The 71,941-nt window shown below is 47.7% G+C and overlaps 3 protein-coding genes, 1 long non-coding RNA gene and 1 other non-coding gene across 5 annotated transcripts in view; 2 read left to right on the top strand and 3 right to left on the bottom strand.

Moving 5' to 3' along the window:
- Positions 1-2,929, bottom strand: part of LOC119280750 — a 3,147-nt gene extending 218 nt beyond the window's left edge. Inside the window, exons 1-2 of the mRNA XM_037561493.1 lie at positions 1,620-2,929; positions 617-718 (exon numbers count right to left, since the gene is read on the bottom strand). Of these exons, the coding sequence (XP_037417390.1) occupies positions 672-718; positions 1,620-2,754 (1,182 nt within the window). The 5' untranslated portion in view covers positions 2,755-2,929 and the 3' untranslated portion in view covers positions 617-671. The remainder of the gene's footprint in view (positions 1-616; positions 719-1,619) is intronic.
- Positions 2,930-26,138: 23,209 nt separating this feature from the next.
- Positions 26,139-30,202, top strand: LOC119274671. Its single transcript, XR_005135271.1, has 3 exons — positions 26,139-26,449; positions 26,548-26,644; positions 30,079-30,202. It is a non-coding gene; the product is annotated as an uncharacterized LOC119274671 (long non-coding RNA).
- Positions 26,677-30,529, bottom strand: LOC119274670 (rust resistance kinase Lr10-like). The gene is made up of 3 exons (XM_037555392.1): positions 29,680-30,529; positions 28,396-28,419; positions 26,677-28,195 (listed from the first exon to the last, which is right to left on the bottom strand). The coding sequence occupies exons 1-3, from the start codon at positions 30,527-30,529 to the stop codon at positions 27,123-27,125; spliced, it is 1,947 nt and encodes a 648-aa protein (XP_037411289.1). The 3' UTR covers positions 26,677-27,122.
- A 183-nt stretch (positions 30,530-30,712) lies between these two features.
- Positions 30,713-34,249, top strand: LOC119274669 (rust resistance kinase Lr10-like). The gene is made up of 3 exons (XM_037555391.1): positions 30,713-32,255; positions 32,350-32,570; positions 32,665-34,249. The coding sequence occupies exons 1-3, from the start codon at positions 31,534-31,536 to the stop codon at positions 33,771-33,773; spliced, it is 2,052 nt and encodes a 683-aa protein (XP_037411288.1). The 5' UTR covers positions 30,713-31,533; the 3' UTR covers positions 33,774-34,249.
- An 11,155-nt stretch (positions 34,250-45,404) lies between these two features.
- TRNAV-CAC lies at positions 45,405-45,478 on the bottom strand. Its single transcript has one exon. It is a non-coding gene; the product is annotated as a tRNA-Val (tRNA).
- Between the last annotated feature and the right edge of the window lie 26,463 nt (positions 45,479-71,941).

The following is a 71,941-nucleotide window of genomic DNA, read 5'->3' on the forward strand; positions in this document are numbered from 1 at the left end:
CGGAGGGAGTACAAATATAGACCAAACCTAATAGAACCTATGCGACAAAATCCCTTTGTAAACTAATATAAGATCTTTTAGATCACTACTAACGGTCTCACAAAAGTAGTGATCTAAAAGATCTTATATTAGTTTATAGAGGGAGTACGTGATTAAAAATGGGCTGTGAACTACATGCATGTGCGAACTCACAAAATTTAACATATATCGTTCCCCCTCGCTGTATCTCCTGGGATTATACATCACAACCGAGTAAATCACTCAAGCCTTTTGACATTGTACTTTAGTAAGGTGGGATAGTTGAATGCTACTACTCTGGAACAGCTAAACCAAGGGAGAACTCTAAGCATGGCCATATAGCCACATGCAAGTAATATAAACACCACACAACACCATATGCAACATCTGGCTATCATTTTGCCTAGGCATCACTATCATTTTGTTTGCAGTATGTGCTATTAACATGCACGAATCCTATAGCCAAATGGGCAATAGTTTATGGTTGCAGAGTGCCCACATTGGCAGCCAGATATTTTCCATACAAAAATCAAACATCCAGATCTCACAAACTATATCTTCACATTATCATTTCAATTTGATTTCAAGATGCTCTTACCTGTTGAACCATCCCAGCACATTAGCACCTGAAACCAGAGTACCAGACAATCATCCTACGTATCTTGCAGCATTTCAGGTCCATTGCGTCCACCAGGAATGGCTACACCCAGAAGCATAATAAGGCAGTCAATTAATGAAAGCTATGAGGGGAAAATATATGGACAAGAGAAGGTAACAATGAATCGGTTATCACACAGATAAAACGACAAAAATAACTCACTTTTCATATATCTGTTATAACCCACTTTTGATGCTAACAATATATAAAGAAAGTCACATCTGTCTTACAATGCAAAGAGCATTTCTGAAAACATTAGTTTCCGCTACCTCATAATGAAACCTTTAGCTCATGAGAGAAAAAAAGACTGCCTTGAATTTTATCTCACATATCAAGCATACAAAAATAAAAACACAACCACACTTTTGAATTCCAGCAACAATAGTGATTTTTGTGTTCAGCTTTAAAAACATTCAGTTTATATTGCGTGGTATAAGTGTACTAGTCACTTCCAGCAGGGTAACAAGTGACCAAAAAACAATTATTTCTGACAGTATACATTGAAGGAAATTTATTATTATTATTGAGATAACTTTAATAGCGAAATCAAAACAGGTAGTATTTGACAAGTGAATATTACTAGCTTTGAGGTCCCAACTCCCAAGCAAAACAATGAGTTACACATTTTGTCATTTACTCCCTCCGTTCCCAAATATAAGTCTTTTTAGAGATTCCAACAAGTGACTACATACAGAGTAAAATGAGTGAATCTACACTCTAAAATATGTCTACATACATCCGTATGTTGTAGTCCATTTGAAATGTCTAAAAAGACTTATATTTAGAAACGGAGGAAGTAGTTTGGTATTTAGAGTAGAAAATTTATAGCTACAAGTTTCTGTTGATAAAGCACAAAAAGGTATTCCATGATCCATCAACCATATATAAAATATTACCCGATTTGTTTACTACCACCATACAAGGACTAAAGAAGAGCAATCACCTGGTGCATAGAAACATGTGAAAGGATGACACTTATTGGTAGAATTGCTTAGATGAAGTTCATTGGATTGCATTGACATCAGTTGAACCATGTAGACATAGGCGGCCGCATATAAAAACAGTACACCATTATCCTCGTCGTACCCTAGTAGTTCCATCGCTCCGCGAGATCCTTCATTTTGAGGAGCTATCCCAAGAATAATATGCATTTCAACAGTCTTCTGCAGCAACCATGTGGCAGCACCATGACAGCTGACCTTCCTCTGCCATATTTCAAGTCCACTCCGTGACAATATGGCAAGACCAACAACACCATCCTCTGTATGGATGATCTGATGGCTGCAGGATTCATTGAAACCAGGAGGCCCTTTGATGACAGCAAGGATCTGTCTACCCAAATCAAACTTTATTATGTCGTCGGTGAGACCACCAGGACCCACAGATCTAGGTGACCAGTAAAGAGCATCACCAACAAGGATCCCAGGATTAGCAGCAACAAGCTCACATCGATCTGTTGTCGTTATGAGATTGCCCCATGTGGCAGTCTCTGAGGAGTAAACACGGGCGGTCGGTCGATTATCCTTTCTTGACACCGAGACCACTTTGAAGGGGCTCGAGTGGCAGTCGCCGTGCACATGGCCAAGATCGCCTGCAGCACAGAGCACCGCGCCGTTGAGGAAGCCCCTCACGAGGTCCGGGGGAACAGGGACCCGACGCTGCTCGCCGGTGACAGGGGCGCACACAACGAGTTCTGTGTGCACATGGTCCATGAGGAGGACGCGGGCGTGGCGGCACCCGAGCAGTCGGGTCCTGGAGCCGGAGTCAGTTTCGACGCCGTGGCGCCGCAGGTCGAAGCGCTGAGGAGGGATGCGGTTGGGACGGCCCAGGATGGCCCTGAACGCAACCCTATCGGGGTAGCGGTCGTTGAAGACGCCGATGAGGGGCGGCTTCCGGTGGTGGGCATAGAAGCGGCGGAGGAACTTTGGGTCGGTGACGAGGCCCCGCCAGCGCTTGCAGACGGCGGATGCGCGCGGGAGGGAGGACGGCCGCGGCGGGAGGCGTAGGAGGATTTCCCGGAGGAGGTCGTCGTCGTCAGTCAGGTAGGTGCCGCGGCGGCGGCGGCTGCGGCGGATCATTCCGGATCCCTCCCCGGTGACGCGGATTTGGGGGTGGAGCAGCTTGCTGCGTCGATGGGAAGCTCCGGCGACCTCTTGAGTGTGTTGTTGATTTGGGATTTAGGGAGGGAGTGCGGCGGTGGGTCACCACCGGATTCGAGGGCTGGAGGCGGCCCCGAGACCTAGATAAAGGGCACAAACAGCTGAGACAGGGGCGGGCGGAAGAGGAGTCGTCCGCCGTTGGTTGCGGACAGTGAAGATTGGATACGCTGAAAATACCTGAAATCTAAAACGCGGCCGGCCACTATTTGGTCGAGCCGAGCGGCCGCACCGAGACCGCTCGATGCGGTCGAATCCTTCGGCCCGCAGGGCAGGTGTTATCTTGTCGGAGCCCACGCACTATCCTCGCCTCGCTACTTTCTCTCGGAGAAAAAAAGCCTTCCCTTATCCTCTTTTCCTCGTCCACCAAATCCCGTGAAGCAGGAGCCCGGGAGGTCGAGGTGAGCGGCGGACCGGACAAGCCTGGAGAGCAGATCAAGCCGGGGAGCTAGACCAGCAGCGCCACCGCCTCCTCCCTCCTCTTTCTATGAGTTGGAGCAGGGATCGCCCAGCCGCCGCCGCCCCGATGGGGAAGGGCCACCGCGCTCCTCCTCCCGGCTATGCGCTCGGCCGTCGCGCTCCTCCAGCCGCCTTCCTGCGCCACGCACTGCGCCAAGTACACCCCCGGCCGCCTCCTCCAGTTGCCTGCTCCCGGCGACGCGCGCCGCGCCTAGCACGGGCCCGGCCGTCCCCCTCCTGCTGCCTCCTCCTAGCGACGCACGCCGCACCCGGGAGGGCCTGTTTCCCTTGGTCCCCTACGCCGACGGCCGATTACAGTGTTGTCTAGGTGCCGTTGCTGCGTACTTGGGGGAGCAGAGGTATGAGCAGCTCCGATTAAATATGAGTTGTAGTATATGACTGTTCTGATAAGAATGTTTCCTCCCAGCAATGTATGTCCTGATATTTTTGGATTACCATCTTCTGAACTTGTAGTTTGTGACACAGATTGACTTCAAAAAAGAACTAGAAGTTTGGTTTTGGGATGACCCTAGGTGAGTAGATATGCTCATAGCAATTACCGCGAGAGGACTACAGATGTCTCCTGTTTGTTATAAGTATAAGTGCAGGTTTACCATATGATCTAGGTTCAGTGTTCTGGATTACCAACGACTCCTCAAGGGTTCAGGCTCTTTCGATGTACTTGCGGTTGTCTCATTTTCAGCTTCTTTAGATAACATGGGCTTTTGGCGTCATGCCTCCGAGCTCCTACATGGAGGACGACCTAGGACCCAAATCTGGCGTTTCGCGTCCGCATCTGCGGTTTCCGACACCCTCTCCCCTATGTATTTACTCGACAGATCTAGGTAGCTGCACGGAGAGCATTACATAGTTGGCTAGTTAGATTATATAGTTGCACAAGAACAGCAGGGAAGTTGACTACATTTGCATAAAAGCATGTTCATGCACTCTGGGGTGTTCTTGCACACACACATATGCTCAGTTGGCCTGTAATATAGTCTACTTGCACACACATTGATGTTTAGTTGGCAGGAATAGTTGCACACATGTATGCTCAGTTGGCCTGCAATGTAGTCTAGTTGCACACACACACATTGATGTTTAAGTTGGCAGGACTAATTGCACACACACATCCTCAGTTGGCATGCAATGTAGTCTAGTTACACACACATTGATGTTTAAGTTGGCAGGACTAATTGCACACACACATCCTCAGTTGGCATGCAATGTAGTCTAGTTACACACACATTGATGTTTAGTTGGCAGGACTGGTTGCACACACATATGTTTAGTTGGCCAGCAATGTAGTCTAGTTGCACACACATTGATGTTTAGTTGGCAGGACTAGTTGCCCAAACATATGCTCAGTTGGCGCGGCATGAGGATGCAGAGTTGTTGTGCGCACTGCGGTAGGATGCAGAGGGGGTGGTGGGAGGATGCAGAGTTGATGCTTCGCGTGGAGACGACTGTGAGGAACCGTGCACGGCGCCGGCGACAACAGTTGCTCGGGGTTGCGGCAGGAGTGGGTCACAGGGGGTGGGCAATGCTTCATTTCTCTGTTTGCACGGGACTCCGGCGAAGTGCTAGTCGTCAGGGGATTGAATGCGTGGCTAGTCGTTTTGCTTTAGGTGTCCAATTTTAGTTGTTTTTTCAGAGATGTCTGGTGAAGTTTCACTCAGAGCAGTACATAGTTGGCGAGTCAGGTTCTGTAGTTGCACATGAACCTCTAGGAAGTCGACTACACTGCACAAAGCATGTTTCGTATGAGGTGTATTTTTTGCACATGCTCAGTTGGCTTGCATTGCTGTCAAATTGCACACACTTTTTTTAGTTGCGTACTTGGTTTTCTCTCGTTGTTAATTGAATAATCAATGGCATTTTGCCGATTATATGATACGCCTGCTGCCGATGATGAGTTTTTGCATTTTGTTGTATGCTACATGATTTTGTTCTCGTTTTTTCATGGCTGTATCTAAATTCCTCTAGTGATTGTAGTTAAATTATATAGAAGGTTCATACAGAGGCTGTTTGTGGGTAATTCACACAAACCATTGCTAATATTTTGATTTCTTTACCCATTTTTTCTGTACATGATTATGTATCAGCAGTAGGTTTGCATAACTAGTGCTTGAAATAGCAGGACATCGGTAAGAGAGACGCATAACATCCAATTTCAGTTCCTGCAATTTATTCAGTTTGGTCATTTTTGTAGTACTAGTTGGCCATTTTAGTATTCCTAGTTGGATATGAGCATGGGGAAGTTGCACAATATGGCCATACTTAGTTGGCGGTTTAATTATCTTGTTTTTCCATAGTCATATTTTTTTGTTGGCATCTCTAGCTGTTGTAGTTGCACAGGAACCTCATAGCAGTTGGCTCCAAATATCATGTAAGTTTCTTTCATACACGAAACTGATTCAAGTTGGAACCCCTACAGTTCATAGTTGCACATGAACCTTATAGTAGTTGGCATCCATATAAGGCATAGTTGCACATGAATTTGATACTAGTTGTCATATTTTAAAATTCACTATTCCAGTTAGACAGACCTAAAAGGTTTCATGTCCTAATTATTTGAATTAGACATGCATGTAAGTAATTTCCCCCATCCAACCAATGGTATGGGGTAGCAATTTAATCGTCATAGTCATTCAGATGGACTTGAAGGCGTGTGGTGTGTTTGGCAAGCTACAAGTGAGTAGACCCTTTTTGCTTCCCTTCTTTGTGTTTTTGAATACATCTCCCATCTTTTTACTCGCACATGTTTGTTATGGCAGTTGCACAACTAGGCATACCAGTGTGGCACAACAACCCATGGTAGTTGCACAAATACTTATGACTTTTTCTCTCAAATGTAGTGGAAGAGGAAACAAATAAACAAATCAGTATGAGTCTAATCAGTTGCACTTTTTTATCAAACTAAACATCCAAGTAAATTCTCTCGTATGCACACATGGGTCTAATCAGTTGCACAGATGCATCCACAAGTTGAACAAATAACACACAAGATGGGCACTGTTTCTTGCTGTTTTATTGTATTTTTTCTGTTTTCAAGCTTTTCACACATTTTCTATTCCAGTTGCACACAATAGACACAAATCAGAAAGTACTTTTATTCAAGTAAAAAAATCCAAACTACTTATGCCAGTTGCACATTCTTTTTTAAGTTGACATAAGCGAGCCGTAAGCTGCACACCACAAACCTATCTAATTCCAATATGTTGTCAGGCTTGCCGCCACATACATTTTTCATAGTTTCACACAGGGGATTCTTTCAATTTTGGCCAAGATGACATACAACATGGGGTCCCATGTCTTCTCATGAAGTTTTTGTTTTATCATTCCTCAACAATCTTACAAGCACTAGCACATCTTTTTGTTTTGTTTTTGTCTGCCAGCCAGGAGCTGGATGGATGAGCTTCTAACAAGAAAATTTTGCACAGAAGAAGTGATCACCAAGAAGCAATCTGCTACTCTGTCTTTTTTAGTTCTTTTAGCCATTGTTTGCCTTTTGAACTAAAACATTACTGCATTGTAGATCTATCTAGTAGACTATGTGCAACAAACCAACATATGACCCAGCAGGATGTTCATTTGTTTCCAGTGTCTCTGTGTGAGTTGCACAATATGAAATAAAAGTTGGCTGGGTTACCTGAAATTGTTGGTCCGCAGCCAAAACAAAAGTTTCACAATATGCAATTCAATGTTTGTGTGTTCCTGGGGTTTTATGTGTGTTTTTTGCACAAGTTTGGATGAACTATTTTTGGATCAGTTGTAGTCAGCATGAAGCAGGATTGGAGAAGTTGAATTCAAGGTGAAGAAGAGAAACATGTCACCTTGCTTTTTCAAGTTTTCCTTCTCTTTTCCCCTGCAAAAACTGCATAGATCAGATCTTCTTGGTCTTCACCTTGACAGATCTGCCATGACAACTCTATAGATAGGGAAGGCTCCCATGGCGTGTTCCTGACTGTTTTTTCATGGGAAAGATGGTGAGCGAAGCAGTAGGAGATGGGTTGGTGCGCGTCATGTGATTGGTGAGACCAGGTCAAAGGAAGAGAAAGGGAAGAGGGGAAAATCATGTGAGTTCAGGACTGAAGTGGGCGCTGGGACCTGATGTTTTTTGTACAGTAGGGGTTGTCCTTTCCCTTCTTTTCCTTTTTGGGATTAGATGGGGACAGAAACTTACCATATATAGGAGGCCGCTCGGGACCGCTAGCGAGCGCACGGCTGCTCGCTAGACGCGTCCCTGAAAATATAGGATACTGCAATACGTGTCCATTTCTTCCTCTTAATTTTCTTTCGTAATTGTGTTTCATTTGAAGTAAACAACTAATCCCTCCGTCCCAAAATATAAAGTGTCAAAATCGTTTTTATATTTTGGAACGGAGAAAGTAATATCTTCGTTCGTAATACATTTGCATGCCTTTCTAGAAACTCAAAATGGTTGGGCTTTGACCACTACTTGTATGCAAGAACGAGTGTCTGGATTACCCCGGAAAAAAAAAGAAAGGATTTTTTTTAGAAAAGGAGGAAGACCCCCGGCCTCTGCATCTGAACAATGCATACAACCATTTTATTAACTAGCAAAAATGCCCGTGCGTTGCAACGGGGGAAGAAGATATATCATAGCCACTGCCGGCCAACCAGAACACCTGGTTCGTCTATTCCTCACGAGATGCCGCTACCGCCCTGTGACTTCCTTCCCTTCGATGTTATAACGACCCAAATCTATTACTTGCCACAAAGGACCTATCTATAATATTTTTTAATAAAGTTAAGGATGATTGTGTGAGTTGGTTTTTGAATTACTTTCATGTTGCCAATTATTTGTTTCGCATCAACTTATATTCTTGTCCACTTTCAAAAAGCCAATGCCTTCCAAAACTCATATAACTTTGCCCATAATTCATATAACCTACTTCTTGGACAGCAGCTCGATAAGTAAACATGCTAGTGTGTTGCTACGAGAAGAACACACGGTCCTAACGGTCCTAACCCAATAATCACGACAGAGTGCTCAAGGTGAGATAATTTGGTTGTTCAGTTGTGATAAAATAACTTTTGAGAATTCTCACATGGAAACATTCTCCTCATGATTACAAAAAAATAAATGTTCCCATCTCTGCCTACTTACAATCGATGCTCGCTTCCTCACATAATTGTAAACTTATTGTCTTTATCAATAACAACATTCAAGGCCCATTCATATGAAGCTTACTGCTAGTCTGCTATAAGGGCGTACTCAACAGATTTAATCACAATGTTTTTCCATGCCTTAATAAATATAAGAGGTGAGAACCTTGTTTGCAAACAATCCTTGGTTGCCATATTCTCATGGCACCAAATCTGTAAATGGGCTAACATCCTCTGCCAAAGTCTTTTTTGTTGTCTGCAACAAATGTATTCTGGCAAATGATGCAAAGACAGGACAATGCAGAATCCGGTTGCTGTTTCCTTTGGAGATGGAAAAATAAGTGGTGGGCCTCTTATCCCCATGGTAAGATGATTGGTTTTTGGTGAAAAAAGTAAGCTATTTCCATTTGCTTACAGACTATGTTTTAAAGGGAAGAGAAGTATGCCAAACATTCCAATAGTTCTATACTCATCTTGCCGTGGAACAGGGAAAGAAATTTGTTACTGAAGAAATAAGACCTGAACAAAATTGAGTATCGGAAAATTATTATAAGCAGATCTACAACATGCATGTCCATACATAGCCTATCTACATTCATTTTTTTTCTCACTGCACACTATCATTGCAGAGAAACCTAGCAGAGCCACAATTAGTCACAATAGGAAGCAACTTGCCTACCAATGGCTCTTGACATTAACGTGCCATGTCAGTAACCTTGTATGCAAATATATGCAATACAGCACTGCAATGCTACAACATCAGATTTCAGTATGTTCTCCAGGATTATCAATTTTTCAGAAAAAACCCGGAAACAGAGGCATGTACCGCTGATTAGTTGAAACATAATGCAAAATACATAAAAAAAATAGAGAAAGCAGTTGGTTTAATGCCTCCAGTTATATAGTTTCAGATTTGCTACTGTGCTATGTTCACGAAGTAAACATGGGTTGAGGAGATAAACTCATATATTCAGAATAGATCAAACTGGGAAAGGCTTGTTGCACTTCAAATATATGTCGAAAAACACACATAATCCCTTGACTTTCAGGCTTTCTATGCATGAGGTGTGACATATTTTTTGTAAGTCCTATAGTTTGTATGCCCAGTTTATATATCTATGATTTCTTCTTTGAAATTTCGTCTTTTGGCAGTGTGGTGCGGCCAACAAATGGGAAAAGAGGCACCACGGAGGGAGCTAAGCTCATCGACTCTATGCTCGATGTCATCCGGAAGGAGGTGCAAAACTGCCACTGCATGCCTTCGAGGTCATTTTCTTTCTCTACTGTAGACCATTCTTTTTCTAATATATGTTAAATCTGATCTGCTGTTTCTAGAATATGTGGATGACTAAACCATGTCAAGATTTGGACTGCTGTGCCCTATCTTCTATTTCTAACCATAGAACACTAAGGTACTTTTGGAAAGGTATCGACGACCTCTAAAACTTTTACCACATAAAATTGCAAGGCAGAGAATATATTTTTCATTAGAATCTACAATGGTAATATATTTTCAGAAATATAAACACATGTGCTTGCCAAGCTATATTAAGAAGTTGACTGTTAGAGATTCAGTTTATGCTTGCAAAGAGCCTTCCCAATAACATATATATTGCTGGACATAGTTTTAGAATAACCGAATCCTTTTCTTCATTTGGTTATAACAAATCTCTAAACAGATAAACAAATCTTATCTGGGTTAAGCATCAAGCTTAGTTATCCACTGAACTTTCTAGGTTTAATTTGGACAACCAGAGCTTTAAAACAAAATTATGGTTATCCATTTTCTTATGCCTAGATTTTGCAAATCTTCAAAGAAATCGAACATAACTAATATCAAAGAACATTTTGTCATGTTGGTAAAGTTTTGTGAGTACATACACGCACAACTTCCTCTTACAAGCAACAACTCGGATACTTGCCCATGATATGAATTTGTGTAAGCTTAATTAGATGACTTCTTACATAACGGACCTTCCGGAATCTCTTAGTGTATGTATACGAAAGATCAGGGGTGAGTGAAAAAATAGATTAGTATATTGATTCAAGGGAAAAAGAAGAAATACCCGCAAGTCCTCAGCACTACTCACGACAGTCACGAGCTCGCAGCTATCCATGCGTCAGAGGAGAGGACAAGCGCACCATGAGGTGCTTGCGTTCGGCAATGTGCCATCCTCCGTTAATCTGCTAGGCCAGGGGCGGCGGTGCGTGGAGGGCAGCGAGCAGGGGAGCTTGAAGCAGCGACACACATGATCAACAGTACACGGGGTGGCCTGGCAGCGGCTCTTAATGCTCAGATCCACGACCGAATTCCCGCACACTGCTACGCTTGATCTCGCCAGCGTGCACATGAAGGGAGAGGGGCCGGGGGTAGACTTCGAGGCAGAGGCGTCGGGTTCGGCTTCACCTTGGGCATCTAGAGGAAGGGGTGAAGTCTAAATCGATGGGGGCCAGGGATTGCATCCATTGGACCAGGGCTATGTCGATCCAGTCATGGAAGGAGATGGAGGTGGTTAGGGTAGTGCGGCGAGGCGGCCAGTGGGCTTAGGTGCGCCGGCGGCGGCGCCGGCGGCGAGTGGGTTCAGGTGTGGTGGCGGTGGCTTGGGGGAATCTGGCCTGGCCTGGGCACACGTGAGGGTTGAGGAGGGGAGCCAGATGCGTTTTTCCCCAGCGAACCGTTTTTTCCTCTTGCGTGGGAGTTAAATGAGGAACCGCAGGTTCAATAAAGAAAAAACAAAAAGACTTTTTTGTAAAAAGCCTGCGACGGTGAACCTGGAGACTCAATCCGTACTTTATTATTAGGGAAAGATTATTGACACAAGACCTTACAAAGTCATACAACAATAATACCAAAGCCACCGTCTACGCAACATCTGTCGCTACTCCTATCGAGTTGATGAAGAGGCGTTGATAGTCTGGGCCTAATACCAAATAGACATCGCGGCCAAACCTAATATCTAAGACATGAGGTCCCAACCAGGACGTCTACCGGGTATGCGCGCCCACCAATCCGGCGTGCTCCTCAACCAGGACGCCTGCCGGGTATGAGGCCGCCGCCGCTACCTGCTAACAATCCATCTTCAGAGCTGTACTGCTGCATGTACCTTGCTTGGTCTAGCTGCCGCCGATGCCACCACGACGCCAGACAGCGTCATCCTCCTGCGCGAGTCCATCTCCGCGCATAGGGCGCCGAGTCTCCACTGCGCCACGCCGCTGAGATCCGCACTCATCAATGGGCAAGATGAAACACCGCTCCTCCTCTTGTCCCCTCCAAACAGCACTTGCTCCAAAACGATGCCCCAAGGAGGAAGAATGACACCGAAGGCGCCGTCATCGTCCGATCCAGTAGACCCAGATCTAGGGTTTCCCCGGAACTTCCCGGTCAGGTTGACGTGACCTGCAACGGCGATGCCTGGAGAAGGGAACGACGTCCGAGACGCCGCCATCGTCCGCCAAGACCGCAGTCAGGCTCGATTTTCACCGGAAGCCATGTCGTCTCTATCTCGCGGCTGGCTAGAACCGAGCGGAACCTCGCCACGAAGACGTACGTCGTTGTCCGTACTCTGATGGAGATCCGACATCTCCTCACCGTCCCTCCACGCGCCGCCGGTCGGCAGAGATCCGCAGCAGCCCGCCGGGCACCCGTAGTATCCCAAACAGCTGGACGGATCGCACATGACGACCGGATCCGATCCAGAAGCTCCGCCAGATCGCCAGCGAGGCCTTCAGTGCCCCTCGCTGGCCCTTCCACGTAGCCGCCGGCCGGCCACACGTACGGGCTAGATCAGCCAACCCGCACGTCGCCGGCAACAGCCGCACCACCAGTCCTCCCTGTTGACCCTGCAGCACCGCCGCTACTGCCCACCACCATGCCGCCGCTGTCGGTGTCAAAACTGGCATATCTCGGGTAGGGGGCCCAAGCTATATGTCTGAGGACCAATGGTAACTATGAACAAAGGACACAGTGTTTACCCAGGTTCGGGCCCTCTTAATGGAGGTAAAACCCTACTCCTGCTTGATTGTATTCGATGGGTATAGGGGTTACAAGAGTTGATCTACCTCGAGATCGATTCGGCTAACCCTAGATCAGCTAGCCTAGCAATGTTGTGATCCTGCCTCCGATCGACCCTCCGGATTATATAGACAATGGAGGGGCTTAGGGTTGTACAAAGTCGGTTTTACAGAAAGAAATAACATATCCGGACACCTATACTTGTCATCCACGCATATGGGAGTCCCCACCGGACACGAGAGGTGATCTTTTGTTTTATATCTCGACGGCCCATCAGTCCGGCCCACATCCAATAGACTGGACGCCCGAGGACCCCCTAGTCCAGGACTCCCAGAGTAGCCCATAAACATGTCTTCAATGATGATATATTTGGTGTTCAGCTTGTCTTCGGCATTGCAAGGCGGGTTCCTAAGAATACACATCGGCTTTCCTCTGTAAAAGAATCGTATTCGACTTTTCATAATAAACACAAGCCTTAGCCGCGAAGGCGGGATATATAAAAAATAAGAACAATGTCTTTTACTGACAACTTTTCAGCGAAGCGTCAGACTTTACCCTTCGGCATTTTGAACGTTTCCCCACCCCGCATTCCGCATTTCGAGGCCACGCCTCATTGGCACGTCCTGTCAAAACAAAGATTGTGCCCACTTAATATGGGATTGCACATCAATGATATTTGGGTAATCCAACCATCTGCGGCGCACGCTTTCATTGGGGATAGGCGAGATTCAAGGCACGAGCGTGGGAGCGGTTGGCATTTCTACTGCCTATAAGAGGGCAATGGATCTTTACTTTCTCCCCCACGCCTTCACATCACCTCAGCCTTCCAATCTCCCAAGCTCTCCTCTCTCTATTCCTTTCTTCTTCTCCTCTTTTTTTTCTTCTTCTTCCTCTTCTTATTTTTTTATCGGGTATGTCATTGTCGATATACCACCTCCTCGGGGGAGGGGGTCGAGGGTTTGAGGGTCGTCGAGGGTTCTAGGGTTCGAGGGTCGAGGGGTCGAGGGTTCGAGGGTTCTAGGGTTCTAGGGTCAAGGGTTTGAGGGTTCTATGGTCGAGGGTTCAAGGGTCGAGGGTCGAGGGTTCTAGTAATACGCAAAAGTTAGAATTTTTAATGTTAACTTCATAGAATGTTTTTGGTGATATTATTGTCGAATATGCAAATGTTTTTATGTTGATATGCAAAGAATATGTCAATTTTTTTGTAGTAGGTGATGATGATGACATATGAAAACTTGGTCAATTTTTTCTGTTGTAATTTGTTCGATGAATGTTTTCTATTAAAACTCGTATTAAGTTTGTTCGATGAATGTTTTCTATTAAAACTCGTATTAAGTTTGTTCGATGAATGTTTCATGGGAGAGAGGGAGTAAAAACTCATCAGACATGAGGGGGGAGGGAGTCCCCCTCCTGTTGCTAACTCTCTCGGGAATTCAACATATCTTCAACATGAGGGGGGGTCGATACCCCCTCCCCGATAACTTCGACATGAGGGGGGGTCGATATACCCCCTCCCCGATAACATTTTTTCCATGTATGTATGTCATCGTTGTCGATATACCCTCTCCCTTACCAAGTTAAAAGAGCGTTGTCGTCGAGGCCACCCCGAACCCTTTAAGCGTTGCCGAGGCCACCCTAAACCCTAGAGAAGCGTCGAGGCCCCCCAAGCCCCTTTCGGCCCCCTCCTGCGGCAGCAGGTTGCGCCGCTGTGGGCTGCTGCCACGTCCAATCTATGGAAGTACTAGTTTCATTGATGCCATATGATTGATGCTTCAAAATTATGTTGCACATTTGAAAAAGAATTCAAGCATCATCCTTACAATACTTTGTTGACACCTAAATTCTACAGCTAGCGCAGTGTCGTAGCTAAGAAATCTTAATTGTTGAACTTTGTGCTTGTTTCGGGTTGATAAATGCAGCAGTAAGAAGCAATGAAGTAGCCATTCAGACATCTTATTGCTATATTTAGGTGTTCAGATTAATACTAGTACTGTTCAAGCGGTACATAGTTCATGCCAAGTTGCCGACCAGATCATGACCTGTTGTTGCTTGATGCCACTGTTGCGCTAGATGTGGAAACTGATTTAGTCATTTAGTAAATTGTGTTTTTATATAATTTTACATGGAACAAATACTGCCTTTGAATATTATGTTTGGGTTCTATTTGTTATGCAACATAGATATATTTTTGTATGCCTTGAAACTAGAATTTTTGTCTTGTTGTGTGGTACACTTGGATAAGTGGTATGGTTAATATTCACCATATATATTTTGTTTTTCAGACTCTGTGGGAGCAATAGTAATTACCGGAGAGTCCCGAGTGGTAGGGCCGAGTCGTCCGCCTCCCATCAGGCCACTTCCGAGGACGAGTCATCTGCCTCCCATCAGGCCACTCCCGAGGATGAGTCATCATCGGATGGCGATATCGGAGTGTACTTAGATGAACGAGATCCGCTCGCTACCGAGTCGGGCGACATGGAGACCTCGAACGGCTCGGGGTCTACCTCGAGCAACACTTCCAAGAGGAAGAAATCCGGGCGTGGTCTGGAGAAGGTCCTGGAACCAAATGCTGCCAGCAACCGTCCTGTCATTTGCCCGACATGAGAGGGGTAAGCAAGCATTTCATTTGCATCATATTTTGGATGCCACAACTTTGACACTCACATATGCTTGTCTTTTATATCATGCAGTCAGTGGACATTTATCCCGACACAACCTAAGGGGGCACGCCCGCCGAACCACGTCATCGGCTGCCTCTTGAGGAAGCACTTCCCTGGATTGTCCAAGCCAGGTGATGACGATCCGTTGTCGCCAGGTTTAACCTGGGAGCATTACCTACACAACAAGGACGAGCACGATGTCACCATGGCCACCCGGGTCATCAATGCTTTTTTTGTAAGTATCTTCGCCCGACCACTGCATTTTTCCATATCCAAATCCTTGCTTGCGTGGATGGTGATAAGATGCCATATGCTTTCTTGTAGGAAACATATGCTTGCGTGGATGGTGAGCAGCAGAAGGCGAGGAAAGGCATCGTGAAATCTGCCCGAAAGATACTCTCTGACACCAAGCACACGCTGCGCTACAAAGCCGTGATGCAGTGTCGGCCGCTCGATGACAAGGGAGAGAAGATGACAAGGAAGACTGCTTGCTGGACCAACTTGTCGCGAGAAGAATACCTATCAGTGGTAACTGACTACATCAGTTGCTAGTACTTTGATTCATCCCTCTTGTTCCTCAATTATTCGATTTTGTCTGACTAGGTGAAGGTACCCTGGATGAAGGAGGATTATTGGGAGGCCCTGGTTGACATGTGGTGTGACCCAGCATGGCAGGCGCAGCATGTGGAGAAGGGAAACGATCGAGCCAAAATGACAGGCCCGACTCATGTCCAGGGGAGCCGGAACCTAATCGCTCTCAAGCAACACATGGTATGTGGATTAAGATGTTAACTTTTTCGCACGGTGCATCTTGGTTCATTAAACTTGATGGTTAATTTTGCAGGAGGCGAAGGATGGTCGCCCGGTCCACATCCTGGAAGCCTGGAAAGAAGGCCACAAGGGGAAGGATGACGCCGAGTTTTGCAGCGAGTCGGCGGAGGAGAAGTGGGGGAGCTTCAAAGAGGTCTTCCAGGAGGTGCACAGGCAGGAAGCTGAACCTACGTCCAAGCCCCTTGGTCCTGAGCTTCTCATCATTGCTGGCCAAGGGAAGGGCCATGACCGCCACCTCCTTTGCAACAGGGCGACCGCCACCTCCTCGCATCGCAAGCTGCACGAGATATGCGCGTCAAGCACCAGCTCAACTTCGACCATACAGAGTCGCCCAACCGCCGCATCACGTGAGATAGCGCGTCTCAAGGTTAGCATCCTAACCTTTCATTTATGTGATGCCTCGAAATAGCACCGTTCCAACCTATCACTAGTAGAAAAAGGGTCTAATGTGAAACTCATTAGTCTCGGTTTGTAATGAAATAGGCACTAATGTGGCCATTAGTGCCGGTTCCAACGGCCAGGCGGGCTGTTGAAGAGGAGCAAAGGCGGAAGGTTGAGGAGGTGTCCAGAGAAAAGGAACGGGCAGACACTAACAATAGGTTGAAGATGCTTGAGGATCAACTACAGGTAGAACATTATCTAAACTAGAGTAATAGATTCATTATATAGGGACGAACCACCCTCACATGACTCTACTCTTATAGGTTCTTATGCAATCTCGAAGCAGTGCAAGTGATGCCCCTCCTCCTCCGGAATGTTAACCCGATGGCCTCTCCTCCTCAAGATGATCTATATATGAACAAGTCTACTTCTATTGTGACGTGCACATGTTTTGCAAGTAGTGACAATATGTATGAATTTGCGACTTGTGGGTGACGTCTACTAGGATAATACATTTGACTTGTGTGTGACAATATGTGGACTATCCCTAATTATGCATATATATGTGGACTAGATCAAATTATGCCTATATACAATCAAATTATGCCTATATATGTGTGGACTACTCCAAATTGCACTGTAGTTGTTTTTATCAGCAGGGATCAGAAAAAAATAGCTTAAGAGCAACTCCAAAGGGCCGATCCATTTTGTCTGCCTGCGTCCGTTTGGGTCGGCGCGGAAAAAAGTGGCGACCCAACGCGCCGACCCAAACCTAAATCACGTCTGCGTCGCGTCCGCGCCGACGCATTTGCGGCCTAAATTTGCGCCCCAAATGCGTCGGCGCGGACGCTGAACGGACGCTTCACGCGCCTTCTCGCTATCCTCCGCGTCCCCACATGGCAGCCGTCCAACTACCCGCTGCCCACACGGCCAGCTTAATTTATGACGACGGGCCCACGCGTCAGCGACGGCGCTCGTCCTTTTTTAAGCCGACCGTGCGGCGGGGCCGTCCTCATCCAAACTCGCCGTCCACATTTGCCCACCTTTGCTCCCTCGTCGCCGACAAACCCTAGCCACCACAACCACAGCGAGATGGGCCTCTTCTCCGGCGCCAGCGGCAGCAAGGCCAAGGGCAAGTCCCCCGCCACCCCTTTCCCCTCCGAGTTCCTCCCACCTCCGCCGGCGCCTCGCCGATAGAGGCAGCGCATGAACGTGCCAGTGCACCAGGCGGAGTGGCACTGGCAGAACCGCTAGCCTCTGCCATATCGGGACGTGACGATGTCGCACGACTGGCATTTGGATCCAGATAGGATCCCAGTGCTGACGGCGCCGCTGTCGGCTCGTGCTCACGCGGAGGAGGTGCAGCGCCGGCGGGCGCTGTTGACGCTAGAGCAGCGCCTCGACCAGGCCTACGTAACCGACTCGCCCAACTGGGCGAGGTGGTTCGCCTTCGAGCATGAGGAGGCGAGGCGACCAAGCATGCGCGAGGTCGACCGGAGGTTGCCGCCAACACCACTCGTCGTCCGCGAGGAGGACCAGACGGCTCTTGCGGCCGTCTACCGGGAGAGCGAGGAGGACGAGCGGCGCAGAGCGGAGGTGGCGAAGGATGCGGAGGCGGAAGAGGAGGCCCGGTACGAGGCGGCAATGGCGCAGGCCATTGCCCTCTCCGCGGCAGGCGACAACGTGGTGCCGCCGGTGGCCCCGCCGTCCCCCGTCAAGCCGGAGCCGCAGCCAGAGCCCGAGCGCGAGCCCGTCGCGCGCTTCTCCTGGAATGGAGTGGTGCGCGAGTGGGTGTCCGCGCCACCGGTTTGGCTGGGGGCGATGCCGGCGCAGGAGCAGGCGTACCTCGAGATGTGGCGCCAGCGCCGTGACGGCGAGTACGAGGAGATGCTCGAGCGCGATCTCGAGGAGGAGCAGCGCGAGGCCGAGGAGGAGGCGCGCCAGGCCACGGCTGCACAGGCGGCCGCACACCCCGCCGCCCCGGCACTGCCTGCGCCGGCACAACCCGACATGACGACGCTCTGGAACACGGCATTCGCCTGGGCCGGGCCGGCGCTGACGCTCATCGACCTCGCGGACCCCGAGGACGACGACGACGACGCCTAGGGCAGCGCGCCGCCTCGTAGTTTATTAGGCTGTTTTTTTAAATGCAAATGTGGACGTGTGGACTGTCGCCGGCCTTCGTGGCTGGCTTTAATGTTTAATTAATGTTGTTTCTCTTTTTTTAATATGCATGCGTTCATTTTTTTTGGCGCCGTCAAAATGGGTCTCAGGCGCGCGTTGGGCGCACGCGCCGACCCAAATGCGAAAGCCGGCATCCGTGTCCGTCTGGCCGACCAAACGGACAAAAAGCGAACGAAATCGCCGTCATTTTGGATCGGCCCGTTGGAGTTGCTCTAACAGCAAAATGGATGGGAAAAATTTCTGAGAGCAACACTCGGAAAAAGATATACTACCGAGAGCACCTCTCGGTAACCTGGTCGTCTGGTAGACACTACTGCTGTGCCACACCTTTTCCGAGGGCAACTCTCGAAAATGAAGGTGAGCATTGCCGAGACAAGCTCTCTGTAAAGTTTTGTAAACTGTCAGCTACCATGTGGGCAGGATTGCCGAGAGGGGCTCTCGGCAATGATATCGTCATTTTTTTTTCAAAAATATTTAGCAAGTTATGTGAAACTTTTACTGATAAATGTGACCAGTGGGACCACATGTCAGGAGGAAAGAACACAAACAAAAAAGGATGTGGCATATACTTTGCCGAGTGTCGTATGGCGGCTCTCGGTAAAAAACGCAGTAACTGACAGAGCCGTCTGTCGCGGACGGGCATGCCACGTGGCTCCTCTTTTTCATGAGCGGCTCTCGGCGTCTGCACAGTTTGTCGTGCGGTGCCTCTTTGCCATTGACAGTGACGGCAAAGAAGGCAGTTTGCCGTGAAGCTGGGTTTGCCGAGAGTGACACTCGGCAAAGTTATGTTTGTCGTGTGTCCGTGTTTTAACACTCGGCAAAGAGCATGACACCCGGCGTACGTCAGAATTCCAGTAGTGTGTTTCAGGTTGGAGTATGGGCATATATATGTTGTCCACATGGTAATGATGGCTTCAAACTGGAAAACAAACATCACGGGATCTTTTTGTTGTTGAAAGCAACAGATGAGAATTGTTTGTTAACATTGAACCAAATCATGTAGTCTTTGAACTAAAATCATGATACTTATTTTGGGACGGAGGGAGTATATATACTACTAGAACCAGAAATATCGAAGTGTTTCTTTTTGAGAGAGAAAAAAATACCTGAGTTGTACAAAAGAAATCTCGATCGAGAACCAAGTGTACCTGGGCCCAATTCCATTTCTTCACTCTCGTACCAAACACTTCTCTAGGCCTAATTCTATTTCACCAGGGCCCAATAGTACGTCCTCTGAACAAAAACATAAAGTCCAGCCCTGTAGACTGTAGTTCTCGTCGTGACCTCCATTCTTGAATCGACATGAGCCAGGAGGGCACCGAAACGACCCGCCGCCGCGGCGCCTCCATGGCGGCGCCTGCCACCCTGCCGGACGACGAGGATCTGCTCCGGGAGTACCTCCTCCGCCTCCCGCCAGATCCCTCCTCGCTCCCGCGCGCCTCCGCTGTCTGCAGGCTCTGGCGATCCGTCGCCACCGACCCCAAGTTCATCCGCCGCTTCCGCGTCCATCACCGAAGCAGCAAGCCGCCCCTCCTCGGCCTATTCCATCGCCGCAACGATGAGATCGCGTTTACCCCCGTCCTCGACCCTCCCGATCGCGTCCCACCAGAGCGCTTCTCCTTGGACGTTACAGCATTCACCCTGATGTCTACCCGGTCGGGTGCCGCCATGGCCTCGTCCTCCTCATACACTTTGAGCCGAGAGAGGTCGTTGTGTGCGACCCCATCGCCGGTGAACAGCACCGCATTGCCGTTCCACCGGAGTTCTATATGGACGCGCTCAACGGGGCGGTGTTCCGCGGTGGCGTCGGCCATGACCACGTGCATGACAGCCGCCACTTGAACCCCTTCAAGGTGGTCTTGATGTCCATGCACGTGGAGGATTATCGACCCGTCGCATGTGTTTACTCCTCGAAGACTGGCACATGGGGCAATCTTATTACATCAATGGCTCAATGTAACATTTATAGTGAAGATAACCATGGGATCCTTATTGGCGGGTGTCTTTACTGGTACGTGAGATCGAACCTACGGGTGCCGGGTTTGGCTAGTCTCACAAAGGACATAGTTGAGTTTGATCTAGATAGGCAAACACTAGATATGATTAATGGACCTCCCGATCTGCATCATTTTCTTTCCACCACGCACCAGATCATCCGAGCAGAGGACGGTGATCTTGGTCTCGCAACATTTTCTTCTGGTGGATTCCAAACATGGCAGAGGAAGGTTGATTGCCATGGTGTTGCCACATGGTTACTCCAGAAGACCGTTGAAATGGATAATATTCTTAGACTCGCTCCTCGGATTGAGGGAGCGATGATATACATGAAAATAGTTGGGTACGATGAGGATAATGGTGTTATGTTTTTATATGCGGAAGGAGGAGTCTACAAAGTTGAACTTAAGTCAATGCAATCTAGAAAACTTTATGAAACCCATCGTATGGATGAATGCCATCCCTTCACGAGTTTATATACACCAGGTGATTGCTCATCTTTTGTCTTTATGCTTTTGTAGTGATCCAATCCAAGTGATGCTTTGTACATTTTTGCTCTAACACTTGTATTGTGTTTCGCAAGTTTTCACTAGCAAGTATCAACTAAAGCCTAGTTAGTACTTGTCCCTTTGCTAAATACTCCCTCTGTACCAAAAAGTGTCGCAGATTTATAGTACCAAGTTAGTATAACTTTGTACTAAATCAGCTACACTTATTTTGAGACGGAGGGAGTAGATGGACTTGTAGCTTTACTTTGTCTATTACCATTCAACTTGTCTCACTCTTTTGGACATACGAAATCATGGGTCAAATCTGTTTCGAACTTAATATTAGTCTTAACAACACGTAATAATTAACCTCATTACATTGACACCTAGTTCCCATTTTTTTGTCATTACACTTGTAAATGACGCCTGTTGTAAGCACATAGAAATAAATTGAATTTCTTATGTCTAATCAGGCTTGGATTATTTGAGGCTGAATAGTATCGAACAGTTAAAGCTTGATGTTAATGTCAAGAGAGGACGAGGTAGACTAAACTTAACATGGGACAGTCCTAAAAGAGAGATATGGAGGACTAGAACATCACCAAAGAACTAGCCATTGACAGGGATGCGTGGAAGTTAGCTATCCACGTGCTAGAACCATGAATTGGTTTCGAGATCTTATGAGTTTCAGCCTATCCCAACTTGTTTGAGATTGAAAGGCTTTATTGTTGTTGTTGAATATCCAATATCACTTATTTTGCTAGAGATAATTAGTTTGGGTATTTTAATTTTTTGTTCGCTAGACATGATTAGGTATCAGTTTACAATATTTATATCCTCCTCTTAATTCTTCATTATGAGAGGTAACTAAATATACCGTTTTCTAGAATATTATTTGCATTTTACAATATTTATGTTTTTGATTAGCTATTCCTAGTAGCAAAAAGTGTTCAAACATTTGAGAAATGTGTTATGAAAGTGAGCATTTTTTCTCAAGTTAATTACATTTGCATGTTCATATAATGACTCATTACTTTCTCTTATTCCTTTTATCTTATCATTAAAATTATCATAATTTTCTGACTCTTACGCATCTAAATATAGGTGTTACTGGTGGATGTGATGGAGTTTGAATGTTGCTTGATTGTATTGTTTGCTGTGCTGAAATGGTTCAAGAGGGTAAGAACATCTTCGTTAGTTTGTGAGATTTGGATTTGTTTTCCTTTAATGAAAATTATCTTGCTGCCAGCGTTGGCCAGGGTCCTGGGAGATATAGCCAGGAGTATTGAGTTCACAGACATATCTTGTTCATAAACTATGTTTTTTCTATACCTATATCGGGTTACTAATAGATTGACGCTTTTGTTTTCTCTAGGTGAATGAATGGCTGCTGCATTTTGCATTGAGCTCGTCGAATTGTGTCAATATGGTCACAATGGTTATATGTTACACACTGCGATGCAATCATATTCCACCTTAGGTTTTTGCAGTTTTGGCTTATCTGGAAAACTTACCCTGGTCTAGTCAAGTTTCTAATGTCACGGTGTGTACTTGAATACATAAAACCAGAAACACTCCATCTTGCCTTAGTAATATACAAGCTGGATTTCACAGCAATATGGTTCGCAATGTGTATATGGTGGCGAACGACATTTTTTACTGAACGGTATGGTATTAGTGTGTCTGCCGGAACAGGCATTTTTGACAAAGGATTGGCATGTTTATTAAAACTTTGGTAATTCTGTGTACTATTTATTTTACTTACCGAGAACAGCGAGCAGAACTATGCAAAGCTAAATCAAGTCCTGAACAATCATAAGTTCAGAAAAATGAATGTTCTGAGAGAATCATACAAAGGGTTTACTTATAACCATGAGAAATTCACAAATGGTAGTAATTTTATATTTGCAAAAGAATACCTTTGTTTGTGTGCTGTCATCACTATTCCGTTGTCTTCCTGCCTATATATGATGACCTAACTATAGTGAACAAATGTGGAGGAAAACATATTTCATTCCTGCGATTGGATCTCTTTTTGTGGTGTTACTGTAGTTACCACATGGTTCTGCATGTTCAGCTCATCTCCTTGGCCAGCTCTTTGATATACAAAATTGGCTGGGTGAAAAGCATTGCATGTCGTTCCTTTGATTTCAGTGCCCAATTTTTGCTGATGATTCAGCCCATGTCTTCCGCATTTCACAACACTCATATTTGTGCATGCGTTTGTGGGCTATAGTTTTGCAGCCAGTTCCTATAGTTTGTGGGCTATATTTTCGCTTCTGTAGCTCTTGTTCCTGGCCGGCCTTCGAGCGACCGGCCAGAAGAGAGATATGTCTTCCTTTTTTTATGTTGTGTGTCAGAAGCCCTGCCCGTGTTAATCTCAGTATGCTATCAGGGATTACTCTCTCCGCGTATCTACAGATATGATCTCGGATACAAGTTTGCAGCAAGAAAGGAGAATTGAGAAAGTCGAGCCAGGGGATGGGAGAGAGGTAAAGGCTTTATACTCAAGTTGAGGCATAACGAGGTCAATGTAACAATCTAAGAGCATCTCCAGCCGTTCGGCCCCCCAGGGCGTCGAAAAAGAGCAGTCCGGGAACGAACCGGCGCTAGATTGGCCCCGCGGCGACTTCGTTCCCAGTCATCAGCCCACAGATTGCCACGGGTTCAGTGATACTCCGTTCAAACTCGGCGATTTTTGCACGAATTCGGCGATACTTCATTAAAATTTATACAAAAACATAAAAACATGCAAACTACGCCTAACTACGCCGAACTAAAAGCCTAGCCGCCGCCACCGCCGTCTATATGCCGAGAAGCGTGTAGAAGCGGGTTTAGTCGCCGCCGCCGTCGTTGTCGCGCGCCTCGCCTGCGCCGCCGCCGTCCCTGCTGCAGCCCTGGCCGGGGTCGCCGACACACGGTGGGGCGCTGGACGGCCCAGCCTCGTCTTTGTCGCTGTCGAGGACGATGACGCCGCCCTCCTCGCGCCCACGGCGATGGGCCTGGAGCTCCAGGTACGCCCGGCGCTGGCGGCGCACCTGCTCGCGGACGTAGTCCTCCTTCGCCTACTTGAGGGCAGACTCGTCGTCGGGGGCCACCATGTCGATGTGCTCCGGCTTAAAGGGAGCAGCCCCGGCTCGGGCTTCGACTGGACCAGGCAGAGGGGGGAGGGTCAGGCACCCTCGTTGATGACGAGGGCGCTACTGCGAGTGTGTGGCGCCCGAGCGGCGTCTCCTCCGGCTCGGGCTTGACGGGGCAAAGCGCCGGCGAGTCAAAGCCCGACAACGAGGACGACCCCGACTCCATCCGCCGCGGCATCCAGGAGCTACCACGGCGGCGAGAGAAGGACGGCCGCGGCGGGTACTCGAGGTGCGGCACGTTGCCGGTCTCGATGTGGTCGAGGACGGCCTCAAGGGTTCGGCCGGGCACGCCCCGCCACTCGCGCCGCCCGTCGGCGTTGAGGCGGACGCGGGGGAAGACGCCGTTGGTGGAGGCGATATGCTCCTCGCGGTGGCGCACGAAGTACATGGATCACATGGTGTGGCTGTCGGCGGCGTACCGCCGCTCTTCCGTCAGGGACGAGCGGATGTGGGCAATCTCGGCCCGCCGCGCCGCCCCTTCGGGCACATGCGGCATCGGGACGCAGCCGGCGCTCAGCCTCCACGCCCCCGGCACCTGCATGCCCGGGGGCGCCAGGTACTCGGCCTCGTAGAGGAGGTGCGCCTCCGGCTCTTGGAGATGGCGGCGACCGAAGCCGTTCGCCGCCGCACCGTCGCCTGGAAACCTCTCGGCCATCTGTTCGTCTGCGGGAAGGCGGGGAGAGTGTAGCCTTGTGCGCCGAAGTGGGGTGGAAATGAGAACTGTGGCGTCCACTGGCGGGGAGGTCGCCTTTTATAGCCGCAGCGGGGGCGGCGAGAGGCCGCATGCCGGGCGACGCGTGGCGGGTGAGGGCGGGAGGCGCGTCGCGACGCCTTCACTGCGCCGCCCGTGAGGCATCAGTGGAGGCTGACTGGCGCGGCAGCGCGGTAGCCGTCGCATTGATTCCCGCGGGAACCGAGGCGATGAGGACGATGAAGCGGCGTCTCACTGACTCGGCGGGCCCATCCTCGTTCGCGCCAATATCGCTCGTTCCAGCATCCCCGAGCGCCCCCTAGCGCGCCGGGTTCTGCTTGGGTCCGCCGGCGCCAGTTTCAACCTAAACCGACGAAAAACGGGCTCCTGGAGGCGCGGCTGGGCCGATTTTTGGGTGTCGGCGCGAAAAAGTGCCTGGGGGGTTTGTTGGGGGCGCGGCTGGAGATGCTCTAAAGCTCGTGCTGATGGAGGGTGCCATGGGCACACAAACGACATTCTGCGAGTCTCATGCCATTAATTTGATACATGAATGGTGTAATTATGGATACGGTGCCAAATTTCTTTCCGTGAAGGAGGCCTAAAGGGTAAAAATGCTTGCACAGTTGGTCAATCTTCAAGTCTAAACAACTCATCCATGTACAACACAATATGTAATATCTGAGCATGTGTATAATCTCTATCCATTGGTATTGGGGGAACTAGAACTAAGAGTCTTGGAAGGGTGCTATGTTCTTATGTCGGGCATTGCTGCAGTGAAGGCATCTCACTCTTTATCGACTTGTATGCCCTCATGCTTCTTCAAATCTAGCACATGCGGCATTCACATGTATTATATTTCTATTTACTTATTTATTTATCATTTCAATTCTAGCACATGTGGCATTCACCTGCATTCTGTTTTTATTTTTTATTATTACTCTCCTTTTGTGTTAGAACCATAACTTTTATAGCATATAAATGGACATAGTCGTGGTCGTGATCATCACCGGGTGTACGCTTTCAGCCTTATTCGCACTAGGGTTTTGATTAGGAAATTGCGATATTCGCAAAAAATAATAAGGTTAGGAAATTGCAAGCAAAACCAGTCTGTTTTTGTTGTTGTTGAGGAAAGCAAAACCAGTCAAGCAGTCAATGTTCGTTTGAATTTCTCCGAGGCGAGCGGTGCATGTTCAAATTTGACCACGGCCCGGCCCAGCCCGGCCTAAGAAGAAAGAAGTTCCCTGCCGCTCGGCGCTCAGTCAGACCAGGCCCAAATCACCGCTCTTGATTGCTTTGGTCCTATGCGGGCCCGTTTACACCCTCCCCCTGCCGTTTGCCCGGCCAGCGGCGGCGAGCGCGAGCTTGCACGCCGCAGCCACCCATGGCTGCCTGCGGCCGGCGAAGCAAGCTCCTACCGGGACGACCGTCCTCTGCTCCGGCCAGGACCTCCTGCGGAAACTAGCTGCTGTTCATACCCTAGCCCGGCGAGAGCGATTTCCCCGGTGTGCTTCGACGCCGCCGTCAGACATGCCGGTCGGCGCCGTCGCACTTGCGCAGCTGCTGCTCAGGTTCGCCGCCGGGTAATTCCACCACTCCTCTGCTCAGAGCAGGCGCTCCTGCGGAAGCCATCTGCCATGGCCATGGTAACCCGATCTGCTTTCCTTTGCCTTCTACTACTAGTGTAGTGTGTTCCTACTTCCTAGCGAGCCTGTGAATTTGTTGATTTTTTGCCTGCTTGCAGTTGCAGGGTTCTCTTGTGGTTGTGAGAGTGACTAGAACACCACGCACTCGAAAATAATGGCAGAGATCGGGATACATCGCTGAGATGACAGGATAAGGTAATCCCCACAGGGCCACAGATCTCCTCTCTTAACCATTTGCATTATAAGTCAAAAAAAATTCAATGTCTAATTAAGTAGAAATCTGTATCCTTTTGTTTTAATATAGGAATGTCGAAATTCTAGTACCTTGGCTTGTGAGCTCAATCAAATTGTGAGAATTGCTATTTTGACTTCACCAATTGAAAATTATGGGAGACAGGGGGGAAAGGACATCAATGACAGAATAAGGCAATCTTACAGGTTCTCATTATTCAATGATAACATTGTGAATCAAGTCCAGGGGCATATGTTTCTATTTAACACAGTAGCATTACATGAAGATGTCTTATAAGCTACAGACAAGGCGGATCCTATCTAGTTGAGATAGATAATCAAGCTTTCTACATACTGGTGCAAGGCATTGCAATGCAACACGCTAATTAAGTATGCCCCTCAAATGTGTGATGCAGCATGCATGGTGATACTTCTTCATGTTTTATGACATGGGATGATTTTCAGAGGAGACAAAGGGCTTAGGGGGAATCTGCAGACTCTGCAACCTCCCCGTTAACATGTTTACCACCTTCGTCATTGACGGCCGATTTTTCGGGTTCCACTGGATACACCACAGTGCCACAATAGTCAGCTTTCTTATGTTTTCTTTCTCTTCTTGTGTCGTTTCCAAAGTAAGCCCCAATTCTTCTTCAGTGGTGACTTTCTCGTAGATCCACTCCGGAAGATATACCTCGTGCTGGCTCTCAACACTTGGGTCTGAATTCCTCCTTCCACTCACCATTTCAAGCACCAGCATGCCGAAACTGTACACATCTGACTTGTAGGATATTCCCCCAAAGTTTGGAGAATATAGCTCTGGTGCAATGTAGCCCATTGTGCCTCTTGCTGCAGTTAAGGTAATAATGCTTTGGTCCCTCGCACACAGCTTTGCAAGGCCAAAGTCTGAAATCTTTGGATTGAAGTTGTAGTCCAGCAAGATGTTGTGTGGCTTGATGTCAAAGTGGAGAATGCGCTGGTTGCATCCTTGATGTAAGTACTCCATCCCCCTGGCGACACCTAAAGCAATCTCTAGCATTTTTTCAGGCACTAGGAGTTGTCGAGTAATATTCGAGTCATGCGAGAATATGTGTTTCTCCAGTGACTCATTAGGCATGTACTCATAAATAACAGCCCGCCTCGTTCCTTCGGAGAAAAATCCCAGGAGGCGGACAATGTTTGCATGGTGGATCAGTCCGATGGTTGCAATTTCATTGATAAATTCTTGTCCCTCTCCTGTAGAGTTCTCTAGCATCTTGACTGCCACAGGAAGTCCATTTGGTAGTTTGCCTCTGTACACACTTCCAAATCCACCATGTCCTACTTTATCCTTGAACCGTCTTGTTATCTTCTTTACTTCAGAGAAAGTGTACCTTGTTGGTTTTGATGTACCATATGTCTTAAGAAACATTTCGACCTTCAAGTGTATCTCTTTGTTATATCTTGTCTTCAGCGAGTGGTAGAGTGCAGTGGCCACCGTCAACAAAAGTACAACAAATGCGGCTGCTGATGAAGTAGCTACATAAACATAATACACAAAGTCAGCATATGGCATTAGGAGAGAAATCCATCACTTGGTGAATAACTGATTGTGATGGTGATAAGAGAAATTAGACTGAGCATATTCAAGAAAAGAATCTATGAATGGTGAATGACTTAGTTTCTTTTGTTTCTCGTTTTTGTGTGAATGATATGGGAAGTATGGATTGTAATAGTACCTGCAATGACTTTGACACGTGAACCTGCAAATGTCAGACAAGAGAATATTAGACCAGGCTGATGGTTTAGTAAATAAAAGGGAAGTTTGCTTCTTGACGATAAAAGGCAATACATAGCCTTAACAATTGCTATCAACTAGCATGTGCTTTAGTTGAGTCTAGTCTAAATTATTGCAATCCAGTTAACCCAGTATGACCTATCGTATAAAATATACGGGGATTGTCGCAATCATGTAGAGTTTTAGTCAAGTAAATAGCATAAAACTACTACTTTACAGGCTAGGGTTCCAAAAAACTACCAGTTTTTAATTTTTCGCTGATAACTACCAAGTTGGGGGTTGGCTGTTTCAAAAAACCCTAAATACTCGTTGCTAGCGATTTAAACCGTTTTATGACAGGTCGGGTCCACTCCTGAACAATCCGTTAGTTTGACCGTTTTGTTTGACCGTTAACTTACATGTGGGACCCACGTGTAAGTTGCCTCTTCTTCCTCTTATCTTCTCTTCTCTCTTCCTGTCTCTTTCTTCTTCCTCTCCCTCTCCCGGCAACCACCACCCACCGACGGCCACCTCCACCATCCGTCCCGCGCCAAGACAAGCTCGACCGCGGGAACGAACGCCGCGAGGAGGAGCAGCCGCAGCACAGGAGCAAGGGCCGTGCCATGGCCAGGGGCTCAGGCCGTCGCTAGCCGCGCGCCATGGCCAGGAGCGCACCAAGGAGCAGGGCCCGCCGCGAGCCGCGCCATGGCCAGGGGCTCGGGCCGCCAGCAGCCGCGCGCCATGGCCAGGAGCTCCTCCACCTAGCCCGTTCACCAGCGAGCTGCTCCACAAGGAACGTGGCGGCCGAGCCGCCGCCTTTCCCTTGGCCGGCGATCTGGCCGCCGGCGTGCCACGCCGTTCCTGATTGCTTTTTCCAGAAAATATCAGGGACCCGATTGCTTTTTTAAAAAAGTTACAGGGACCTGATTGCTTTAAAAAAACTTACATAGATACTGACATATGGGCCCTACATGTAAGGTAACGTCAATCAAACGGTCAAACAAACGGTTCTCTTATGTGCGGGTCCCAACTGTCATAATCACGATCAATTTTAAAGCACTCCATGATTAGAGTTTTTTGAAACAGCCAACCCCCGACTTGGTAGTTATCAGCGAAAAATTGAAAACCGGTAGTTTTTTGGAACCCTAACCTGTAAAGTAGTAGTTTTATGCTATTTACTCAGTTTTAGCCACTTAGTTTCAAAGACAAAGGAAGATAAACAAACGGAAGAAAAAAAAAGCGATACCGTGAGGCCTGTTGTGTATGCAGAATGTTTGGTTCCTTTGCGAGCTGAATGCACAACTCTGCCCATCACGCTCACATTTTCTGCAATTGCTAGGAATGCCATCCCAACTAACAGTTATTTCAGCAAAACTAATTATTCTTTCTGACATTTGCTTGAACGTCGAGCCATATGTGTCTGTGAGCCCCATCGGTATCAGAACATTTGAGATGGCCTTGCAGTCCAGTGGAAGCGCGTACATGTATAGACGAGCAATCACCAAATAGACAAACTGGCTTTGGTTGCTAAAGCAAGAGATTGGGCCAACAATATAATCGGCAGCCTTTTTAATAATGTAGTCATCGTCAACTTGAGTAGTGCTACTTGGTGTGAACTCTCTTGAACATTGTACTATTTTTCCAGGTGTGGCCTGGTATAATGGACAACGAAGGTAGGCATCATCTGGTAGATTTGTGGAAATGAGTTTCTGAAGAGGGCATGGAGACAAGGAGTGTACGAGTGGGATGATGATGAGGGTAGCACGGCTGTAATCTATAGCGGTCACTTTGCACGGGCCAAGGAGTGGGTGGAGTAGGATGACGTCTTGGCCGGAGCAAGCCAACTTCGCGCATGTCGCACCACATGGTGAAGATGAGCTGCTGGTTTCAAGCTGGAGCGGGAACCGGACCTCAGGACCATCTTTGCTGCACCGTGACGGCGGGCAGTATCTGAAGAAATCCTGGTCATCCCAGCCTGGTGAAGCTATGGGCATGCCTGTACTGTGGCCAAGAACAGAGACCACGAGGACCGCAGCGACGAGAAATATACTACTCATCTTTGTCAAACCGCGCTGCAGAGATGGCTGAATGGACATGAAGACGAAGCTAAGCAATGAATTTGCAGGTAAGAAATCGAAGTAGAGGAAGAAAATCACTGGCACAGGTCGTGTTGGACTGAGGGCCAGTTCTTTTGGGCAATTCTCCCAGAATTGACCCCCTCCCCAGCTTCCCCCAGAATTGCCACTTCATCTTTTTTTACAATTCCTAGCTAGTTAAGGTCTAATTAGCTAGGAATTGTAAAAAAATATCAAGTGGCAATTCTGGGAAAAGCTGGGGAGGAGGTCAATTCTGGGAGATGAGTAGTATATTTGACAGATAAGAACTGGCCCTGAGCTAGCTGGAGCTCATCTCTCTATCTGTGGCTGATAAGAGAGATGTAGCTAGCAGGGGAGGGATGTGCCAGAGATGAGCATGAACTTTGCAAGCCTGTGTACATTTATAGTAAACAACCGGTGCTTATTGCAAGTGCCTGCCGTGGTCTGAAATCAGTATGTGCTTGCTGGAGTCCACTGTGGAAATGAGGAAGTCAGAAGTCTTCAGGAATAATAAAAACAATTGGTCCACTAGCTGTTGAGCGTTTGGAAGAATACTATTTGTCTCCTGTCCTTAGCTGACGCACATGTTTCAAAGTATTCCCTTGGTCTCCTGCTCTACTTTGACTGGGTTTGGCTCCTTCCGCTTGGGTTCCCTGGGTTTCTTCTTGTGTTTGACCAAGTCAACCAATGTCAGGGTGGCAACCATTATCATTACCAACTAGCTCCAAAGTCCGGCAGCTTCTCCCTTGCTGCTGTGTGTGAACCAACCGACCTGCCATGGTTTCTTCTCTCTACATTATGTGGCCGAAGGATGAAGACGAGCAACAAGTGAATGGGGACAGCTCATAGCAACTCTCTCTACTTTGACTGCTTCAACTCGGAAGCACCACCGCTGCTTCCCTTGTGCTTGTGCAAATCCATGCCAGGGTGGCATTAACAACCAGCTATTAGCTCCAGCAGCATCTATATTGCAGTGTGCGAAGCGAACCAACTGACGTCCTGCCATGGCGCTTCATCTCTCTACCACCAGGCGAGCCTTAACCATCTTTGCTGTGTTTGTGCTTGCAGTGCTCATTGGAGATGTCCAGGGTCGGCATCCATGTCAACCTTTCTCCTGTGGACATCTCCGAAACGTGTCGCATCCTTTCCGCCGGCAAGGCGATCCACATAGGTGCGGTGTTCAATCATATGAGCTGGTCTGCGCCGGCGGCAAGGCCAAAATTCAGATCAACACTGGGGCATACTTTGTCACCGAGATCAACTACACGAGTTCGTCCTTCTGGGTCGTGGATGCCAGCTTAGACATGAACAGCAGCTGCCCTCTTCCTCGCTCGGATCAGTTTCCTTATTTCAATGGGGTCCAAGGGCCACACAAGAGCCGGGAATTGGTCCCTAGTGATAGAGTTATCAGGGCTAGCTTCATGAACTGTTCGCGGGCTGTGACCACGAAAAGTTGTTTTTCTGGCTTTATGCCAGTCGCCTGCCTGAGCACCAACTACTCCTTCGTTTATCTGGTGACAGACAATGTGTATGTGGAAATCTTAGAGCCTTCTTGTGGTTACCTGGCTGTGTTTCTTTTTGGTGGTCGGGAGATCGACCATGATTTCCGCTATTATGCAAATTTTGTTGAGTACATGAGGGGTGGATTCTCTGTTCAATTCCCTCAGACGGAAACTCCATTGAATTATATTCACTACATCAACCGCTGCATCGACTGGTCAATTCGGTGAGTTTCGGATCTTGTTCCATTCTATTTGATTCGCCCATGTATGAATCAGGCTGAACTTCTTTGATACCTTTTTTCTGTGCCATGCATGCAGCGACCCAAATGGAGAGCCGTTGTTTAGTACAGGCATCAGCATCAGGAATAGGATTGTGGACATCCTTTATATCGACTTCCGTTTCTGGGCATGCATATTTGGTGTGAAGAGACCATATAACAGCGTAGTTCTCTATATCAGAGACATGGTTACTTCTGATGACTCACTTTATCATAAGTTACCCCCAATACTTGCTATGTGGATTCTGACGTGGATTGCTGGTGCGTTACAATACCTTTTCTTTTTTTACTTTTTCTTTTCTTTTCTTCTGCCAGTAACAAGTACTACTGTATATTCAAACTTGTTTATATGCAGTACTATGCAGGTTCGCGTTGTCACCCCTTGTGGTATTGTTCTACCTTGCCCACAAGTATTGGAAAACAAGGATCACAATTGATGCAGTCGAGAAGTTCCTCCGGATGCAAAAAATGGTTGGCCCGACAAGGTACACCTACACGGATATAGTTGCAGTCACAGGCCATTTCAGAGATAAATTGGGCCAAGGTGGTTATGGATCGGTATTCAAGGGCGTGCTACTCCCAGGCGATGTTCATGTGGCCATCAAGATGTTAGATGGTAAAGCCAATTGCAATGGAGAAGATTTTATCAGCGAGGTCTCCACCCTCGGCAGGATCCACCACGTCAATGTGGTGCGTCTGGTTGGGTTCTGCTCAGAGGAAATGAAGAGGGCACTGGTCTATGAGTACATGCCTCGAGGTTCTCTTGACAAGTACATCTTCTCAGCCGAGAAGACTTTCTCCTGGGACAAGCTCGTCGAGATTGCTATGGGCATTGCCCGAGGGATCAACTACCTGCATGAGGGGTGTGACATGCAGATTCTACACTTTGACATCAAGCCACACAACATCCTTCTTGATAGCAATTTTGTCCCAAAAGTAGCTGATTTCGGTCTTGCCAAACTGTATCCGAGGGACAGCAGTTTTGTGCCATCTAACGCCTTGAGGGGAACTGTTGGGTACATAGCTCCTGAGATGATATCTCGAAGTTTTGGTGTCGTATCGAGTAAGTCGGATGTGTACAGTTTCGGGATGCTGCTGCTTGAGATGGCTGGCGGACGCAGGAATGCTGATCCCAATGCCGTTAACTCAAGTCAGGCATACTACCCCTCATGGGTGTATAGCCGGCTAACTGAGCAACAACTGGATGAGAATGAGATATCTTCTGCGGTAGCTGAGATGCACAAGCTGGAGAGGAAGCTATGCATTGTTGGTTTATGGTGCATCCAGATGAGGTCTCATGATCGTCCAACGATGAGCGAGGCGATAGAGATGCTGGAAGGTGCCGCGGATGGCCTGCAAATGCCATCTAGGCCATTCTTCTGTGACGAAGGGCACACCCATGTAGATGATTCTTACCATCTATCATCCGAGCTGACTGCAATCACTGAGGAGGAGGATATGTGATGTAATGTATGATGCAATGCACATTGCCCGCAGAAAGATGCAGCTGCCGTTCTAATTACACCGAGTATGAAATAACCTACTCCCTCCGTCCCAAAATAAGAGTTGTACTTGAGACACTTATTTTGGGACGGAGGGAGTACTATGCTCCCAAGTCTTGTGCATCTAGGTTAGTAGTAGCTTGCCAAAGCTGAAGTTATATTCTGCACTTGCTGTGGAAACTTTGGTACCACGGTTGATATAATGTAATATATAAAGCGGGGCGAAAGCCTTTTTTCGGTAATAATGTAATACTCCCTCCGTCCGGAAATACTTGTCATCAAAATGCATGAAAATAGATGTATCTACAACTAAAATACATCTAGATACATCCATTTCAATGACAAGTATTTTCGGACGGAGGAAGTATATGGGTTGCTTCTAGACGGAGATAGTAGGAAGTAATCATCATCTCAGAAATGCAGAGTACTTTGTCTGATATTTTGGTTCAGCTGCTGCTGATATTACTGTTTGTTTTCTGCTACTGATACCTAATGTTGGCAGATGGATATTTTTCATAAAAAACAAACAAACTCAAACGGTCTAAATATCACAACCTATATTCAAATAATATCCTTACCTGTTGAACCATTTCATTACGGAATCAAACCACTGTGCAACACTTCAGCTTCATCATACCCAGCAGCAATGGCTATGCCTAGAAGCGCAAGAAGTTAATTAGTGACGATGTAGAGGAAAAAGCAAAGTTTAAGACCGCGCGAGACCGTTTAGCGGCAAACACCACAGGAGATAGCGGTCGCTAAGCCAATTAGCGGCAATTAGTATCTGTGCATATTTGTCTCAGAAACAGAGGATTTTCAGCAGAAAAACAGGGGATCTTGAGTAGAAATTCAGACATAACCAGCATAAGAGAGGTCTATAACGGAGACCAATTCACCACATAATATTCGATATAAATTCAAGGTCTCAAGGATCATTAGTTCACCACTTAATATCTCGAGGTCTCTACCAGTTCAACAAAAAGAAGCATAACTAATTCCACAACACCACGTACATTAAGGTCTGCACCAGTGCAGCACTTACGGTCTCAAGCAAACGGAGCACAGAGGTTAGAGGCCTTGCCTGTATCTGGATATATCTGCAGGCGTACTGGGAGTTGGAGATGACATCATGGACTTGTCACTCGTCACCTTGCCGCCTCACCCGTCGCTACTTCCAGCTTGCCGACCCACGGCCTTTTCGGTGGGCGCATAGAGAAATGGAAAAAATAGCAATAAACTAATCAGACCGGCCCACTAGCGCATAGAGAAATAGAAAAAGTAGCAATAAAAATGAGGGTGGGTTCGTTTTCATAGTGCATAGGGCTGCTAGCCACTGCGCCAATTTTTATTTCGTGTTTACATAGGAGGCACACACTACTTGTAGTAAAAGTCCGACGTTTTTTTTTATTCTTCATTTTTTTCCATTTTTTTTCTTTCATTCTTTTTTTGGATTTCTTATTTTTCTCCGCATTTATTTTTTTTCATTATAATTTCGTTTTTCTTTTGGTTTCTCTTTGTTTCTTTCATGGTTTTCGTCATTTTTCTTTTCTTTCCCATTTTCGTTCTTTTATTCTTCAGTATTTATAGTATTTCAATTTTTATTTATTTCTTTTGGTTTTTCATTCTATATTTTTTTATATGTCAACAACATTTTTATAATACATGTTTAACATATTTTCAATACAAATTTAACATTTTTTAATACATGCTCCCTCCGTCCTAAAATATAAGAACGTTTTTGACACTATGCTAGTGTCAAAAACGTTCTTATATTTTGGGACGGAGGGATTACTCAACATTTTTTCCACACACTCTTTAAATAGTTTTTAAAATGCTTGTTTAACATTTTTTAAATACAAGATTAACATTTTTGAATGGTCAACATTTTTTATATACACATTTAACATTTGCCAAATGGTTTATTAATATTTTTCCAACACTTTTTCAATAATTTTTTAAATTCTTGATTAAATTTTTTATATACATGATAAAAAATTCATCATTTTTAAATACATGGTTTTTCTATACAAATTTAACATTTTCCAAATGCTTGATTAACATTTTTCAAATACTTGTTAAACATTTTCTCAAATGCTAGATAAATATTTTTATTTGGATGATCAATTTTTTATTTATATTTAATACATATCAACATTTTTCTATACACATTTAACATTTCCCAAATGCTTGATTAATATTTTTCAAATACTGGTTCAACATTTTTTTTTCAAAATGCTTGATTAAAATTTTTATATACATGATAAAAAAATCATCATTTTTTAATACATGATCAAAAATTTTTCTATTTCATTCACAATTTTCCGATTGCTTGATTAACATCATAAATCACATAAAGCATTGCACTCATAATCATTAATCTTAATTTTAATAGTAGGTTCCCACTCATCTAAAGCTCTTTAGGGATTGAAACTTTCAAGTCAAGTTTTTCTTCAAAATACTTCACCATAGCATCAACGATATGTTTAGTAAAAGCTTTATTTTGATTATAAGCATAAGATGAATTAAGCATGTAGTACAATATGTTTAGTAAACAACCCGTCTATGTCTTCTTGAGTATGACGAAGCTGAAACCCCAACCGTATCATATGTTACTGTTGCTCTCGTTTTTCTAGCAAATGATGTCGCCCTCGTGGATGCAGCAACAGTCGAGCTGAGCAGGACGATCGAACGGGGGCCCAATACCACTCTGTCCGGGCCCAATGCTACAAGTGGACAAAACCTAGCCCAGCTACAGTGGGGAAGGGGCGATGACGGCGGCGCGCCTTCGGCTCGGTCCAGTGCTTCTAGCAGCCGCTACATGGTCCATGGACCTGACTGTAATTTTTTTTACCCCTGGTGTTCTTTGTACTACCATGATTGAAAATGAACGGATTGGAAGTTTCTCGCAAAAAAACAAACCTTGGGTACACTTAGAGTTTACAACTAATAATGATGTGCTCGATAAATGGAATATGCATGGTTGAGACCCATGTTTAATCATAATAGAATCAGGCAAGCCATATATCATAAAATATATGGTTTTAGATAAAAGGTGAGTAATAGAAAAAATACAGGTGAATGCCCCATGTGCTAAAGCTGAAAAAGGATGGTGTACATGTGAATGCCGCATGTGCTAGAATTGAAGAAGCGTGAAGACATACAAGTCGATAAATACCACTGTTTTAAATAGCCCGCTATAGCTCCGCTATAGCACGCTATAGCGTTTACAAAAGGTCTTGCGCTAAGAGACTTTGGTCCAAACAAATAAACAAACATTTTAAATAGCGCGCTATAGCTCTGCTATAGCACGCTATAACATTTGGAAGAGGTCCGCCGCTAAGATGCTTAGCGCGCTATTTAAAACTATGATAAATACTGTGAAATACCTTCATTCGGGCAATTCCCAACGTATGAACATATGACCCTTCCAAGACTCTTGAGTTCTAGTTTCTCTAATACTAATGGATAAAGATCATACACATGCTCAGATAGTACATATTGTGTTGTGATGGATGAATGTGTAGGCTTGGCGGGCACCAGGAATTTGTTTACCACTTGCTTGTTTGTCTTTACAAGCATTTTGACCCTTTCGGCCTCCTTCACAGGAAGAAATTGGGCATCGTATCCATAACTACAATCCGACAATATCAATCATGTATCAAACTCATGGCAAGCGACTCACGGAATGTCGTTGGTGCCCATGCCCCATGGCACCCTCTACCAGCGCGAGCCTCGTGATGCCTCGACTTGATCACATCAAGCACCGAGGGAAGTTTTGTTGGTGGTTGGATTATGTGTGGTACAAAAACCAAGAAACCATCTGTCCTATCGAACCAACAACTGCCACGACTACCAAGTACATGTAGGCCTAGCTCGTCAGCAGCATTATGTACACTGCGGATCGACGGACCAACACATCGATTAATTCGTCTCTTCAATTGTGTTTGCATATACATGCATAAACTATAAAAACGTCTTATATTTTGGTACGGAGGGAGTACATTACAAGGAATACCAAGTTGCATTTTCGCCGTATCAAATCAGAGCTGATTAGGTGGACAGTGGTATCCCCAACCCACTAGGGTTTAAATCCTGGTGCTCGCATTTATTCCTGGATTTATTCAGTATTTCCGGCGACGCGCATTCAGTGGGAGGAGACGTTTCCGTCGACGACAAGGTGCCTATGGTGACTTCGTAAATTTCAAGATGATATGCCGGCTCAGTTTTTCAGAGGTACTCATAGGGGTAGGATATGCGTGTGTGCGTTCATAGGGGTGAGTGTATGCGCGTGTATATGAGCGTTTGTGCCTGTACTGATGTTCAAAAAAAAATCATATACTACTGCCGGTGGGGGCAAGGGACCGGCACTTGTTGAACTCCATATCTCTTCTTGAGTCTGACGAAACTGAAACCCCAATCGTATCGTATGAAACTGAAAACCTAGCCCGCTGCTCCCCACTCGCCCAGCCTCCCCCATTTTAGCTAGCTAGGTCTTGGCGGCGGCGGCGCCGAAATGAACGAGAGCGAGGATGCCGCTGGAATGGCATGCACACGCCTCATTCCACAGGCCCATGCGAGTGAGGAGGGCGACGGAGTGCTCCGCCGCGGCTGCTTCCCGGCGGAGCTGGCCTCGCCGCTTGAGGACGACGATCTCCTGAGGGAGATCCTGCTCCGTCTTCCGCCGCAGCCCTCCTCGCTCCTCCGGGCCTCTGCCGTCTGCAAGCAGTGGCGATGCGCCGCCACCGACCCCAAGTTTCTCCACCGCTTCCGCATCCACCACCGGAAGCCGCCCCTCCTCGGTGTCTTCCACAAGCGCAGATATGATGATATCATCTTCACTCTCATCCTGGACCATCCCGACCGCATCCCTCCTCAGCACTTCGACCTCAAGCTCGGCGAGGTCCACAGCCGCATGGAGTTTACTTTCTTACTGCTCGATTGCTGCCACGGTCGCGTCTTTCTCACAGGCGAGCAGCGGGATGACGAGGTCATCGTGTGCGACCCCATCATCGGTGAGCAGCGCCGTGTGCTGGTTCCGCCCGAGTTCAAAGTATACAATGATGTCAAACTGGGCTGTGCTCCGCGCTGCCAGCAATCATGACCACATGCACGACAGCTGCCACTCGAGCCCCTCAAGCCTTGTTCGGTTGAGGTGGATTTTGAAGGGGATTGACAGGGATTGAGGGGGGTTAAACCCTCTACAAGCCAAAATCCCCTCCAATCCTCTTCAATCCCGTTGAAAGGAGGATTAACCGAACAAGGCCTAAGGAAGCGCGGTGCGTCAAGCCGAGTGCTTCTTGTGACTCGTTATGTGGAAGACAAAGACACCATAAATACGGAGCTTTTATTCCCTGACCTACGCTGTAAAAAGCTAGCTAACGTGCGAACTTGCCTTGTCCCATGTGCGGGGCACTCCGTTTGCGTTCTTACGATCTTGTTTTTCTATTTCTATAAAAAAGTTTAAGAATTTAAAAAAAAATTGACTTTAAAAAATGCACACATATTTTTAACAAGTTTTAAAGTTCAAAAATACATTATGAATTTAAAAATGTCCAATTTTGAAAAACTTCAGAATTTACAAAATATGTTAATGAATTTGACAAGTATTCATAAATTTCGAAAAATATTCATACTTTTTATAAAATAATCATAAATATAAAAAAATGTTCACAAAATTTTAAAATTTTATTTTATTTTTAAAATGTTCTGGAATTTTTAAATGTTCATGAATTCCCACACCGACGACTTTTTTTACTAATATTCTCCTTAAAATATTTTGTTATAATTTTGAATATGTTGTCACTCAAACAAACTAATGTTTTATTTCAAACAAACATTCCCAACATGCAAACAAACTAACTTTTTTATTTCAAACAAACTACATTGAAACAACATTCAAACAAACTACATTGAACATAGATATATTTTACATAGTTTATCCAAACTTAAACTAGTTCATCCAAACATAAACAAGTTCATACATAGTTCATACTTAGAACGATTTTTTTTGAAAAGAACTACTGCTCGTCCTCGCCGTCGCTAGCCCTGAGATCGATGACCTCCACGCCGTCACCGCCATCGTCGCTGCTCCGGCCTAAGCGGTCCCAGTCGATGTCGTCTTCCTCCGAGACCTCCGCCTGCGGGACCACTGGCAGAATCGCCTTCGCCGCCTGGATCGCTGTCGCCTGCTCGGCGGCCTCCCTCGCAGCAGCCGCCGCCTCTGCTGCCGCCGCTGCCGCCGCCGACGCCCGCAGTGCGACGAGGTAGCCAGGCGTATCGTCGGGATCGCCGTCCTCCTGGAGAACAACCTGCTCCGTCGGCAGTTCCACCGCCGGCGGGGCGGGGGGATCGGCGGGCGCCGGCGTAGGTGGTGGAGGGGCCCGACGGCCGCGTGCATCTCGACGGAGGCGCGGGGCAAGAAGGCGGCGGCGGTCGCCGTTGAGATCGGGCGTGACGCCGGACTCCGCCAGCCGGAACGCGCCGATGACGGTGGCGTAGTCCTTGCCGTCCCAGAACGCGTGCCGACCGGCGATGTTGCAGCGGCCGCCGGTCCGCTTCTCCTCCATGGTGGCGCCGGGCCCACGCGTCGGGTAGCCATTTTTGTCGAGCTTCCAATCGTGCGGAAGACGGCAACCCGGCGGCACGAGGAGCCCATACCAGAACAACTCCTCTGTCTCCGGCGTGCTTAGACTCGATGGCCACGCGGCAGATGGGGTGCTTTTTATAGGGCAAAGGGAAGCTGAGCCGGCGGGGCGGCGGGCGGACGGGGAGTAATTGCGATGGGCATCGGGCGGTTGGACGACATTGATGCCCATGGGAGGATACGGTGCGGCAGTCGGTGGGGCCACAGTCGAGGGCAGTGGGGCGACAGTCGAGGGGACGGACGAGACGGGGCAGCGGGGCGGCAGTCGAGGGGACGGACGGGACGGCACGACGGGGCCGTAGTCCACGTGCCACGACGCGTTTCCACCAGGCGACGCGGCGTCGATTGACCAACCGCCGCGGTTTGACCACCGACGCACTTTGACCACACCGACGCGACGCGTGTACACGTACGTTGCCCTAGTGTAAAAAAATGCCGTCCGACGCGCGTACACGTACGTACGTCGCCCCAGTGTAAAAAAACACCGTCTACACCGCGGGAGCATGTACGTCGCCGGGCCGCGCGGGTACGTCGCTGGGGCGGGGCTGGGGGAGGGGGAGGGGGAATGACCATCCTGCCCTTTTTTAAGTTTTGAGGTGCAGGGGTATAGGACGATCTGAACCGTTGATGTGTCAGGGGGTTGTATCAAAGAAGAAGTGTTTGGTAATTTTATGTACCACTGGTAATGTGCAATTCAGTCAAGTTGCTACTTTCTTGGTTCCCAAATACTCCCTCCGTCCCAAAATAAGTGACTCGACTTTGTACTAATTTTAGTACGAGCACATTTTTTACTGAAAGGTATATTATAAATGTCTGCTGGAACTGGTGTTTTCGACAAAGGATCGGCATGTTTTTTGAAACTTTGGTAATCCCATGTACTCCTTGTGTTATATGTATGAAAGATTGCAAGCAGAACTGCAAGCATCTTTGCTTCAAAGTGCATTATTTACTGAAATGTGTGTTGTTGTACTTTGCAGGAAAGTGTCTTCTTCAAAGGAACCATGTACTAGCTAACCTGGGGGGAGGAGTGGGTCTCAAGGCCACATATTGTGTCATGTACTCACCATGTATATATCATCATGTTCTGCCGTGGTTTGAAGGCATTCATTCATCAGTTTCTTGGATGGCCTTGACAAACGCAGGTCGTGCTTCTTTGATGTTGATGCTGGAGCTATGCTGGGGGACGGTTCTTTCAAGCTCTTCGCATGGTTCAACCCCCAGCGCAGCTATGGGTAATTATCTTCTATCATCACGCACGCAAATTCTTCAGAGGAGAACACCTTATGTTCTATAACTTCTTATGTACCTTGTGTTGCAGCCAGCGCTGCACCGACATGATTCTACACATGGCGAAGAAGCCTAGAGTTGATTGAGGAAGAGCTTCTGCGATAGAAATGGGAAAGAGTTTAGAAAACATGGTCCTCTGAACCCCTTGTCACACCTTGTACATACTGCTTGTTCCTCTGCTTGTACTGATGAAGCAAATTCTTATTAGTGTTGAGTACTATAGATGAGAAGAGACGGTGTATGTTAGCCATAGGTTGCCTGTTGTTTTTGCAAATACTGAGTAGAAGTCAGCAATATGCATGGCCGTGTAGAGTCTTTGTATATTCTTCCTCATGAACTACATTGGCTGTTTGGTAGTGTGCTGATGGTTAAGGTGAAGTCAATGTACAGTTTTGTTCATGTGCCAATAAGTTCTATTCATTGCTTTGTTTTTTAATTTGTACAAATTAAGACTGAATATTAAAATATTGAAACTTGTCTGGAACTTGGTCTTTTTCGCATCCGCCATTGTTGTATGGAATACTAACAATTATGAAAGTTACCATAACTCATCTTCAAACTCATCCGAAACAAACGAATTTTATTTATCTGGAAACTTGCCATTTTCTTGAAACCTGATTCTACGCGATATTTGACACAAGAAAAAGGACTACTGATACATTGTTCTCAACTTACTGATTCTGATATAGCTATACGTACAAAGGAGAACTCCAGGCGTGGCAAGATAGGCACACTCATGTAATTTAAACATCCACACCTTATTCAACATTTGGATATCATTTGCAGTTCAAAATGAAGTAATTTTCTCTTGGCATCACCATCAGTTTAATTGATGTATGTGTTAGTGTCACTCAGAAGCGTGAACCCCATCAGTTTAATTGACGTATGTGTTAGTGTCACTCACAAGCATGAACCCATATAACCAGAGTGACAGTAGTTTGTGGGTGCATGCTATGTCGCTACCTATGTAGGCATCTGGGTATTTACAATTCAAATTCAAATGGTTCAAACCTCACAAATCGTATTCAAATTATATTCTTTCCTGTTAAAGAATTTCAACACATTAGCAAATCAGCACAGATAGTTGTACCAATGCAACGTCCAATACTTCAGCTCCATCACATCCACCTGCAATGTATATGCCTAGAAGCATAAAACTTCAATTGATGACAGTGCCTAGGAAAAAGCAAATAGGTGATGGAAGGCACCAGTAAGCCTACACGGTTGAGCTGACAAACGTGACTTGAGGAAATAAATCACTTTTATAGATGAATTATAGCTCAACTTTTATACTTGCAATATCAGTAAATGCAAAAAAGATTCCTGAAAGCAGTATACTTAGATAATTCATAATGAAAGAACTACATCTATTTTAGATGCATAGACTATTCTGAAAGCAATTTGTTTAGATACTTCACAATGGAAGCACTACATCTATTGTAAATGCAAGGAATGTTCTGAAAGCAGTAAACTTTCCCCTCATCATATCAAGCATACAAAACTAAAACACACCAAACTAATTAACTTTAGCAACAAAAGGATTTTGGGTATGTTGTTTTAGATATATGGAGTCTGATCAGTGCCAAGAAATGATATTTAATTTGGTGTTCTACATATCTCTTATTCACTTACGGGAGGGTCTTTGACAAGTGACGAAAACATTATTTCTGAAGGTATGGATTCAATACATCATCATCATTTTTATGCATGCATGTGACAAATCATTTGGATCTCCAACAAAGAAGACAACTGATGATAACATAAAGAAAATATAGCCATAAGTTAAGCGTGTCTATGTACCAAAGGGACAGTTTTTTTATTGAACTTAAGTTGTTAATGACTTAAGAAGCACAACATATATGATTGAGCAACGATGTAAAAAATAATTGGATGGGATTACGGCTAGAATATAAATACTGAGTATGAGGAATTACCTGGTGAATAAAACCCCGTGAAAGGATGGTAGTCAGTGATATAATATGCTTCATGAAGTATCTTGGATTGCATTGACCTAAGTTGAACCATATAGAAATTGAAGTCCACATATATAAGAAACACATCAGCATCCTCTGAATATCCGAGTATAAGTATAGTTTCCGCGCCTCTGACAATCTGACGAGGGAGCCCAAGAATGTTATGCATTTCAATGGTCTTCCACTGCATCCATGTGGCAACACCATGACAACTGATATTCCTCCGCCACATTTGGAAGTGTGGATAAGATAATACAATAAAGCCAACAACGCCATCCTCAACTTGGATGATCTGATTATGGAGGAAATTATTTTCAACCGGTGGCCCACTGAGCACAGCTAGACATTGCTCTCCCAAATCAAACTCAAGCATGTCATTCCTTGTAGTCAACCAGTAGAATGCATTACCGACAAGTGACGCAGGTCTATGAGCATTAATAAGACGATATGGGGCAGCCGCTGTGATGAGATTGCCCCATGCATTGGCCTCCGAGGAGTAGACACATGCCAGGGGTTGATGATCGTCTCTATACATGATCACCAGGACCACCTTAAAGGGGCTAGAGTGACAGCCGCCGTGCACGTGGCCCTGGTCGTTGGCAGCGCAGAGAACTGCCCCGTTGATGCAAGTACGGAGGATTGTTTTGAACACCGGCGGAACGGCCAAGCAGCGCTGCTCGCCAGTGATAGGGGTGCACACGAAGAGCTCTGTGCGCACATGGTCAATCACGAGGACGCGACCGTGGCGGCAGCCAAGTACATAGCTCTCTGAGGAGGTGATGCAGCGTCCGATGTTAAAACGCTCACGAGGAATGCGATCGGGAGCATCGAGGATGGAGGTGAACACAATATTGTCACGTTGGTACTCGAAGAAGCCTAGGAGGGGCGGTTTACGGTGGTGTGCGTAGAAGCTAAGGAGGAAGCTGGGGTCTGTGGCCGTGCGCCGCCATCGCTTGCAGACCGCGGAGGCGCGCGGGAGGGAAGACGGTTGTGGCGGGAGGCGGAGGAGAATCTCCCACAGGAGGTCCTCGTCGTCCATCACGGAGGCCGTCGAGCTGCCCTCGCTCTCGCTCATGGCGGCGGGACGTACGAGGAACGGGGATCGAAGACGTACGCTGGGGGTAAAAGCAATGTTGGATTTCCTAGACCCGATCGGAGACTATATATATCGTACGATGATTGATCTGTGGCATCCAACTGGCCAGGAAACAAAACAAACGTGGGCACCATCGTACGATGATTTCTCTTTTTTTTCTCGGTGCCAACCACAGTCCGTCGGAGGACCATGGTCCGCCGTGGATAGTCTTATGATGCGGTCTGCGCTCAATATTTTCATTTTTCGAGAAAAGTATATTTTTCATCCCTCAACTTTTGGTGAAGTTATATTTAGTCTCTTAACTTTAAAATCGGACAATTTACACCTACCTTAACTTTTGAAACCGGACAAGTTTAGTCCTTTGTCTAGGTTAACCTGGGTATCGCTGCTTACTCAGCGCGGTTTTGACCGGTCTTCGTCCACGTGGCGATATTTCTCCCTCCTACATTCCTCCTTCTCACAAACGCACAATATCATCTAGCATTACCACAGTTTTGTTCAAAATGTGAAGCTGTTTCTCAAAAAAAGAAGATTGCGAAGCCAAAATAGATTAAGTGCAACATATCATTTGGGCACAAAAAAGAAAAACTCAAGTGTCTGAGCCCAGGTTCGAACTGGGGACCTTTAGTGTGTGAGACTAACGTGATAACCAACTACACCACCCAGACTTATGTGGCAAGGTTGCCGACAAAAGCGTATATTATCTTTATTGTACTGTCCATCTGTAGAACCTCAGGCGTGAGTTTTCTTGGGCGATTACCGAAAAAAGCTTTCGCCCCGCTTTATATATAAAGCAAAATAAAAAGGCTTTCACCCCGCTTTATATATAAAGCACCAAACCACAAGCATCCAGTACAACCACACGCCACGCCACCGCAACACACGCACCCATCCAAGACAGGATACATAGGCGCTGAGCGCAGCAACACCCCTCCTAGCACTACCGCCCTGAAGAAATGAAGCTACATATGACAAACCATGCGCTCCAAGGCGGTGCCTTCATGAAGGATACGACGCCGGAGCGCCGCCACCGCACGATCCAAGGATCAGAGTTTCCCCCGGAGCCGCATGACGGGCAATGAGAGCCGCGACGACGCCTTCAAGGCACGGGCTTTGTCCAAGAGCACCGCGCAACCACCATCACCAGGACCGCCGCCCCAGCATCCAAGACCTCGACACCACCTCACCCGTGACCCGTCGCACCCCAACGAAAGAGACGAGCGGAAAGGTCCCACCTTTCGCGCCCCTGGGCGACCCCCAGCGTCGACACCCAATAGGTCGGCCAGAACTGGCATCCACCGACCCATCCTGCTGCCCCAAGCGCGAGATGAGCTTGGTCCTGCAGCAACGAGAGGGGGACGAGGCCAGTCCTGCTACATCGTGCGCGAGACGAGCTTGGTCCTGCTGCATCGTGCGTGAGACGAGCTCTGTCCTGCGGCAACGGGCGCGAGACGAGCGGTGGACCGCAGCTGGGAGAGGACCAGCCCTTTGATGGGAGTAGCGATCGGGCGACGAGGAGATGGGGTGAAGGTCGAGATAGCCCGAACACAGACAAACCGACGCCGGAGAAGCCGGCCGTTGCCGCGGACAAATCCATCGAGCCACCGTGAAGCCGCCATGACACCGGGAGGCCACCGAGACCTGCCCATGCCGCCGCCCACGGCCGGAGCAGCCGCCACGCCCGGCCGCTGCCCAACCGCGTCGCCCGGCGAGCTCCAAGCGCCGGAGCCGCCGGGCACGCACCACCGGAGCCACCGCCACTGCGCCGCCACCCCGACCAGCCGAGGGGGCCTCGGTCAGGGACGCCGCCCGCAGCCCTAGCCGTCGCGGCCCGCGCCGCCGAGAGGCCAGATCCGGAAAAGCTGCCGCGGCCGCCGACTCCAGCCTCCAGCCCGCACCACCACCACCATATGCCGGCGACCAGCAGGCGGCCAGCCCGCGCCGCCACAGCCCGTGCCGCCCGCGACAGCGGTCAGAGGAGACGCCCCGATCCAGATCGGATCTGTCCGCCCCTCGCCACCACCCCGAGCACACCCCGCCGCCACAGCACACCGCCGGCCCTCCCACACCAGGAGCAGAACCCACCCCGCCGCCAAGGAAGCCCAGGGCGCTGCTGAGCCGCCCAGATGTCGCGCCGCCCCGGTCCAGCAGCGCGCCTGCACGCAGGGACGCCGGCCCGCGCCGATCTCCGCCGCGCTAGGGAGAGACGAGGTCCCGCCGCCGCCAGCACCTACCGGGCTTTGCCCGGCGGCAGCGAGGGGAAGGAGGGGGAGGAGGAGGCCTAGAGGCCGGCGGCGGGTGAGTCCCTTCGGTCGCTCGCGGGCGCGACGCGAGGGGAAGGCGGGTGAGCCTTGGGCGATTGTAGTGACATTGGGTTTGTTCTATGGATCAAGTTAGAAAAACGAACTTAGATGTGTGCTTAGCCATACCTACGCAACTGATGAAGAATTTCTTTCGTGGGGTACAAAATTGAGAGTTTAGCTTGAAAGATACGGTGCTTTTTGGGAGATGCAGAAGTTATAGAGCAAATGTACAAAAGTCATAATTTAGCTTCAAAAAAGGAGTGTGCTCGGTTCAGGTTGAGGCGGTAGCAGTGCAAGCAACACATTGCGAACTGAACAATTTTGAAACAGTACCATCCAACGTACACTAGGCTGCTGCAGAAAGTTAGTCCAAACTCCGGTAGAGATAAATGGACACGGGTGAAAGCTTGCCACTAGAAGGAAATCGATATCCCTCTGAATCCACAGGAAATTAATGGGAGCTTGTCAATCACACGGTAAAAGCACACACGTAGTACACGTTTATTTCCACTCGCTAATAATTAAGCTAGTCGCATCAGTTTCAGCCTTACTTTAGTTACTCGCTGTACTGGAACGAGTAACTCTCCTCCCTCGCAAACTACTAGGTCGGTATCGCGCCTTGGCGCGAGGATGCCGGTCCTAACATTTTGATCAAGCACATAATACTAAGTAGAAATCCATGTTTAGCATATGGTTGTGGCTGGGTTTGTGAATAATGATCTACATGACACTTGTGAATAATGATCTAAAAATGTTTGTGGGTATCATGGGTTTATACTTTATAGGGACAACTTGCTTTCATGTTTGTGGCTGAAACATGTGTACATCAAAAACTTTAAGTACAATATGGTAGACATGTACGTGACCAAGTAAGAAATCAGAAATAGAATAGTGGGCGTCCTAAGTAAAGCAAGCACCGGCCAATTACATATAATTTGTATTCATCCTCAGCACTATCCAGGACAAAGATGGTACATAGAGTAGCATACATACTTATCCAGGACAAAGATGGTACATAAAAGTAGCATACATACTGCAACATATGCTTGTCCTTCAAAATTGTATAGAAGCATGGAGGAAACCTCAACGTTGCACTAAACAAAGACACAATAGTATACAAAATAAGGATAGAGGAATAAAGTTCATGATAAATTGAAGCATGAATATTCTGAATTAGTGTATCGCCAAACAAAGTATTTTTCATATAACTAAAAATGTTCAGAGGGAAAAAAGTCATGTTGCGAGTGTTTATTGATTCACAATATCAATGCCTAATTAGTTGCCACCAAGAATAGGCTAAATCATACAATCCCAACCAAATCATCAAGCAATCTCTAACAAAAGAGCAACTAAATTTCTGAAAAAGATTGTCTGAAGAAGATTGTCATCAAGCAATCTCTAACAACCATATACTCCCTCTGTCTGAAAAAGATTGTCATCTGCTTAGTTCATTTTCATTTTTGTAAAAAAAGAACTCGTGATTTTAAACCCCCTGCTAATCACCCCCTACTTTTCCTCCTTCCACCATTGCACACGGCAGGAACCAGCTCCAGCCATCGCCGGCAGCCGCTGTAGGGCCCAACGCCCCGCGCGCCCACCTGCGGCGTAGCCCAGCTGCGCCGCCGCTGCCAATCTTTGCCGCCCCTTCTCGTCGCCTCGCCGCCGTGTCATTCTTCGCCCGCCGCGTCCGCCCCAAGTACCCAGGCAGCAGCAAGCCCCCCGGCTCCTACCACTCACCGCCGGCAGTCGCCGTAGGGCCCAGCGCGTCGCTGCCGCTGCAAATCTGCACCGCCCCTCCTCGTCGCCTCGCCCAGCACCACCCCAGGCTGTTCTTGCCTCCTCTGTTGATTGGCAGCAGCAGCGGTTGTCGTCGTCTGTTAATTGGCAGCATCAGCGGCCTCCTTTGTTGAATTGAAGCAGCAGCAGCACGGCGCCGGCGGACCAAGAGCAGAAGGAGGAGAGCCTGGCGATGGCGGAGTGGATTTGAAGCAGCAGTAATTCTGGAGACAAGAAGAGGAACAATAGATCAGCACGACAAAAGCAGCAGATCAAACCGTCGTTGCTTTAGTTTGGTACTTCGAGCATATTTGGCTCCTGCTATGTTGGCTACAAACTGTCTGTATTTAGCCTAGACTTTGCCGAGATGAGAGGCCCGATGTTTTACCTTTGTTTGGTTCGTATGTTTTAAACTTTGTGTGGATGCTGCCTAGTGGCTTTAATTTAAAATCGGACGCCTCTAGCGTCTACGTTCCAAAAAAACAAAACAGCAGATCAATAGTGATAGCAGCAGGAGAAATAGCAGCAGATGATGATCTGAATTACAATAGCAGCAAATCAACTGAATTACAATAGCAGCAGCAGATCAACACATCACTTTTTTCATTCAAAAAATACACGTCTCTCTCTCTATTGGCAAACACCATCTAAATTTTGTTTAAATGTGAGATGGGCCTAGAGCCCATATAACAATTTCAGATTTGATCTCTAAGGGCCCATGTAGGTGGCATGACAAGGTGGTGGGAAGTTTAGTCCCAACATGCTAGTGGAAGGAAAGTTGGAGTGGTTTATAAGGATGGCTCTTCTACATGCTATTGGAGCTTCAGAAGAGAAGAGGCCCTCGCGCGCTCCTCCTCCGCCGCCCGCTTCGCCACGCCTCGACGCGGGTTGCGGGAATGAGCCGAGCCGAGCTCACACCTATGTGCTTATTTTTGCCAGTCACTAACGGAGAGGTTCTGACAGCAGGGCCACAATCCGAGACATCAGATCGTGGGCTGTCACGGACTCGGACGTGGGTCAAGCCCACGTCTCTCCACGCGGCTGCGTCTATATAAGTGTGCGGTATCCCCTAACCCTAGCCGCCATGAACAGATCACATCTGCTCACGCGCACGCCCACCGTCGTTCCTTTGCTGCTGCTGCCGCCGGTGACTCCATCCCGTCCGCCGCGTACACGGTCGACGGGAGAGCAGGTCTCCGAAACCACGCCCTTCTGGTTCCTGTACGGGGTGAGGGGCGAATAGGTTTTTGGGCAGCGATTACGCGACTGCTCGCTTCCGATCGTCTACTTCCTCTATGTCCGCGTCGCCTTCATCATCACCATGTCCACCGACCCCAACCGTGCCGCCGCTGAGAAAGCTGAAGCCGACAAGAAGGCCGCCGAGGACGCCGCTGCTGCCACCAAAGCCGCGGCCTCTGCATGGCCTACTGGAGGGTATAACCCATTTATCCCGCTCCTGATTAATTTCATATTAGCAGTACTAGCAGTATGTGTAGATTTGTCTACTGTTTGCTTAGTATGTGCATGTTTAGATCAAAGTCAGTACGTCATCAACTTAGTCAATGCCATGCTAGTGATTTACTCGTGGATTAATTTAATCGAGAAATTGCCTATTTACTCAACAATCCAAAAACCTATTATGTGTAGGAATTTTTCGGCAAGTGGCTTTACCGCAGCACTGAAACCGGATAAGTTTACCGGTACGTATTTTAAGCGTTGGCAGACAAAGACCACTTTATGACTCACGGCTATGAACGTGTTCTGGGTCACCGGTGTGTCCACGGGAACGATTGCTCCTGAACAGGAGAAGGCGTTCAGGAAGGCAACCACTGTGCTTCTCGGAGCAGTTCTTAGCGTGATCGGAGATAAACTGGTCGACGCATATTTACATGTGCATGTCGCCAAGGACTTGTGGGAGGCGCTCGAATCTAAGTTCGGGGCCGCCGATGCAGGGAGCGAGATGTATATTATAGAGCAGTTCCACGACCACAAGATGGTTGAGAACCGTCTTGTACTGGAGCAGGCTCATGAGATAATATGCATTGTTAAGGAGCTTGAGCTTCTGAAGTGCGAGTTACCGGGCAAGTTTGTCGCGGGCTGCATAATCGCTAAGCTCCCCAATTCCTGGAGGAACTTTGCCACCACTCTGAAACATCAGAGGCGTGAATTCTCTGTGGAGGATGTCATTGGCCATCTGAGTGTTGAGCAGAATTCGAGGGCAAAGGACTCGCACGGAAAAGGGGCCGAAGGGACTTCTGTTGCCAACATGGTGAACCAGAGGAACTTCAACTCCCACAAGTTCAAGGGAAAGAACGGTGTCCAACAGAATACCGACTTCAAGAAGAAGGGTAAGAAGACCTTCAAGAAGAACAAGAAGGATGAGGGCTGCTTTACTTGTGGTTCGACTGAACATTGGGCCAACAAGTGCCCAAACAAGTTTAAGAAGTCAGGACAGGACTCCAAGTCTGTCAACATGATTGTGGGCAACAATGAGAATGGTGCATCTGGGTACGGTAATTTATTTACTGTTTTTTCAGTGTTTCAACCTACCGATTGGTGGGTGGATACAGGTGCAGGTGTTCATGTGTGTGCTGACATTTCATTGTTCTTTTCTTACCAGGTCACAGGCCACGGGTCTGTATTGATGGGGAATGGCGCGAGTGCTTCTGTTCATGGTGTTGGCACGGTCGATCTGAAGTTTACTTCGGGAAGGATTGTGCAGCTGAAGAACGTGCAGCATGTCCCCGCCATCAAGAAGAACCTCGTTAGTGGCTCCCTTCTATGTAGAGAAGGGTTTAAGTTGCTATTCGAGTCTAATAAATTAGTTGTTACTAAGTATGGACTATTTGTTGGAAAAGGTTATGAGAGCGGAGGGATGTTCCGCCTTTCCCTCGCAGATTTCTGTAATAAAGTCGTGAACCATGTTCATTCGAGTGTTAATGAATCTGAGGTTTGGCATTCACGTCTTTGTCACATAAGTTTCGGTGTTATGACGCGGCTAGCTAAGTTGGATTTAATCCCGAGTTTCACTTTAGCCAAAGGTTCTAGGTGCCTGTCATGTGTGCAAGCTAAGCAACCTCGCCAGCCTCACAAGGCTGCGAAGGAGAGACACTTGGCACCATTAGAACTCATACATTCTGATCTTTGTGAGATGAACGGTGTATTGACTAAAGGTGGAAAGAAATACTTCATGACATTGATAGATGATTCCACTAGATATTGCTCTGTGTATCTGTTAAATACTAAATATGAGGCTCTACACTACTTTGAAATCTATAAGGCAGAAGTTGAGAATCAACTTGAAAAGAAAATTAAACGATTCTGTTCAGATCGTGGTGGAGAGTACTTCTCGAGTGAGTTTGATTCCTTCTGTGCGGAACACGGCATTATTCATGAGAGGACGCCTCCCTATTCACCCCAGTCAAATGGGGTTGCCGAGCGGAAAAACCGTACTCTAACTGATCTGGTTAACGCCATGTTAGATACGTCGGGTTTATCCAAGGCATGGTGGGGGGAGGCTATATTGACGGCATGTCATGTCCTGAATAAAGTTCCGATAAAGGATAATGAGATCACTCCCTATGAGAGATGGGCAAAGAGAAGGACAACACTCTCGTACTTGCGTACTTGGGGCTGTTTGGCGAAAGTCAACGTGCCGATCCCCAAAAAGCGTAAGCTTGGACCCAAGACTGTGGACTGCGTTAATTTGGGCTACGCTAAGAACAACGTTGGCTATAGATTTCTAGTAGTGAAATCTGAGTTACCTGACCAGAAGGTCGGTACAATCATAGAATCTAAGGATGCTACATTCTTTGAGGATATTTTTCCTATGAGAGATATGCAAAGCACTTCTAGACAGGAATCTGAGGAGACTCCTGAGCCTGCCATTCCTATGGAATATTATGAACGGACACATGATGAAAATCCTGAGGAGGATGACGAGGAAACCCTTGGTAGGGGCAAGAGACAAAGGACTGCAAAGACCTTTGGTGATGATTTCTTCGTGTACCTCGTGGATGATACTCCCACTTCTATCTCAGAAGCGTATGCCTCTCCAGAAGCTGACTACTGAAAGGATGCGGTCCGTAGCGAGATGGATTCCATCATGGCTAACGGGACATGGGAGATCACTGAGCGTCCCTATGGTTGCAAACCATTGGGATGTAAGTGGGTGTTCAAGAAAAAGCTTAGGCCCGATGGTACGATTGAAAAGTACAAGGCCAGGCTTGTGGCCAAGGGCTATGACCAGAAAGAAGAGGAAGATTTCTTCGATACTTATTCACCTGTGGCTAGACTGACCACCATTCGAGTATTACTCTCGTTGGCGGCCTCACATGGTCTTCTTGTCCATCAAATGGATGTTAAGACGGCTTTTCTGAATGGAGAGCTAAATAAGGAAATCTACATGCAACAGCCAGATGGCTTTGTGATAGATGGTCAGGAAAGGAAGGTGTGTAAGTTGCTGAAATCTTTATATGGCCTGAAGCAAGCACCTAAGTAATGGCATGATAAGTTCAATACAACTCTGACATCTGTTGGTTTCGTTGTTAATGAGCCTAACAAATGTGTATACTATCGCCATGGTGGGGGCGAAGGAGTTATACTGTGCTTGTATGTTGATGACATACTGATATTCGGAACAAACCTCAAAGTCATTGAGGAGGTCAAATCGTTTCTGTCTCAGAACTTTGAGATGAAGGACCTTGGTGTGGCTGATGTTATCTTGAACATCAAGCTACTGAGAGATAATGAGGGTGGGATCACACTTCTGCAATCCCATTATGTTGAGAAGGTGTTGAGTCGTTTTTGATATTTGGACTGCACACCATCTCAAACACCATATGATCCTAGCGTGTTGATTCGAAAGTCCAAAGGCATGGCTAAAGATCAATTGAGATACTCTCAAATCATTGGTTCACTGATGTACCTAGCGAGCGCAACAAGGCCTGACATCGCGTTTGCTGTGAGCAAACTGAGCCGGTTTGTTTCCAAACTGGGTGATGTACATTGGCATGCTGTTGAAAGAGTTATGCGCTATCTGAAAGGTACTATGAACTATGGACTTCACTATACCGGAGACCCGTCGGTACTTGAAGGGTATAGTGATGCGAATTGGATCTCTGATGCTGATGAGATGACGACCACAACTGGGTATATGTTTACTCTTGGAGGTGGCGCTGTTTCCTGGAGGTCTTGCAAGCAAACGATCTTAACGAGATCGACAATGGAAGCAGAATTAACAGCATTAGACACTTCTGGTGTTGAAGCAGGATGGCTTTGAGATCTTTTGATGGACTTGCCACTAGTTGATAAACCGGTTCCGGCTATCCTTATGAACTGTGACAATCAGACTGTCATCACCAAGGTGAAGAGTTCAGAGGACAACATGAAGTCCAACAAACACATAAGAATGAGATTAAAAGCTGTCAGAAAATTAAGAAACTCCGGAGTGATAGCGCTGGACTATGTCCATACGGCTAAGAATCTGGCAGATCCCTTTACGAAAGGGCTATCACGTGTAGTGATAGATAGTGCATCGAGGGAGATGGGTATGAGACCCACATGAGTTGCCATGGCGGTAACCCAACCTATGTGATCGGAGATCCCGTGAAGTAGGACCTGGGAAACAAGCCAGTGGTGAACTGAGGAGAGTAACTTTACTAACCCACTCCATTGGAGATGCAATACTCTCGGAAACTGTATGGAAGGATGGCTACTGTCTTAATGTGTTCCAAGGCTTATATGTATAAGCAAGATGCTATCCTACAGAGCGATCTTCGGAGGAACACACCTATGTGAGCCCGACTGCTAGTCACAGTCTATGAGATTGGGGTGATCTCTAGTAAGGTCATGAATAGGCCAGGAGTGTGACTTATATGCTCCACCCGAGGGGTCACCCTTCGGCAGCCCAGTACTAGTAAGACATGTGGTGAAACTTCTTTACGCCAAACTGACAATTCAAGGCATAGTCCATTGTTCAATTGTGAAGGAGTGTAGCTACTTGCTCTAGGTGAAGCTCAACCTTAACAGGTCTTCACTGAAACACTAGTATATCAAAACAGCGTTTGGAACAAAGGACAAAGTGGGCCCCTGAGATCTGGTGGGGGATTGTTGAAATGTGAGATGGGCCTAGAGCCCATATAACAATTTCAGATTTGATCTCTAAGGGCCCATGTAGGTGGCATAACAAGGTGGTGCGAAGTTTAATCCCACCATGCTAGTGGAAGGAAAGTTGGAGTGGTTTACAAGGGTGGCTCTTCTACATGCTATTGGAGCTTGGGAAGAGAAGAAGCCCTCGCGCGCTCCTCCTCGGCCGCCCGCCTCGCCACGCCTCGCCTCACCTCGTCACGACGCTCCGCGCCGTGGGTTGCGGCAATGAGCCGAGCCGAGCTCACACCTATGCGCTTATTTTTGCCAGTCACTAACGGAGAGGTTCTGACAGCAGGGCCACGATCCGAGACGTCAGATCGTGGGCTGTCACGGACTCGGACGTGGGTCAAGCCCACGTCTCTCCACGCAGCTGCGTCTATATAAGTGTGCGGTATCCCCTAACCCTAGCCGCCACGAACAGATCACATCTGCTCACGCGCACGCCCACCATCGTTCCTTTGCTGCTGCTGCCGCCGGTGACTCCATCCCGTACGCCGCATACACGGTCGACGGGAGAGCAGGTCTCCGAAACCACGCCCTTCTGGTTCCTGTACGGGGTGAGGGGCGAATAGGCTTTTGGGCAGCGATTACGCGACTGCTCGCTTCCGATCGTCTACTTCCTCTACGTCCGCGTCGCCTTCATCATCACCATGTCCACCGACCCCGACCGTGCCGTCGCCGAGAAAGCTGAAGCCGACAAGAAGGCCACCGAGGACGCCGCTGCTGCCACCAAAGCCGCGGCCTCTGCATGGCCTACTGGAGGGTATAACTCGTTTATCCCGCTCCTGATTAATTTCATATTAGCAGTACTAGCAGTATGTGTAGATTTGTCTACTGTTTGCTTAGTACGTGCATGTTTAGATCAAAGTCAGTACGTCATCAACTTAGTCAATGCCATGCTAGTGATTTACTCATGGATTAATTTAATCGAGAAATTGCCTATTTACTCAACAATCCAAAAACCTATTATGTGTAGGAATTTTTCGGCAAGTGGCTTTGCCGCAGCACTGAAACCGGATAATTTTACCGATACGTATTTTAAGCGTTGGCAGACAAAGACCACTTTATGGCTCACGGCTATGAACGTGTTCTGGGTCACCGGTGTGTTCACGGGAACGATTGCTCCTGAACAGGAGAAGGCGTTCAGGGAGGCAACCACTGTGTTTCTCGGAGCAGTTCTTAGCGTGATCGGAGATAAACTAGTCGACGCATATTTACATGTGCATGTCGCCAAGGACTTGTGGGAGGCGCTCGAATCTAAGTTCGGGGCCGCCGATGCAGGGAGCGAGATGTATATTATAGAGCAGTTCCACGACCACAAGATGGTTGAGAACCGTCTTGTACTGGAGCAGGCTCATGAGATAATATGCATTGTTAAGGAGCTTGAGCTTCTGAAGTGCGAGTTACCGGGCAAGTTTGTCGCGGGCTGCATAATCGCTAAGCTCCCCAATTCCTGGAGGAACTTTGCCACCACTCTGAAACATCAGAGGCGTGAATTCTCTGTGGAGGATGTCATTGGCCATCTGAGTGTTGAGCAGAATTCGAGGGCAAAGGACTCGCACGGAAAAGGGGCCGAAGGGACTTCTGTTGCCAACATGGTGAACCAGAGGAACTTCAACTCCCACAAGTTCAAGGGAAAGAACGGTGTCCAACAGAATACCGACTTCAAGAAGAAGGGTAAGAAGACCTTCAAGAAGAACAAGAAGGATGAGGGCTGCTTTACTTGTGGTTCGACTGAACATTGGGCCAACAAGTGCCCAAACAAGTTTAAGAAGTCAGGACAGGACTCCAAGTCTGTCAACATGATTGTGGGCAACAATGAGAATGGTGCATCTGGGTACGGTAATTTATTTACTGTTTTTTCAGTGTTTCAACCTACCGATTGGTGGGTGGATACAGGTGCAGGTGTTCATGTGTGTGCTGACATTTCATTGTTCTCTTCTTACCAGGTCACAGGCCACGGGTCTGTATTGATGGGGAATGGCGCGAGTGCTTCTGTTCATGGTGTTGGCACGGTCGATCTGAAGTTTACTTCGGGAAGGATCGTGCAGCTGAAGAACGTGCAGCATGTCCCCGCCATCAAGAAGAACCTCGTTAGTGGCTCCCTTCTATGTAGAGAAGGGTTTAAGTTGCTATTCGAGTCTAATAAATTAGTTGTTACTAAGTATGGACTATTTGTTGGAAAAGGTTATGAGAGCGGAGGGATGTTCCGCCTTTCCCTCGCAGATTTCTGTAATAAAGTCGTGAACCATGTTCATTCGAGTGTTAATGAATCTGAGGTTTGGCATTCACGTCTTTGTCACATAAGTTTCGGTGTTATGACACGGCTAGCTAAGTTGGATTTAATCTTGAGTTTCACTTTAGCCAAAGGTTCTAGGTGCCTGTCATGTGTGCAAGCTAAGCAACCTCGCCAGCCTCATAAGGCTGCGGAGGAGAGACACTTGGCACCATTAGAACTCATACATTCTGATCTTTGTGAGATGAACGGTGTATTGACTAAAGGTGGAAAGAAATACTTCATGACATTGATAGATGATTCCACTAGATATTGCTTTGTGTATTTGTTAAATACTAAAGATGAGGCTCTACACTACTTTAAAATCTATAAGGCAGAAGTTGAGAATCAACTTGAAAAGAAAATTAAACGATTCTGTTCAGATCGTGGTGGAGAGTACTTCTCGAGTGAGTTTGATTCCTTCTGTGCGGAACACAGCATTATTCATGAGAGGACGCCTCCCTATTCACCCCAGTCAAACGGGGTTGCCGAGCGGAAAAACCATACTCTAACTGATCTGGTTAACGCCATGTTAGATACGTCGGGTTTATCCAAGGCATGGTGGGGGGAGGCTATATTGACGGCATGTCATGTCCTGAATAAAGTTCCGATAAAGGATAATGAGATCACTCCCTATGAGAGATGGGCAAAGAGAAGGACAACACTCTCGTACTTGCGTACTTGGGGCTGTTTGGCGAAAGTCAACGTGCCGATACCCAAAAAGCGTAAGCTTGGACCCAAGACTGTGGACTGCGTTAATTTGGGCTACGCTAAGAACAGCGTTGGCTATAGATTTGTAGTAGTGAAATCTGAGTTACCTGACCAGAAGGTCGGTACAATCATAGAGTCTAAGGATGCTACATTCTTTGAGGATATTTTTCCTATGAGAGATATGCAAAGCACTTCTAGACAGGAATCTGAGGAGACTCCTGAGCCTGCCATTCCTATGGAATATTATGAACGGACACATGATGAAAATCCTGAGGAGGATGACGAGGAAACCCTTGGTAGGGGCAAGAGACAAAGGACTGCAAAGACCTTTGGTGATGATTTCTTCGTGTACCTCGTGGATGATACTCCCACTTCTATCTCAGAAGCGTATGCCTCTCCAGAAGCTGACTACTGAAAGGATGCGGTCCGTAGCGAGATGGATTCCATCATGGCTAACGGGACATGGGAGATCACTGAGCGTCCCTATGGTTGCAAACCATTGGGATGTAAGTGGGTGTTCAAGAAAAAGCTTAGGCCCGATGGTACGATTGAAAAGTACAAGGCCAGGCTTGTGGCCAAGGGCTATGACCAGAAAGAAGAGGAAGATTTCTTCGATACTTATTCACCTGTGGCTAGACTGACCACCATTCGAGTATTACTCTCGTTGGCGGCCTCACATGGTCTTCTTGTCCATCAAATGGATGTTAAGACGGCTTTTCTGAATGGAGAGCTAAATAAGGAAATCTACATGCAACAGCCAGATGGCTTTGTGATAGATGGTCAGGAAAGGAAGGTGTGTAAGTTGCTGAAATCTTTATATGGCCTGAAGCAAGCACCTAAGTAATGGCATGATAAGTTCAATACAACTCTGACATCTGTTGGTTTCGTTGTTAATGAGCCTAACAAATGTGTATACTATCGCCATGGTGGGGGCGAAGGAGTTATACTGTGCTTGTATGTTGATGACATACTGATATTCGGAACAAACCTCAAAGTCATTGAGGAGGTCAAATCGTTTCTGTCTCAGAACTTTGAGATGAAGGACCTTGGTGTGGCTGATGTTATCTTGAACATCAAGCTACTGAGAGATAATGAGGGTGGGATCACACTTCTGCAATCCCATTATGTTGAGAAGGTGTTGAGTCGTTTTTGATATTTGGACTGCACACCATCTCAAACACCATATGATCCTAGCGTGTTGATTCGAAAGTCCAAAGGCATGGCTAAAGATCAATTGAGATACTCTCAAATCATTGGTTCACTGATGTACCTAGCGAGCGCAACAAGGCCTGACATCGCGTTTGCTGTGAGCAAACTGAGCCGGTTTGTTTCCAAACTGGGTGATGTACATTGGCATGCTGTTGAAAGAGTTATGCGCTATCTGAAAGGTACTATGAACTATGGACTTCACTATACCGGAGACCCGTCGGTACTTGAAGGGTATAGTGATGCGAATTGGATCTCTGATGCTGATGAGATGACGACCACAACTGGGTATATGTTTACTCTTGGAGGTGGCGCTGTTTCCTGGAGGTCTTGCAAGCAAACGATCTTAACGAGATCGACAATGGAAGCAGAATTAACAGCATTAGACACTTCTGGTGTTGAAGCAGGATGGCTTTGAGATCTTTTGATGGACTTGCCACTAGTTGATAAACCGGTTCCGGCTATCCTTATGAACTGTGACAATCAGACTGTCATCACCAAGGTGAAGAGTTCAAAGGACAACATGAAGTCCAACAAACACATAAGAATGAGATTAAAAGCTGTCAGAAAATTAAGAAACTCCGGAGTGATAGCGCTGGACTATGTCCATACGGCTAAGAATCTGGCAGATCCCTTTACGAAAGGGCTATCACGTGTAGTGATAGATAGTGCATCGAGGGAGATGGGTATGAGACCCACATGAGTTGCCATGGCGGTAACCCAACCTATGTGATCGGAGATCCCGTGAAGTAGGACCTGGGAAACAAGCCAGTGGTGAACTGAGGAGAGTAACTTTACTAACCCACTCCATTGGAGATGCAATACTCTCGGAAACTGTATGGGAGGATGGCTACTGTCTTAATGTGTTCCAAGGCTTATATGTATAAGCAAGATGCTATCCTACAGAGCGATCTTTGGAGGAACACACCTATGTGAGCCCGACTGCTAGTCACAGTCTATGAGATTGGGGTGATCTCTAGTAAGGTCATGAATAGGCCAGGAGTGTGACTTATATGCTCCACCCGAGGGGTCACCCTTCGGCAGCCCAGTACTAGTAAGACATGTGGTGAAACTTCTTTACGCCAAACTGACAATTCAAGGCATAGTCCATTGTTCAATTGTGAAGGAGTGTAGCTACTTGCTCTAGGTGAAGCTCAACCTTAACAGGTCTTCACTGAAACACTAGTATATCAAAACAGCGTTTGGAACAAAGGACAAAGTGGGCCCCTGAGATCTGGTGGGGGATAGTTGAAATGTGAGATGGGCCTAGAGCCCATATAACAATTTCAGATTTGATCTCTAAGGGCCCATGTAGGTGGCATGACAAGGTGGTGGGAAGTTTAGTCCCACCATGTTAGTGGAAGGAAAGTTGGAGTGGTTTATAAGGGTGGCTCTTCTACATGCTATTGGAGCTTGAGAAGAGAAGAGGCCCTCGCGCGCTCCTCCTCCGCCGCCCGACTCGCCACGCCTCGCCTCGCCTCGCCTCGTCACGACGCGCCGCGCCGTGGGTTGCGGCAATGAGCCGAGCCGAGCTCACACCTATGCGCTTATTTTTGCCAGTCACTAACGGACAGGTTCTGACAGCAGGGCCACGATCCGAGACGTCAGATCGTGGGCTGTCACGGACTCGGACGTGGGTCAAGCCCACGTCTCTCCACGCGGCTGCGTCTATATAAGTGTGCGGTATCCCCTAACCCTAGCCGCCACGAACAGATCACATCTGCTCACGCGCACGCCCACCATCGTTCATTTGCTGCTGCTGCCGCCGGTGACTCCATCCCGTCCGCCGCGTACACGGTCGACGGGAGAGCATGTCTCCGAAACCACGCCCTTCTGGTTCCTGTATGGGGTGAGGGGCGAATAGGTTTTTGGGCAGCGATTACGCGACTGCTCGCTTCCGATCGTCTACTTCCTCTACGTCCGCGTCGCCTTCATCATCACCATGTCCACCGACCCCGACCGTGCCGCCGCCGAGAAAGCTGAAGCCGACAAGAAGGCCGCCGAGGACGCCGCTGCTGCCACCAAAGCCGCGGCCTCTGCATGGCCTACTGAAGGGTATAACTCGTTTATCCCGCTCCTGATTAATTTCATATTAGCAGTACTAGTAGTATGTGTAGATTTGTCTACTGTTTGCTTAGTACGTGCATGTTTAGATCAAAGTCAGTATGTCATCAACTTAGTCAATGCCATGCTAGTGATTTACTCGTGGATTAATTTAATCGAGAAATTGCCTATTTACTGAACAAATTTGACCCAGGAAACAATCATGCATGCTCAACACCATCTACATTTGAGCATCTTCTGACTGAATATTCTAGGGACTACAGCTAGGAGTATTTTGTCCTAAAAGATTGGAAATAATTATCCAAATAGTCTCCTTTGCACTATCCATAGAAGTAGTTCCTTAATTTATAATCCCATAGGAGTAATTTTGGCTTTGAAAAAATTAACCCACCACATTCTTGGTTTCCAGATGTAACATAAGCAGTACATAAATTGGATTATTCAGTGGTGAACATTTTGCAATGTAACATAAGCAGCATAATGATCAATGTCAAGATTCAGTAATCAATCTGGAGTACAGCAGTAGCATCAATCTATACAACAGCTAGAGTTAACTGAATGTGTGTGTACCTGCAGTACAGCCGTAGCATCAATCCGTAGAACAACTGTGTGTGTGTGTACCTGTAGTAGTACCAATATTCATCATCCATCATTTTCTCTCTCATCAATACAAGGAGTAACAAGAAGAAACTAATAATGCCTTAAGGAATGAAGCAAAAATTAGCTAACATTATGAAACTGTATTAATTGTCACAGGAGATTAAACCCAATTTTTACAAACTACTCCATCCAAAGTACTGAGATGGCTACCATATTACTCAGAAACTACAGAGATGGTTATCAATGTCCCAAGAGAAGGACATGCTCCTAGCAATCCCCACTACCTGAAAACACTGTACTGTACCATCCCAGAACCTAGTGTAACCAATGATAGACATGAACACTAACAGGAGTATGCAACACAAATATATGCAGGCAACCTGTTTTTTAATTTAGTGAAAGGCAAATTGTATCTGCATGATATTTGGAGTATTTGCACATACGGATTCAGGCATAAGTGAAAGGGAAGCATCATATTGCAATGAGAGTTTACTTCAAATCGAAGCATGTACTCACTCTAAGGGTTTGCAGGTTGCAGACCAATAATTTGCAACCAAGAACAGATTTGCAGAAACATTGATCACTTGCTCTCCATCTGGAGTAGACACTGAAGGCATATCATCTCCTAGGATACTATGGTAAAACTACAAATAAACATAAAAGTCATACTTATCACAGAATAAGAATTGTAGCCGGATACATGACCCCAGATGATGCACCCTTCTTCTCGTCTGTAGCTGGGCGACAACTACATAATTTCTTGCCTTGCACTAACACTACAAATAGTAGCCTATTCAGGAACTAAAATAAATGAATTCCTTACCTACTGCATTTTTGTGAACCAAAATAAGTGGCACCATATCGAGAGTATCATTCTCATGTTCGACTTGGATGCAGGTTAATCGACGTGGTGTACATTCTCATGTTCGCCTCGGACGCAGGTTAATCGATGTGGTGTACTGAAACTCAGTTATAATTTAAAAGATTTATATTGTGGACTGTTGAATGCCTTATACACCGGTTAACCGACGTGGTGTACTGAATCTGAGTTATAATTTAAAAGATTCATATTGTGGACTATCAAAGCATCCTACCACTTATTTTTTTTAGAAGAATATACAATACAGTCTAGATTTTAAGACAACCAACAAATGCACAAGGTAAGTATGTACCTAGTAGGCACTGACATGAATATTACATAGTAGCACAAATAAGCAGAGCATAAAAATACAATCGCTGAAGAAACCTAAAGGGAAAAAAAATACCATGTCTACGCACAAATATATCAATAAAGTTGCACAACCGATGGGGAGAAATAGAACATGGTACTAAAATAAGTACAAAATAATATATTCAACTATCTGAGCATAGTTCTCAGGAAGAATACTTGCTGTGTGGGATGGATCAGTGGGTAAGAAACAGAACAAATAATATTAAGATAACTATGATGCATCTCAATTCAGATGGGCCACTGACCAAAGGGTTATAAGCATTGCAATATTATATACTGACCAAATCAGTATTGCTCAGTATACCTGTAAGGCCTCTTGTTTAGGACAAAGGATAGATATTTGATATATCACAGGAAATGCAACATGATATAATAGTATCAGGAGTACATTACATAGGTTGAAGGATTTATAATAATTAGACCAGGTCATAATAATTAGTACATCACCTCTATATCCTCAATGATTCAACAATCTTCGGATTATGTGGCAGCGTTTGGGACAACTGGTGCTGCAAGTTTCACAATCTGTGCAAAATAGTAAGCTCACATATTAATAGCTACTTGAAAGATGCAAAGGCTTGCTCTGCTTATTTGAATTTCCAGTACTACCATGTTCTAATATATTTGTGCAGAAGATTTGAGAGTCAAAGCATGGTAATTGACTTGCACCAGGTGCGTGGCATTGCTTTGTTTGGTAGCCTCAGCAACACAACAAAGGCAAACAAGAAAACAAAATGACTCAGTAGCTACTAAGACCATGGACAAAAAACAGAAGCAAACAAATAAAGCAAGGAAAGGAACAAAAGCAACAATCCTAGGCCCTACCAGGAGGAAAAGGCACATATTTATACTCCAGTAAAAAACAAGCAAGGAAGGCAAGGAAACAACCAAAATTAAGTGCACAGACTCTCTACCAGGAACAAAACATATAAAACAAAAGGCTCTCATTGGCCAATCTGCATAAGAGGAGCAGAGAGGAGGAGAACAAGGGTCAACCTGCAAATCCGTAATGCCGCGGCAGGGAGACAACATGCAGGCAAAATTCAAGAAAAATGAACTATGCATTTTCCTCTGCAAACAATACAAATGTGCTCACTTAGAGAGAGCAGCCTAATAAGATAATCATGCCGCCACCGCCGCCTGTGCCCGCCCTCGCGTCGTCGCCTCCGCTCGCCCTTGCATGTTGTTCTCTAAAATGCAGGTTGCAGACTTGTAATATATGTGGAGTTGAAATACACATGATCTTGCAGTATATATGGACTTGAAATACGTATGACCTTGCAATATGTATGAACTTGCAGTATATATTACCAAAAAAGTCAGGTAATAACCTAGAAATATATGGAGTTGGCAACATGAGAACAATAAACAGAAATACTTCAATGGAAATCATGCAGCAGGACTCATCAAGAAATAATCATCATTATATTCTCACAATATCAAGTCTACAGCAAGTAATTAGGAAAAAAACTTGAAGAAACAGAGGATGGAAGAGGGAGGAGGGAGAGGGTGAGGAAAGAGAGAGGGAGGGAGGAAGGAGGGAGGAGTGGTCGCTACCTACCTCTGGTCGGGTCGCCGGCGCAGCTTCGGGCGGCGGCGTTGCTAGGCGGGAGCGGCTGCTCCAGGGAGGGATGCGCTGCTGGGCGGGAGCGGCTCCTCCAGGGAGGGAGGCGCTGCTGGGCTCCTGTATTAGCGGCGGGGCAGCGGGCTTGTGGTGGTGGAGGCAGGCCACGGCCCCGTCCAGATCGAGGGGGGCGAGGCCTCCCCCCCTCGCCCGCGGCCCTGTCCCGGTCGGCTGCGCATCGTGGCCCCGGAAGACGCGGAGGTGGAGGAAGCTGGAGGAGAGGCGCAGGATCTCGGGCTCGATGTCCGTGATCTCGACGTCGGTGTAGTCCTCCTCGCGCTCCGGGGGTGGATGGTGAGGGAGTCCTGGACTAGGGGGTGTCCGGATAGCCGAACTATCATCATCGGCCGGACTCCAAGACTATGAAGATACAAGATTGAAGACTTCGTCCCGTGTCCGGATGGGACTTTCCTTGGCATGGAAGGCAAGCTTGGCAATACGGATATGTAGATCTCCTACCATTGTAACCGACTCTGTGTAACCCTAGCCCTCTCCGGTGTCTATATAAACTGGATGGCTTTAGTCCATAGGAGGAACAACAATCATACCATAGGCTAGCTTCTAGGGTTTAGCCTCCTTGATCTCGTGGTAGATCTACTCTTGTAATACCCACATCATCAATATCAATCAAGCAGGACGTAGGGTTTTACCTCCATCAAGAGGGCCCGAACCTGGGTAAAACATCGTGTCCCTTGTCTCCTATTACCATCTGCCTAGACGCACAGTTCGGGACCCCCTACCCGAGATCCACCGGTTTTGACACCGACATTGGTGCTTTCATTGAGAGTTCCTATGCGTCGTCACCGATAGGCTCGATGGCTTCTTTGATCATCAACAACGACGCAGTCCAGGGTGAGACCTTACTTCCCGGACAGATCTTCGTATTCGGCGGCTTTGCACTGCGGGCCAATTCGCTTGGCCATCTGGAGCAGATCGAAAGCTACACCCCTGGCCATCAGGTCAGATTTGGAAGATTGAACTTCACGGCTGACATCTGCGGGGACTTGATCTTCGATGGATTCGAGCCACAGCCGAGTGCGCCGCACTGTCACGACAGGCATGATTTAGCTCTGCAGCCGGACAGTACCCTGGAGGCCGCACACGAGTCCGCTCCAATCTTCAATTCGGAGCCGGCTGCGCAGATCGAGGACGGGTGGCTAGACACCGCCTCGGGGGATGCAACCTCTACGGCGATAGAGCCGAACACTGACCTTGTCCCTCATGAAGCTCGTGACTTCGAGGTGCGGACTCCTCGCCGGACTCCGAACCTCCCGCGCCCCTCCAATCGAATCCGATTGGGCGCCGATCATGGAGTTCACCGCTGCGGACATCTTTCAACACTCACCTTTCGGTGACATCTTGAGTTTGCTAAAGTATCTCTTGTTATTAGGAGAGCCCTGGCCGGACTGCGGTCAGGACGGTTGGGATGCGGACGACAAAGAAATTCAAAGCCCACCCACTACCCACTTAGTAGCCACTATCGACGATCTAACCGACATGCTAGACTTGGACTCCGAAGACATCGACGGTATGGACGATGATGCCGGAGATGACCAAGAACCAGCACCTACTGGGCACTGGAAAGCCACCTCATCATATGACATATACATGGTGGATATCCCAAAGGATCGGAATGGCGAAGGAACAGCGGAGGATGACCCCTCCAAGAAACAGCCCAAGCGCCGGCGTCAGCGGCGCCGCTCTAAATCCCGCCACAACAAGAATGGAGATTCCGGCACCGAAGATAATAACACCCCAGACAGTGCCGACGACAACCCCCTCCAGCAAGATTCAGCACAGGAGGACGGAGACGCCAGCCCTCATGAGAGAACGGCAGACGAAGAGGTAGAGGATTACATGCCTCCCTCCGGAGACGAGGCAAGCCTCGACGACGACGAATTCGTCGTGCCTGAGGATCCCGTCGAACAAGAGCGTTTTAAACGCAGGCTTATGGCCACGGCAAACAACCTCAAGAAAAAGCAGCAGCAGCTTAGAGCTGATCAAGATCTGCTAGCCGACAGATGGACTGAAGTCCTTGCGGCCGAAGAGCATGAGCTCGAACGCCCCTCCAAAAGCTACCCTAAACGCAAGCTGCTCCCCCGATTAGAGGAGGAGGCATATGGACCTGCATCGCCAGCAGACAATATGGCTGACCAGCCACCCCGTGGCCGCGACAGAGAGGCCTCTAGGCCCTCCAATAGAACCGTACCCCGGCATCGCTCGAAAAGCACAAGGCCACAGGGGAACGCTCTGGACTTGAGAGATATATTGGAGGATAAGGCAAGACAATCAAGATCGATCTATGGATCGCGTGGGCGCCCCATGATACGTGACGACGACCATCGTGCCGGACACAGTAAGTCCGGCCGGGCCGAACAAAGTAGACAAAGCTCTTTTGAACTCCGTCGTGATATCGCCCAATACAGAGGCGCCGCACACCCACTATGCTTCACAGATGAAGTAATGGATCATCAAATCCCCGAAGGGTTTAAACCCGTGAATATTGAATTTACGATGGCACAACAGACCCCGCGGTTTGGATCGAAGACTATCTCCTTCACATCCACATGGCCGCGGTGATGATCTTCACGCCATCAAATATCTCCCACTCAAGCTTAAAGGACCAGCCCGGCATTGGCTTAACAGCTTGCCAGCAGAGTCAATTGGGAGTTGGGAAGACCTGGAAGCCGCATTCCTCGATAACTTCCAAGGCACGTATGTGCGACCACGAGACCTGACGACCTAAGCCATATAATTCAGCAACCAGACGAATCGGCCATTCTGGACACGGTTCTTAACCAAGAAAAACCAAATCGTCGACTATCCGGATGCGGAGGCCCTCGCGGCCTTCAAACATAACATCCGCGACGAGTGGGTTGCCCGGCACCTGGGACAGGAAAAGCCGAAATCCATGGCAGCCCTCACATCACTCATGACCCGCTTCTGCGCGGGTGAGGACAGCTGGCTAGCACGCAGCAACAACCTCAGCAAAAATTCTGGCAGTCCGGATATCAAGGACCGCAATGGCAGGTCGCGTCGCAACAAAAACAAACACCGCATTAACAATGACAATAGTGAGGATACGGCAGTCAATGCCGGATTCAGAGGCTCTAAACCCGATCAGCGGAAAAAGCCATTCAAAAGAACTACCCCGGGTCCGTCCAATTTGGACAGAATACGCGACCGCTCGTGTCAGATACACGACACCCCTGAAAAGCTAGCTAACCACACCAACATGGACTGTTGGGTATTCAAGCAGGCAGGCAAGTTAATTGCCGAAAACAACGACAAGGGGCTGCATAGCGATGACGAGGAAGAGACCCGACCGCCGAACAATAGAGGACAGAAGGGTTTTCCCCCCACAAGTGCGGACGGTGAACATGATATACGCAACCCACAAACCCAAAAGGGAGCGGAAGCGTGCACTCAGGGGTGTATACGCGATGGAGCCAGTTGCCCTGAAGTTCAATCCATGGTCCCCCTGCCCGATCACTTTTGACCGAAGGGACCACCCCACCAGCATCCGCCACGGCGGATTCGCCGCATTGGTTTTAGACCCAATCATCGATGGGTTTCACCTCACGAGAGTCCTGATGGACGGCGGCAGCAGCCTGAACCTGCTTTATCAGGATACAGTGCACAAAATGGGCATAGGCCCCTCAAGGATTAAACCTACCAAGACGACCTTTAAAGGTGTCATACCAGGTGTAGAAGCCAATTGTACAGGCTCAGTTACACTGGAAGTGGTCTTCGGATCCCCGGATAACTTCCGGAGCGAGGAGTTAATCTTCGACATAGTTCCGTTCCGCAGTGGCTATCATGCTCTGCTCGGACGTACTGCATTTGCAAAGTTCAACGCGGTGCCGCACTACGCATACCTCAAGCTCAAGATGCCAGGCCCTCGAGGAGTCATCACGGTCAACAGAAATACTGAACGCTCTCTCCGAACGGAGGAACATACAACGGCTCTCGCGGCAGAAGTACAGTGCAACCTCCTAAGGCAATTCTCGAGTCCGGCCGTTAAGCGACCGGACACGGCTAAACGCGCCCGGAGTAACCTACAACAAGACCACCTGGCACGTTCCGAGCATGCGTAGCAGTGCGGCCCCAACCCCAGCCCCTGCAAAATTTCAAAACAGGTCCTTCGCGTACACCATTACGCTCTAGAGATACCATGGGCATGGGGGGAGGGGCACGACCATGATAGGCCCAGAATGTGGCTTAACCACACCAGGGGCTCTCAAGTGTGTCGTTTTTTTTTTCTTTTTCTCTTTTTCTTTTTTTTACCCACAGGACTCCGTTCATCAGAGGCCCTGTCCGGCAGCAGACCTGCCGAACTCACGATGCAACAGCCAGGAAAGGAGAAAGGCTACAACGAATATCCAGGTGGTCTCCACTACGAGCATTAAATCTGTTTTATACACCATTCTGCAGCCTACCCCTGGAGGGGGACATGTTTAATAGTCCCATCCCTCGCTTATCGCACCATTTGTATCGTTCTGCATTCACAGTAGTATTTCTTGAATAAACAATGCAGCACCTTTTCACTTACAATTGCATTTATTTCTTATACATATGTTCATTTATGACATGTTGCATCCGTACACTTTGGTACGGCTAAATACACCAGGGGCTTATGTTTCCCGCATCATGGTGTGATAAGTCCGAACACTTTCACAAGTGCGGCACCCCGAACTTATAGCATTATATGCATCGGCTCCGAATCATGTCTTGGGTCAATAGTTGGGTTTGCCCGGCTCCCATGTTTTGGTACCTTATGTTCCGTTGTATCGGCTAAGGTAGAATTGGGAGAACCACTGCGATTGCGCCCTAGTTGAGCTGGGCGAGCGCCTCGGTGGAGAAAGCTAAAACTGACCGTCATGATGAGGCGAGAGCCGGTCGCTGTTCGCGAGGTTTTTTGCGAGTCCCTAAAGACTTATGCCGCTTAGAGCGAGGAGCCGGCTTTGTCCGGCCCAGGCGTGGATAGCGCCCCCAATTCGGCCTTCTGAACACTAGGGGCTTCGCCGAAATTTAAAATTATAGAATTCTATGGCTAAGTGAGAGTGTTCAAGCGTTATAAGTCCGGTTGCCTTGTTCGTTGTGTTGAGCACCTCCCTAGATGGACCCAAAAATGGGAACAAGAGTGCTCAAATGTATCCCGAACACCCCAGCACTCGTGGCATGGGGGCTGAAGCCGACGACTTGCCATCTCTCAGATTTGATAAACAGCCGCACAGAAGGTAATATTTTAAATTAACAAGCATTGCTTAGCGCATATGAACAAAGTTTTCAGCGCACATGATAACAAAATGCGAGTCTACTCAAATATTACATCTTTGGAGCACTCACCCGCAATAATTCGGGCACCCTTCAGGACACTCTTATAATACATATCGGGCGTGCGATACTCCTTGCCCAGCGGTGGCGCGTCTGTCACAAGCTTCTGAGCATCCATCTTGCCCCAGTGCACCTTTGCGCGGGCAAGGGCCCGACGGGCACCTTCAATACAGGCGGAGTGCTTGATGACTTCAACCCATGGACACACATCCACCAGCCGCCGCACCAGGCCGAAGTAGCTCCCAGGCATGGCCTCCTTAGGCCACAGCCGAACTATGAGGCCCTTCATGGCCTGTTCGGCCACCTTGTGGAGCTCGACCAGCTGCTTCAGCTGGTCGCTAAGGGGCACCAGATGTCCGGCCTCAGCATACTGAGACCAGAAGACCTTCTCCGTCGAGCTCCCCTCCTCGGCCCTATAGAAAGCGGCAGCATCGGACACGCTGCAGGGCAGGTCTGCGAACGCTCCTGGAGAGCTCCAAATTTGGGTAAGTGATAGGTAATTCACACTCACATGCTTACTTTGCATGAAAAATGCCTTACCCGCCGCTATTTTCTTCAACGCCTCGACTTCTTGGAGGGCCTTGTAGGCTTCGGCCTTAGCGGCTTTGGCACTCTCAAGAGCCGTTGCAAGCTCGGACTCTCGAGTCTTCGAGTCACGCTCCAAACTCTCATGTTTTTCCACGAGAGCCTGGAGCTCTTGCTGTACCTCCGCCACCCGCGCCTCCTGCCTCTCTCGCTTGGTGCACTCCGCGGCCGCATTATGTTCGGCCGCGGACACCGCCTCCTTCAGGGTCGCCACCTCGTTTGTGGCCCCTGCAATACCCACGTTATCCTTGTTATTCTTCTTGCAACCAAATCCTTTTCTGTAAGGTACAATTTTAATAAGGTGTTACTCACCTTCCTTGTCCTCGAGCTGCTTCTTGGCACGGCCGAGCTCGCTCTCGGACCGCTCGAGGCTTTGCTTCAAAGTATTGACCTCCGCAGTCAGTGCAGCAGAGGTCAGCAGCACAGCCTGCAATCCCATATTGACATATTTTTATATGACTCCTGCGTATATCTTTTTAGATCCTCAGTCCGGCTTTTCTTTCCGAATACCGAACCGAGCATCAGGGGCTACTGTCAATGCGGTACTATTTTACATATATCAAAATTCTTACCTCAAAGCCTGTTAGAAGGCTGCTGCAGGCTTCGGTCAGCCCGCTCTTGGCGAGTTGAACCTTCTGAATCACCGCACTCATAACAGTGCGGTGTTCCTCTTTGATGGAGGCGCCATTGAGCGCCTCCAGCAAGCTTATGAAGGGGCCGCCCGCCGGACTCCGGAGCCACTACAGGTTCCGGGGCGGAGTCCGGTGCAAAGTCCGGAAGGTTGCCCTGCGGCACCTCCGGGGCCTCCTCCTCCTGGCGGGTCCCTTCCCGGGATCCCACCTCGGCATCGTCTGCATCACGGGGGGTGGAGGCGGTCGGAAGAGAATTCATATCCGACGCACCCAAGGACCCGCTCGACGAAGCGGGAAGATCATCCTTGGGCGGACTGCAGGGTTGTATGCGGCATTAGAAAGACACTATGTGGTGAAAAGAAAAACCATGAAGTTATTCGGGAGTCCGGATACTTACGATCTCGCCAGGGGCTTGGCCCTTGGAGGCCAATCCTCGTCGCCATCACCGGCGTTGGCAGAGCAGTCCAGGGGAAGAGTCCTTCCCTTCTTGGACCGTTCGGCCTCCCTCGTTGGGGAAGCCTTCCTTTTCTTCCCTCCCCCCGCTGGGGGAGAGGTCTTCTTCTTCTCCTCCTCGCCTTTGTGGGAGAAGTCTGCCTCGGAGTCATCGTCCGATGACACCTGAAAACGGGAACTCTTT

Source organism: Triticum dicoccoides, chromosome 3B, assembly GCF_002162155.2.
Source record: "Triticum dicoccoides isolate Atlit2015 ecotype Zavitan chromosome 3B, WEW_v2.0, whole genome shotgun sequence".
Classification (NCBI taxonomy): Eukaryota; Viridiplantae; Streptophyta; class Magnoliopsida; order Poales; family Poaceae; genus Triticum; species Triticum dicoccoides.

Coding starts and splice junctions, on each gene's coding strand:
- LOC119274670 (XM_037555392.1), bottom strand. CDS start 30,529: ATGTCCATTCAGCCATCTCTGCAGCGCGGTTTGACAAAGATGAGTAGT. Junction 28,420..29,679: donor CATACACAACAGGCCTCACG/GTATCGCTTTTT, acceptor TGACATTTGCAG/GTTCACGTGTCAAAGTCATT. Junction 28,196..28,395: donor ACGTGTCAAAGTCATTGCAG/GTACTATTACAA, acceptor ATGTTTATGTAG/CTACTTCATCAGCAGCCGCA.
- LOC119274669 (XM_037555391.1), top strand. CDS start 31,534: ATGGCGCTTCATCTCTCTACCACCAGGCGAGCCTTAACCATCTTTGCT. Junction 32,256..32,349: donor TGCATCGACTGGTCAATTCG/GTGAGTTTCGGA, acceptor CCATGCATGCAG/CGACCCAAATGGAGAGCCGT. Junction 32,571..32,664: donor GATTCTGACGTGGATTGCTG/GTGCGTTACAAT, acceptor GTTTATATGCAG/TACTATGCAGGTTCGCGTTG.